Source organism: Mustela nivalis (genome assembly GCF_964662115.1).
Source record: "Mustela nivalis genome assembly, chromosome: 19".
NCBI classification, from domain to species: domain Eukaryota; kingdom Metazoa; phylum Chordata; class Mammalia; order Carnivora; family Mustelidae; genus Mustela; species Mustela nivalis.
This window is the reverse complement of record NC_139038.1, coordinates 20,804,730-20,865,021: the sequence shown is the minus strand read 5'-3', so window position 1 is coordinate 20,865,021 and position 60,292 is coordinate 20,804,730. Positions and strand designations below refer to the sequence as shown.

Below are 60,292 nucleotides of genomic sequence, written 5' to 3'. Positions count from 1 at the left end.
ACATTGTTTAATGTCAAAAGTTTATAAATATGTGTGTGTGCATACGTGTGTAGATGAAGTCTGAAAGTGCGTATACTAAAATGTTCCTACTGGTTCTGTCAGGGTTGAAGCTAGGTGGAGTTTATTTACACTTTCTTCTTTTCACCTGTCTGTGGTTTCTACTTTGTCTATAACAAACATGTTACTTACAATGCAAAAGCCACCAGGCTTTATGATCAATCACAGCCACTTTACAAATAAAAACAACGTGGCAGGGGTGCGTGGCTGGCTTCGTTGGTAAAGCAAAGTTGGTAAAGTGACTCTTGACATTGGAGTTTTGAGTTAAGACCCAGGCTGGGTATAAAATTTACATTTAAAAAAATAATAAAAATTTATTTTTTCAAATTAAGAAAAGTGGCAAAATCAAGTGTAGGAAAACCTGTTTTGTTCTGTTGAGTATAAAAAGGACTGACAATGTATTCTCAACCAACTCAACTCTACCATTTGAAAAATGTTGAGGGTTCAAGGGCATTTAAAGCCCATATTCTGAAAACAATACAAAATACAATATTCTGTGTTGACTCCTAAACAGGATATAAGAAAACAACATTTAGGCATTGTACCTGCTCTTAATTATTTTCCAGAACTTAAGAAGTGCAGGTGTATAAGGTATTCCAGTTTTCCATGGTCATTTATTTGAGGGGGGGATCTTTTCATTTTTTACAAGTATTCAAAATGATTTTTAAACAGTTTTGTAACAAAAAGTGTATTTTAGTTCTTGGGACAACAGCATACTGACTCTAAAATCCAGAGGGAAATCTTAAGTTCTAGTTATGTAACAGGACTCTTCTATTTCTCCAATAGTATAAAATGTCATAGCTAAAAAGAAATCCTTTGGTATCCGTGAGCACGGATTCCAATTCAGTAATAGCAATATAAATAGCAAGCCACAAAGCACAAATTACTAGTAAGTGAAACCCAGTTCCATGCAAGTTGTGCTATAACAACAAATCGTTAGGGAATCCAAATTAAACCCACAATGAGATAGCACCGCACATCCATTAGGATGGCTGCTATGAGGAAACACAGGAATGAACAAGCGTTTGCAAGAATGTGGAGAAGTTGTAACCCCTGTGCCGTGCCCTGTGCCGGGTTAGGAGTGTAAATGGTACAGTGGAAAACAGTATGGCAATTCCTAAAAGATGAAAGACGGAATTCCCGTATGACCCAGCAACCCCGCTTCTGAGCATATACTCCAAAGAAGTGAAAAGGCGGGGCTCTGGGGCACCTGGGTGGCTTAGTGGGTTAAAGCCTCTGCGTTCTGCTCAGGTCATGATCTCAGGGTCCTGGCTTCGAGCCCCGAATCAGGCTCTCTGCTCAGCAGGGGGCCTGCTTCCTGCCCCCACTTCCCCTCTGCCTACCTTTCTGCCTACTTCTGATCTCTGTGTGTCTAAAAAATAAAGAAGTGAAAACGCTTCTCTTGACAAGCACTGAGTCGAGATGGAACCGCTGAATCCCTATATCGTACACCTGAAACTAATACAACACTGTACGCTAACTATACTGCAATTTCAAAACATTTTAAAAAGAAGTGAAAGCAGTGCCTTATGTTTTTGTACAGCCATGTTCACAGCAGCCTTATTCACAATGACAAAAAGGCAGATGTAACACAGGTATCCATTAATAGGGGAACAGATTAGCAACCTGTGGTGTAGACGTATATACACAGGGGAGTCTTTTTTGCCTTAAAAATGGAAGAAATTTGGGTGCCTGGGTGGCTCAGTGGGTTGAGCCGCTGCCTTCGGCTCAGGTCATGATCTCGGGGTCCTGGAATCGAGTCCCGCATCGGGCTCTCTGCTCAGCGGGGAGCCTGCTTCCCTCTCTCTCTCTCTCTGCCTGCCTCTCTGCCTACTTGTGATTTCTCTCTGTCAAATAAATAAATAAAATCTTTAAAAAAAAATGGAAGAAATTTTGACACAGGCTACCACGTGGATGAACCTTAGAATATTACGCTGAGTGAAATCATTCCGTCACTAAAGGACAGATACTGTACGATTCCACATATATGAAGAACGTGAAGTAGGCAAATTCATAGAAAGCAGAATGGTGGCTTTCAGGGGCTAGAGGAAGGGGGAATGGGAAGGACTTAATGGGCGCAGAGTTTCGGTTTTACAAGATGAAGAGTGCTAAAGCTAGGTGGTGATGGTTGCACAGTATGAATGTACTAAATACCACTAACAGTACAAAAAGATGGTTAAGGTGGTAAATTTTGTTATGCGTGTTTTACTACAACTTAAAAAATTTGGAAGACATATAATGGTGTCAGGTCAATGAACACTAATAATTTTTATTTGTTTATTTGAGAGCAAGAGAGAGTGAGCGAGCGAGAGCACAAGGCGGGTGAAGGGCAGAGGGAGAAACAGACTCCCCGCTGAGCAGAGAGCCTGATAAGGGACTTGATCCCCAAACTGTGGGATCATGACCTGAGCCGAAGGCAGATGCCCAACCAATTGAGTCATCCAGTTGCCCCTAATAATTTTTAAAGTAAGCAACTAAGTGAGATATGGTATCCTGATTGGCTCCTAAAACAGAAAAAGCTCATGAATGGGAAAACGGACAAAATCCCAGTACTGTCGTTTACTTAATAGATCAATGCTAATTTCTTAATATTGATGAACACACCGAGGCTACATAAAGTGTCAACATTTGGAAAGGAGGTAAAAGGTGTACAGGAACTCTGTACTAACGCTGCAAGATTTCTCTAAACCTAACATTATACGAAAATAATAAGTAAAAATTCATTTAAAAATAAATTTTAAAAAGCAAGTGACAACTTAAAAGTTTGAATTAATTCCTACCTAGACGACAAAGACAACACGAATCTATTAGAATTGATAAAGGAAGCAGCAAAACGCGAATACCTATACATAGCTACAGTCGATATGAAATTTTAATTTTTATTGTGTCATTCACTGTTGCCCCATTATTGCCTCATCATCCACTAACTGCAAAAAGGCAGGCTGCTGAATTTTATACCGCAGCAATATTTCCTTAATGATTCTGGGTGTGTATTTTCACTTAGATTACAAACAAATGTTTCTTAGTGTGGGTACAAATGTGAACTTCCTTCTGCCAACTCCTGCCGTTGGATCTTCTAAAGGGGCTGAAGTTCGTGAGCATCCCGTTTCAGGTCAATTCTAAGCCAAGTATGTGCTCCGTGGGTGCCTGGGCCGTGCAAGGCAGACCACTCAGTCCCTACTCGGCACAGGGTCTTCCCTGCACCGGCTAGAAGCAAATTTGGGGTACACAGCCATCTGCACCAATATGAGGGATCTCTTCAGCCACGGGAAGTTCATATGTGAAGTTGAGAATGTGCTGTAGTTGTTAGAAAAAAAGGATCATGAAACACTTCAGTCGGTAACCAAGTAGTGGGAAGCAATTGATGAAAACATCTTCAGTAACGAGCCTACTGAAACACTGTACTCAGATCTAAGTGAAAAACAAAGCTTTAATCAGAAAGAGGACTTGAAACAAGTACGTCTCAGTTTATTGCCCAGCCCCCAGCTTCTTTCTGTTAAGGGTCAACTGCATAAAAACTGGTTTAAGACATACAGAAAGGCAAAATACACTATTGCTTTTAACCGCTCTGCACAAGTGAGAAGTGACTGAGGGTATTGTACCTTCTTTCCTTCCCTCCTCTGTAACCCGTGGCCCCAAGACTCAAGGGACTCCCGCTACAGGTGCAAAGAACGGTGCATCGCAGGTGCAGTTGGCCTTCCCTTTCCCCATGACCTTCGGGGTCAATGGGTTAATAACTTGCTTTGACCACAAAGAGAGCTCTTCTTAATTTCTCTAGCATAACCTTAAATTTGATATGAAGCACTTACACGAGGAATGGTGCAGACAAGAAGGCAGCTTTATTGTACTTTGGGGAAAAAACAGGATTCCATGGGTGGGGGTGGATAAAAGCCATTGACACTCAGTAAGCAACACTGCCACCTAATGGAGAGGTGACACACCACCAAGACTTCCAAGACCAGGTATCCAATGTGCTAGGATTTGCTGGTTTAAATTTTCATCCTACAACAGAACTGTTAATATATTGGTTTTCTGAGAACCTGATTTTGAGACAGTATTTGTATCTCTGAAATGCATAAATGGATGTGCTTTCTCTGCTTTTGAGGGGCATAAAAAAGAGATATTTTGGTTTTTTTTTAATAGACCATAAAATTAATTGATTTCAAAATTATGAAACCCTTTGCGGCAACCTGCCTCTTTGAACATCCATCACTCTTGCCCTCTTGTTCGACAGTCAAAACAGCAAGATTATGACAGTTTATAAAGAAACAAAACTCAACTGTGTAAGAACTACATTATGTTTATTCATTTCCTCTATTTTCATCATCTAGGGTGCTACTGGAATTCCTGGGGGAAAAAAGCACTAGAATGCACCAATAACAATTTTGCATAAATCACATAACCCAACTCTTCTTATGACAACACAGTAACAGTGGGGGATATCGGTGTGAGGATGTGGGAATGCTGTTCTTAATGAATAATAAAGTGATTCTTCTTGAGGCTTTCATTCTCCTTTATACCCAGGTGTTGCAGTAAATGTGTTGACTTGATGACTTCTATGAGCATATAAATGAGAATATTTAATGAAACACCTGGCTGAAAAAAAATAAAGTCATGAGAATAACATATTGTTAATAACCACAATCTCGAATCCGTCGTCTCTTATTACTGAGATTTTAGATTCTGGGTTAAGGGCTCTGCGCTCTTTGGAATATGCACAATGGTTATTGATCTTGCTAATGAGTTCCTCTATTGCAACATTTGTGGGTATATGGTTGGAGGCACTCACGGATTCTAGAATAGAGGAGTCTGACCTGGTCTTCATCCGTCCCTATTCTTGGCGAATAAACTCAGTCAAGAGTTTCAGGAAGAACCGGGTTCTGGGAAAGAGGTATGCACGTGTAGAGTAAGAAGTGGAATTAAAACATTTTTAGGCTGCATTTTGTCAGAAGCCACAGATGTATATTTCAATTCTGAGAACTTGAGATTGTCCAGAAAAGCAGAATTCTGAGCATAGGGTGGAAGCGATCACAAAGTCGGAAGCCCGTGTTTTGAATTTCCCAAAGCCAACTTGAAATGGGGACTGGGGAGTGGTCCCTGAAGGACTAGATCTGAATGAAGTTGTTCTTCCTAAGGGTTCGTCTAGACTGCCTAGTTCAGTGCTCACCACAGTTTGCAATATTCCCCCGGCTCCCACCCGGTGGGAAGCCTTTATCCCATAGTCCTAACTGCACTTTTCACATAATGCTACTATTTGGGCACCCCTGAAGCCAAAGCAATAAAAGATCCTAGGGGAGCCTTATATTAACTCAAACATGATGCCAGAGTCATCTCCAAAAAAGTTTATTAGCATGATTAAAAACATTTTTTGAATAACAGAAAGAATTTCTAAACATGAAAGAATATCAGTGGCTATACCTTTTATAACCAAATATTTGCAACTGAACGGACAGCTTTATTGCCAGTCTTCACTTTATTAAAAACAATCCATATTTATTGGTTCCATGTGACGTCGTGACTATTGCTTTGACTGGGAATGAGTCCCTACTGTAATGAAGTATAAAAAATATCTTCCGTACTTGGGAGTGTGACCTGTATACTGAGTAAAGAGTTGATAAAAATCCTCAAAGAGTTGGGTTTTGTTTTTTAAGAAACATTCCTTTTACACACTACAAAGAAATAATTAGTATTTTGGCTTTTTAAATTCCTACATGATATTTAGAATGGCGGTCCCCAAAGGTCCCCCCTTTCACGTAATCACAAACGCAGACCCTCTTCTGGAGTGTACATTCTCGGGGTGGGCTCTGAAGACTCGGGCCTCCACGTGTCTATACGGGTTTGAGAACAAAGACAGCGTCGTCCAGAACGTAGTAGTCATTGTACATGTCGCCTTCACACAGGTATGGTAATCTGGTGAAAGCTTCGATAACAAAACCAGCTTTTCTGAAAACTTCCGGCAGACTATTCACTTGTTCTTCCCAGTTCTGTCCCTTGATTTCTAAAATTTCTGATGGTTTCTCCCACTTGCCACCTACTAAAACAAATAGAAACATTAAGTTAAATTCTTGAACAGATTAAGGTATTCAAAGAGAGAAGGGAGGAAGAACATTTGCCAGGGACCTGGTATGTGCCAAGCACGGGGTGCTTCGATGACTCATCTCCCTGATACCTCCTGAGGAGGAGGGCAGAGACGAAGTATGAACCCAGAGGGCTGAGGGACTTGTCCAAGCTTGCAAGTGAAGAGCAGAAATGTAACCCTGGGTTTATGTGGATCCAAAGCCCACACTTCTGGAGTCTCTGACTCCAGGAGACCAATTGGGTTGTAAGTGTTTATGATTCTGGAGAACTCTGCATACAACACACAAATACGGAAGCAGAGAGTTACCCACAAAATGTGAAAGAAGGTTTAGGGATAAATGCAAGAAATACACCCGTAATGTAGTAAATGTATTAACGAGACAGGCTGAAAACGGACTAATAGAAGTTTTATTTATAAAGACAGATCATCGGTGTATTTTTCAAGGGAAGGTGATGGGATCTACTCCCTAACTTTTCATAACAGTTTTATACAAGTTAAGCTCCAAGACCAGAGAGAGGTAGAGATGGAGAATGACTGGATCAGCCCAGCATTTCTTGGACTAGTGGCTGAAGTCTGTATCCATCATTTCCAAGCCCATGAGTGTCAGATGCCTGTGGAGCAGGGGTCGGGGTGCCTGGATAAGGTCTCCAGGCCTTCAAGTTCACACCAAGCATTGGCTACAGACATATGGACACAAAGATAATGGTATATGTCAATTCTGGCGTGGTTTTAGGTCCTATGCTGTTAAAAAAAATGCACACATATTAAAAGTATTACTAACTTCAGACAGAGGGTAGCTTTCTGTGAGAAAATACATGATCAATAGGTCCCAAGAACACATTCACTACAAGGGAAAGACTTTTCACTCTTCTTGTGGCCCAGCACCTGAACCCTCTTCCTGGAGTCTTGTGGGAGACAAAGCCCGGGGTTCCTGCAGCAAAGGCAGGCACTGGCGCATGACCCAAGCTCAGACACACTCGCCTGAGACATGGAATGAAGAGCAAGTGACCCAGAGAAGTGGGACATGGGCTCCTTCCCCGGGGGGCAGAGAAGTGTCCATGCAACTGCAGCTGGGGCAGCATCAGGTCGTGTGAACAGCTGAGTGTGACCTGCGCCACGGTCCCTAGTGCTGGGCAGCAGCGGTACACCCTTCAGATCAGTTTTGCAGCATAATCTGAGGCGTCTGTCTTTGCTGTAGACCCCACAGGATTCTCCAGTCCTCCTGTGACTGTGTGAGCTACCCCTGAATCCTTTCAATCAATCCCCTCTCACTGAAGTCGGCTTGAGTCCATTTCTGCTGCTTCCAGGGAAAAACCCAACTGATGAGGCCTCTGTGGGGCAGGAGAGGGGGTAGGAAGGAACCTCAACGGTGGGTCTACACTTGGTTTCAACAACACATTAACAGGGGTTACACAAAGCTGACATACAACTAGTTAATATCACCACCATGTTTCCTCACTGAGCCACAGTGTACTATTCACTAATTTTTCTCTTCTCCCTATACATAGACACTCCTTCTACTTCTTCCAACTTTCCAGTGTTACCGGCCCAGCACTGAGCACACAGTAGATCCCCAGGATCATCAACCAAACTACCCCGGAAATTTAAAGTACCAATTGCCTGTCAAACAATACTCTTTCCTGGGAATGGAAAGTGGAAGTCAAAATCTCCCTCAAAACATCTACAAGTTGGGGCACCTGGGTGGCTCAGCGGGTTAAAGCCTCTGCCTTTGGCTGAGGTCATGATCTCAGGGTCCTGGGATCGAGCCCCGCATTGGGCTCTCTGATCAGCAGGGAGCCTGCTTCCTCCTCTCTCTGCCTGCCTCTCTGCCTACTTGTGATCTCTCTCTGTCAAATAAATAAATAAAATCTGGAAAAAAAAATCTACAAGTCCAAGAAAAAATTTATCATATGAACATTCAGGAATGTGCTCTAGACTAAAATCTCAACTCTAAGTGGTGAAACTGAGTTACAAACAATCTTTTACACAATTTCAAAAAGTTTCAGGTTATGGTTCCTTAATAAGAGTTCCTCTATTCAGTTCTTCTTTTCTAAAGACGCAGGAAAAAAAAGAGCCAACTCTCTTCAAATGCCCAGTGCCCACCATCGCATGCACACACCCGAGATGGAGACCGTGACGGGAGGCAGGATCATTCTCAGCCTGGAAATTGGCCTGATTCTCTTTTATGTCGGTAAGTTTCTTTCTTTCCTCCTCCATTTTATCTAACCAATCCCTACTCCTCACCTAATGCATTTCTATTTAAAGCCCCTGCAGATTAATTTTTAAATGTCTAATGCTATGGAAGTGCTCTTTAACCCCAAGACAAATAGGTAGTAACAGAACAGCTGAGAAGAAGTTTCAGATTAACCTTGACAATTTCCCTTGCTGATTTAGAGAAGAGCACCTCACCAAACAAAGGGGTGGAAAGGTTCTTAAAATTACATGTGCTAGTCATCAACAATGTCGTGTCCACAGAGGCAAATGTGCATTGCACATGACGGGCATACACAATAAATACTGAACATTTTCAAAGAATAAGGTGTCCTGGGGCGCCTGGGTGGCTCAGTGGGTTAAAGCCTCTGCCTTCGGCTCAGGTCATGATCTCAAGGTCCTGGGATGGGGCCCTGCCATCAGGCTCTCTGCTCAGCAGGGAGCCTGCCTTCCTCCTCTCTCTGCCTGCCTCTCTGCCTACATGTGATCTCTGTGTGTCAAACAAATAAATAAAACCTTAAAAAAAAAAAAAAAGGAATAAGGTATCTGAAAAGCCAGATTTCTGTAAATTAAAAAGAACCTGTCATTAAAAAAAAAAAAAACAAAAACAAGCTGCCATGATCCTTCCACAGAGCATAACCATCCCATACTAGATATATATGTATTTTTATTTATTTATTTATTTTTCAAAGATTTTATTTATTTATTTGACAGAAATCACAAGTAGGCAGAGAAGCAGGCAGAGAGAGAGAAGGGGAAACAGGCTCCTGCTGAGCAGAGAACCCTATGTGGGGCTCGATCCCAGGATCCTGAGACCATGACCTGAGCCGAAGGCAGAGACTTAATCCACTGAGCCACCCAGGCGCCCCTATATATGTATTTTTAAAGATTTTATTTATTCGAGAGAGAGAAAGAGAGAGAATGAGAGGGGAGAGGTCAGAGGGTGAAGCAGACTCTGCCGAGAAGGGCTCCTGATGGGGGACTCGATCCCGGGACTCTAGGATCATGACGTGGCTCCCCTAGATAAATTTTTAAAATTGTGCCTCTATTGACTTTTTTCTCTATTAAGGAGAGAGCGGTTTTAATCCATCTCATCACAGTTGTAATAAAGCTAATAATCTCAGAGTTGCTCACAAAGTCCACACCACAGAACAGGAAAGGTAGCAAAAGCTCTTCAAATTATTTTTATCTCAGGGCGCCTGGGTGGCTCAGTGGGTTAAGCCTCTGCCTTTGGCTCAGGTCATGATCTCAGGGTCCTGGGATTGAGCCCCGCGTCAGCTCTCTGCTCAGCGGAGAGCTTGCTTCCCTTCCTCTCTCTCTGCCTGCTGCTCTTACTTGTGTGCTCTCTCTCTCTCTGTCAAATAAACAAGAAATCTTTAAAAAAAATTTTTTTTTTTCTCATCTGTAAAGAAATATATAAAAAATGTTAACAATGATTATTTTGGGCATAAAGACTATGGGTGATTTCAGTAATACTCTAATTTTTTTTCCTAATCCATATAAATGACTTTTATAAACTATTTTCATTAGTATTATTTTAAAGTAGAATCCTTACCTTTTCAAGATATACTCTGACAGATGTGAAGAGAGAATTATCTGAGATTTACCCTAAAACCACGTGGGAGTGAAGGAGCAGGTTGGGGGGGTGGGGGGGCATTGTTTGGGGGGTTGAAGCAAGACAAGACTGGGACAAGCCGGAGACAGTTCACTGTGTGAGCCTGCTGCTTCTGTGCATGCTTGAAATTCTCCATGTGAAGTGTCAAAAATCAGTTTTCTACTTATTTTCCAGCTTGGATCACAATAAAGTGATTTTTTTCAAAGGGGGCAGTAGAGAGACGCAGGGGAGGGGAGAGAGAATCAAGAGTCAGTCGGTTAACGACTGAGCCACCGGGTGGCCAAAGCGATCTTCTTTATTCCCAAGAAGATACACTTTCAAACTTTTCAGAGGGTCCTGCATTGGGGGGGGGGGGGGGGGGGGGGAATAAAAAGAATCCTCTAGGATATAAGAATCCTGAAACAGAAATTCTGGCAGGACTAGGCTTGGTGTGGCCCATTATCCAAACTTCTCTCTTTGGCGAAGACGCTGTGTCACCGGTGTGGGGGAGGGGCGGCCATTTCCTCACTGGTCAGGGCTCTCAAAGGAAACTGGTGCGGGCTCTTCTCCCACACTCAGTGCGAGCAGTGCAGAAGTCGGAAATGAGTGGAGACATGAAACTCCAAAGTTGCAAATATTTCTTCTTCCCTGGGACATTAGTTCTCCAAAATTTTTTAAAAGTCAGCTTCCCTTTAAGACTGTATGTGAAGGACCCCGACTGAGATGCCGCCGGCAGCTGTTGGATCTTGGCAGGCTCACCTCCATTTGTAACCCCCATTATATACTGATCATTATAACGTGCAAAGTGTTCGTGCTGCTAAGGGGGCGGCCCCTGAGTAGGAGACGTAAGGCTGTAATTACCGGACTTAGGAGTGAGTCCAATCCCTCAGCGGCAGGTGAGTAAGGAGCCTGCTGGTCCTTCTCCAGGTGACCTTACCCTGTCTTCTGGTCTATATTTATCAGGTCACTAAAACACTTCCAGCTCATCTCAGACTATACATATACTAAAATTAAAACGTGGCCAGAATATATTTGCATCACAAATGCCATCATTCTATTTTTAATTTCTCTTCTGTTCTGAATGAAGACTGAAAAAAATCATTAAGTCAAAGAACAAAACAAAACAAAAATCCTTTCTGAAATTCAAGCATCAGACCACTTGGATTACTTTTCAGTTTTATTTACAGGAGCCAAGGACAAACCCAGACAAATAAGACCATTTGGAACACATAACCAGGCAGAAGTCAAACTAAAAACTTGCATAAATTCCAATTTGTCTCAACCAATATGATTTTACATAAACCTTCCCTTACCCCAAAAAGGGTTCAGGGCAGTTTCCCACTCGGAAACACTACAGTGCTTTCCACTTCAGGGGCCTGAGGTTAGAAGGTCAAGGTCCAGCCAGCATAACTTGGATAAATCACGCAACAGAGAGAGCACCGGACGGGGTGTCTAGTCCCGGGCCTGCTAACACCTGCTGAGACGCCCACAATTATCCCTAAAATGGGCCCATGACACCATGGGACAGGAGGAGTGGAGGCAGGGCAGCAGCAGAAATAGCTACCTTTTATTAAGTTCTTACTAAGGTTCAGCCGAGTAAGTATTCCTCAGGCATCAGCTGCCTCGCTGAAACCTCCCACTAACTCCACGCTGCATATATGATCACCACTTCGCTACCGACCATGGGGCTGGGACCCGAACTCGAGTCTGTGTTCTTTATCACAACACTGTTCATCAAACAAGACAGAAGCTACAAGGGACTACAAAGCAGGATGCTGGTGCCGGGAAGAAATCAGATCTGCTTACGGTGGCATGGCTAACTCATTAGGCCTCTGCTTGGTAACCAAATATGCTGGAGGCTAAGCCAGGGCTGTATTTCCCCAGGTGTGGACCTAGTCTTTTATGTCTCCCATAGGGACAACCAGGCTTACAAAGGGATAATTGTGACCTGCCGTGAATTCCTAGCAATCCCAACCCCCACAAGGCAAAAAAAGAAAAAAAAAAAATCCCTCACCTCATGAGCTCAGTCAGCAGGGACACTTGCATGAGGTGCTTCGATATCCATTACCACACTGACCACAGCGCTCCTGGGAGGCCAGGGGTATAGATGAGGAAGCACGCTCAGAGATCAAAGGAAAGCTTGTAAGGACACCAAGAGTAATCGCGGGGACCCCAAATTCCTGACTCCAGATCTGCTGCCCCCTCAAGGAATCAGCACAGCCAACAGCAGGGTAAGGTCAGCGAGTGTGAAGAGTTAGGAAAAGTGAGGAGCACTGCTGTCGTACTAGTGTAGTCTTGTCTGTGCTGAGGAAGGTGGAAGAAAAAGAAAGGAATCTGGAATTCCCTAGCCCCACAATGTCCTTAACATAGAAGCACAGGCAAAGGGAAGCGAGAAGCCCACTAAACGTGGCTCGTGTGCTTCCTCCCACAGGCGCTGCGCGTGACTGTACGGTCCTTGTCCAGCAACCGCCTTACCTCGAAGTGGCCCACACTCAAGGGGCCGTGACCATTCAGTGTTCCTTCTCCTACAACGGGTGCATTTCAGGGCAACCCAGAAGCCTGTGGTTTCGCTATGGTGCGGACCAGCCTGAGAACCTATGCTCGGACGGATGCACTGGCGATGCAGGCAAATTCACAGTGAAGGAAGCCCTGACAGAGGGAGAAGTCTCCCTCACTATAAACAGGGTGGCTCTGAACGACAGCGCCGTCTACATCTGTGGAATCGCCTTCCCCACGTCAAAGCAACCAGGAGCTAAGCGGACCGGAGAAGGGACCACACTGGTGGTAAGAGGTCTGTCAGCTGAGGCTTTGCCCAGCCCTTTAAATGATTACATCACTTAAATGCAGGGATGAAGAAACAGATGCACTAACTCAATACCCTGGCCAGCGAAGGGCGTGGTCTGACACCAGCGGACAGGACGTCGGGGTTGGAGCACTATTCCAATCCCATCTCCCAGCCGCCACAGACACAAAGTCAGGGCTCTCTCTCACTCTGTGTCCAGACTCTACTAGTGCAGGCTGGCCAACAGGTCCTCCTTTTGTGAAGGACAGTGACTGGTAATGTGTCAAGTCCAAAGGGAAACTGGGATGATTAGTGAGCAGCTTGTTCAGGAACTGGGCTGGCATTGCACCATCTAGAATAAAGCGTAAGTGACCAATAAATTGGATCCAGGAAGAAAAAAAAGGCAGTATGGAGAATAAATATAAATTTGACGAGAAGCCACTGGGGGACCTCTGAACCCACCCATTCTGCATGGCCAGAACAGAAAGGGATGTATGACACAACTTCTTGAGATCTGCAATAACCTATGACAATTTCCTCATTCAAGTGAGGATATTGAACCCAGCTACATCCTACAAATCAAGAAATTAAGGAATTTCGGGGGGGGGGGGGCGCCTGGGTGGCTCAGTGGGTTAAGCCTCTGCCTTCAGCTCAGGTCATGATCTCGGGGTCCTGGGATCTGGGATCGAGTCCCTCATTGGGCTCTCTGCTTGGCCTGCCTCTCTGCCTACTTGTGATCTCTGTCTGTCAAATAAATTTTAAAAATCTTTAAAAAAAAGAAAAGAAAGAAATTTCAAGAAAAAAGCTTCACATGATTCTGGGGAAAGGAAGAGAAAGGAAATAATACTTGACTTTTTTCGGATCTCTTCTGTTAAAAAGGACTCTGGTATGATGAACACTGAAATCATTAAAACACTAACTCAAAATCAAACAGCGCTACCATTTTAAAACAGGACTTTAGGGACCCGAGATCATCCTGTATTTTAATTCCTGCTTGGGTTTTTGGTACCGCTTTGTTATTTAGCCTTAGTTTACCCTCACCTGTAAGATAAATTATAAGTGAGTTAATACACATAAAACACTTTTGAGGATGCCTGGCTTATAGCAAGTATGCTTAAATAAATGTCAGCTACAGATATTAGAACAAATATAAAACAACTTTGGAGACTTGTATTAGTCTACAAAAAAAAGTCAGCCAAAACTAAAAATAGTTTGTAAAGAGATGAAAGGTCTCAAAACTGCAAGTTCATGTGAAGACAGATTCTTCTCTAAGAACAGAAATGGAAGTATAACTAAGAGCGATTTCCTGCCTCTTCGACAGGGCTCCAAATTTAGCACTTGAACCTTTTTTAAAGATTTGATTTATTTATTTGACAGACAGAGATTACAAGTAGGCAGAGAGGCAGGCAGAGAGAGAGGGGAAGCAGGCTCCTCACTGAGCAGAAAGCCCGATGAGGGGCTTGATCCCAGGACCCTGAGATCATGACCTGAGCAGAAGGCAGAGGCTTAACTCACTGAGCCACCAAGGCGCCCCTAGCACTTGAAACTTTTTAAAAAAATTTTACAGAGGTGGTTAATCCGTTATAAAAATGTACGCTGTACAAACTGAGTTCACAGGATGAATATCTATGGGCTATTTCGCTGGATAGTACAGATTGTTCAGATAATAATTACATTTCTAATTGTATTTTGTGCTTCAAATAATCAGGTAATTGAAGACAACACATGTTGCTCTATCCCCACCCAGAGCACGGGACACTTGCTGGGAGGGAGAAATTCAGAATGTGAATATAGATTCAATAATTCTACTTCCAAAACTTTATTAGAAAAGAAGGCGCACGTTTAACAGTGCCTGTCGTTTAAGGGTATAGTAGGCCCTGAGATTCTCAACATAGGGGCTTCTCAGCTCCTTGTACAGAATGCACTATTCAGCTATGTATACGAAACAGTTCAAGGTTATAAATGCCAGCATTCACAAACACATGGCAAAAATATCCTAACTCCATGAACAGACTGTTGGTGATCCTTGTACACTATTTCTACCAAAGGAATTTTAAATGCCCTTGCACAAACTGTCCTAAAATGTTTATCTAGCTTCAAATAATGTTTTATAAAAAATGATTCTTAGTATTATGGCAAGTAATTAATTGAATTGAAATTTTTTTTTTTTTTTTTAGTTTTCAAAAGAAGTAACAATTTTAGTATATTTAGTATATTTCGAGAAATGATGAACTGGTTTCAGTTCTATCACATCCTTGAGGGTCTTCTGAATCAGGAGGCCCTGAATAAATTTTTAAATGACTAGCCAAGGGGCGCCTGGGTGGCTCAGTGGATTAAAGCCTCTGCCTTCGGCTCAGGTCATGATCTCAGGGTCCTGGGATCGAGTCCCGCATCAGGCTCTCGGCTCAGCAGGGAGCCTGCTTCCTCCTCTCTCTCTGCTTGCCTCTCTGCCTACTTGTGACCTCTGTCTGTCAAATAAATAAATAAAATCTTTTAATAAATAAACAAATAAATAAATGCCTAGCCAAGCAGAGCAGCTCACATATCGCCTCTAATACTTGAGTTCCGGTTGCATTTCACGCATGTATTTGCAATAATATGTTTCAATAATGACTGTGGCTCTTTCTGTTTTTGTAATTAACAAAGAAATGAAGGAACTACACAGACTACACAGCCTCCTGGTAGCCATCCTATCACTGCTCTCTATCTACATTATTGGTGCACTCGTGATCTTCATAATCCTCTCCAAAGTAAGTCCAATTTCCTTGCACTAGATGTCCCTATAGCCTGGAATATTATCCTAAGGAAATAACTTCCATCTCTCCACATGTGAGCCTCAGAAACAGCTCACCTAATTAACAACTTCCTCTACATCTGAGGAAACCCCACCTGCAGGAACGGTCTACAGAAGTGTAACTTCTCATCACTGAAAGTTTTACTAACCAGAGTACAAAACTTGCAATGCTTTCTCTTTAAAACCAGTCATATGAGAGTAAGAAATCCTTTTCTATAACTATCTTATATGCGATCTTTCCACTGGGAAGCATTACTGTTAACTATAAAAGGCCTATGAACAGCCTTTAAGAGCAAAAAGGGGTTAACAAAGAGATGAGAGGCTGCCTTAAAATATCTGTAAAAGGCCTAAAGTTCTTGGGAAGGAGTATCTTCTGGCTGTTCATAGGCTATAAGAGGGGGTACATATATGCTGTATTAGGATCATGACACAGCCTAGAATCAACATCAATATGAATTGTTATTTTATTAATATAATAAAAGCATCTCAGAAATTACATAGACATTAACTCTTACTGTATATCATTTAAATGTTGAATTAGTTTAACCTTAATATGGTAGAAGATATCTGCCACAACGGTTTTGAGTACATAAAATGTCTTATAAGACTCTCCTTTTTTCTTGACAGTCAAAATCTAACTCTTTAAGAAACAAAGAAACCGAAGATTCACAAAAGGTACAGCCCAACGCTTGTATCTTTTAAACGGTGGCTAGTTGTAATGATTTCAAACCTGAAATAATGAAAAAATTACAGAGAACATCATGGTAACTTTCAACCATAGATACCATTTCTTATTACTGAGAAACTCAAGGATAATCTCAAGTGGTAAACTATGATTTAAATGTGATCATTCTGAGCCACTAACCCTACCGAACATACTCAGACTACAAGTTAATGGTGAGTGTAGATGTGCTGGGGGGTGGGGGCAGGCCATCACTCTGACTGGTGGCAGTAAAGAAAGACAAAGCTCAGATGTGTATGCAATAATCACTCTTCTAGTCCTAAGAGAGACAGGCGTTTTGTTCTCATTTCTGTTTACAGAAGAAGAGCGCCCGGCGTATTTTTCAGGAAATTGCTCAAGAACTATACAGTAAGAGACACGTGGAAAGAAGACAGCAACCTGTAAGTGTAAAATATCAAGGAGACGTAATGCAGACACAAAGCATGTTGACTGGAAAAGCTAAGCCGCCAGCGAGCCATCAGTCATCATGTTTTCCTCTAGAGGAGTCTGAAAGAGACTTTCACACAGAATGCATTTTTATATAGAACCTGTTTCAATACATAACAAAGGACATCTGAAACAATATTAAATAGAGACCACGCTGGCATCTTAGCAACATGGAATCTTTCAGAAACACATTGCATAGAGGCAACATTTTCAATTCAGACAAGGATGCTTTTGTGGATTAAAAGATCCTTGCACAGTACCTTGCATGCAGTAGTGGGCAGTAAGGAAATGCTGCAAACAACTGCGGGTCACGTTATACAGAACACATCACTTACTGCTACTACGGCAGAATTAAATTCACAGCAGGAAAGAGTAACTAATTAAAATAAAAATCAAGTCTTTCTCAGTCTTTGGGGTTACAGTGGCAGGAAGAATGCATTCACATTATCTGTAACATACCTGACAGTGTCTCTTTAAAGTCCTATATAACAGGTTTTCCAAACAAGATGCTGTTTTAGTGCTAGTGGAACAGATACTAAAGTTCCGGTCATGCTCAATCGGGCTGCTCAGATTTAAATTAAAATGTATACAATATAATGAACGCATACACAACTAAGGATTTTTCTTAAATAGCTACCAAGAGGGCAAGCGTTACAAGTGTCTGATATGAGGTCTTCTTCTTTTTTAATCCAACTTTTAAAAAGGATCTTCATCCGGAAAAGAGTGTGGTTTCTGGAGTCATTTCATAGTTCGGCGTGTATATACATACACAAAGAAAAGGTCTCCTCACCTAAGATAGCACTCTGCATAATTAAAGATGCCTGTTCACTCTTTCCTTACTGAGGCCAGAGCATCTTTTTCTGCAAACATACAAAGATAAGTGTCTTGAAGACAAGTCTAGAAGTAAGTACTATTATGTAACCCAGGACTCTCCCAGCAGCATCTCAACAAGAAAACTAATTTTCAACAGAGCACAGAGGCCCATGTTATTGTGCACTGTGAGACTAGAGAGAGCAAATCCCAGACTGAAAACACTGCAGGCCAAATAATCCTTTGTTTCAACAACAATATAGACAACAAAAATGCAATGAATGGAATCTTAATATACTTATTAAAATATAGTAATAGAAAAATGCTCTAAGAAAAGAAGAGAAAAGTAATTTGCAGTGCCCACATCTTACTCTAAATGCAAAAAGAACAGTAACTGCACCATTAAGATTACTGGAGGCTGCTTAGGACACATAATGCAAGAGGGCATGTTAATTAATGTGTTGCTTGCCATGGGGCATCACTGGTTATAGAGCCTTAAATATGGCTTGTCATTTACTATTGCAGGAGAAAGGCAATGCTTACGAAAACAGAAGAGTGCTTTCCAACTATGAAAGACCATAGAAATGCTTTAATTTTCAAGTAAGTCACTGAAAATCCAAATCCAGAAGTTATGGCACTTTTAATGGACATACGCCCATCAGGGCTTTAAAAAAACGATCAAAGGTCAATGGAAAAAACAATTCTCTACAAGGAAGGATGTACAAGGAAATTATCACTAACAGTAATTACCAAGATACTAAAACCCTACCAAATACAACTGAAAAATACTTTCCTAACTTGCCAGAATTCTGAGTAGTCTAACATTTGAAAAATTGCCATTTTCCTAACATATTCCTATATATGTGTCATTTGACATGTGAGGTACATGAGGACTGCTACCCTGAAAATCAGACGTCACATCCCGTGCTTCTGCCTTGGGTGCAAGAATTGCCTTTATGGTTGAGAAGTGATGGGCCAAGGAGACTAAGACGGGAGGCGGGGAAGAAGAAAGGGAAGTGCCAAAATTTGAGTTTAAAAAAAAAAAAAAAGGGAAGACGAAAAACCATCTTGCAAAGTACCTTGGCGTGAATCCTGTTCTTCTGGCATTGCCACCGAGCAACAGTCGAGTGCACATTTTCCTGCCTGCGTATGCAAAAGGACTTACATCATGCTACCAGCAAAACGTGAAAAAACAGAGTAAGAATAGGATAGCTAAAATAGAGAGGATCTGACACAGGAGGTTAAACAGACAACCTCAGAACCTCAGAACACAGACGCCCCAGCCAACTCTAGATGTCAGTGTTGTGCTAAACAACAGCACCAGGGAAGCAGTGGGCAAGGCACCGTGCTTGCCTGTGCCTTTACAATATTGATTTTTAATGGATTTAGGAGGGGAATGTCAGATAAGAGGTGGGGCCAGCAAGGATGTTTATGGAATCATCACCATCTCAGTGAGAAAACATACTATGGATTGTTCTTTGAAAGCTACCTCATTGTAAAAATGTATTTAAAGTACCCACAAGTGTGCATTCATTATTAAAAATTAACTACAACCTATTTTTATTTCATTAAAATTTTTTTATTAAATTAAGACACCTCCTATTAAATGAGGTGAATTCGGTGGCGGGGGGTGCTGTGCCTGGGTGGCTCTGTCATTAACCTCTGCCTTCAGCTCAGGGTCATGATCCCAGGGTCCTGGGATCGAGCCCCATTATTGGGCTCCCTGCTTGGCGGGGAAGCCTGCTTCTGTTGCCTTTCTCATTGTGTCTCTCTCTGTCAAATAAGTAAATAAAATCTTTCAATAAATAAATGAGGTAAATTCTATGTTTAAAACCCAAGCAGAGGGGCGCCTGGGTGGCTCAGTGGGTTGAGCCGCTGCCTTTGGCTCAGGTCATGATCTTGGGGTCCTGGGATGGAGTCCCGCATCGGGCTCTCTGCTCAGCGGGGAGCCTGCCCCCCCCTTCTCTGCCTGCCTCTCCATCTACTTGTGATTTCTCTGTCAAGTAAATAAATAAAATCTTAAAAAAAAAAAAAAAAAAAAACCCAAGCAGAATTTTAAAATATTTTAAGATCCCTGTGAAAATGTCTGGCAGTGATAGCAGTAGTAGTGCTATTACATGTGCTCAGAAAAAATGGGAAGAAGGGCAGCATGTCAACTCCTTTTATTTGTGTGCTTGTATATATTTGTACGAGTGCCTATGTGGTGCATTTGTGTGTGCTGGGTATAGTGTATGTGTATATATGTATGTGTATACATGTGCATATATGCATATATGTGTAACTGACACACAAAAGTAGAAATTAAACAATTGGCTTAAAAAGTCATAGAAAGAGAAATGTTCATGTTTCTTCCTATAATTCAAAGTCAACGGTCTTGTGTTCTCTGGGTATACAGCTCTATTCTGAGACTGCTGGCTTGGATGAAATAAATGAATTTCTATACTAGATGGCCAAAAAAAAGTAAGCACTAACTACCCAGGTGAATGGAAAGTGTAAGATTAGATCATTTACTTTTCATTTCTGGGAGTCATTACACTTTGGTACTCCCAGGGCTGAAAATACACTGTTCTTTGTGTAACTTAACTAGCCGATAAAATCCCTGAGATAAATTAGTATTTGATTTAGAATAAGCCTTACCCAACGCAACAAGGACGGTGTTCCCAAGATCACTGATTAAACTGAAACTGGGATATACTTTCCTTTGGGAAAGCAGTGACATTCCCTGGGATCATACAGATCAGTACTGATGTGTGTATTAATATGCCTTCTTTTATTTATCCATCTGGAAAACAACATCTATTGGGTGCCGGACTATTACCCAGTCAGAGGTCCTTCTTTCATGCGGCTCTTGGGGTCACAATGACCTTGTCCTTCCCTAATCCCACCGTGTTTACACTCTCATGGTCTTGCCTATGTTGTGCCCTCTGCCGGGGAAAAGCTTCTCAGACACAAACACAGCTCAAATGCCACCTCTTAATGAAACCCTCTATGACCTCCCCTAGAAGTGAATGGGTCCTCCCTTCTCTATACCCACAGTACTTGTCATATTTCTTATCAGACTATCCTGCCATTGTCTGCTTATATCTGTCTTCTGTATGATTCTGCAAGTATCTTAAGACTAAAAGCAAGTTTTTCTTTATCTTTGTATCCACCGGCCTAGCACTGCCGGTAAAAACTAGGCTCTCCAATACCTTTATATGAATACACATGAACACTGTATACCTTTATATGAATACACATGAACACTGTTTCTACAGAAAAACATTTTTTCAGCATGTCAACTGAGAGATGAAGCACACTCCACTCCCTAGCCATCAGCCCTCGTCCTCACTGTAAGCAATGTTGGTTGAATCCTTGGCAGTAACTGTCCTTCTAGCTGAGCATCTAGAATTTTCATTGGAAAAAATTAAACTACAGCTTTCTGTTTAGATTTGAGTTTCCCATGACAATGAGAAGAGAATAATACTGAAACAATTCCCAACAGGAGGGAAACCAGAAAGATGTGGTTCTGGCGTCTACTACACACCCCACCCTCTAGACAAGGGCACTTAAACCACATACTGAAAGAGGTGAGCAGAACTTTTTTTTTTTAAGATTTTATTTTTTTTGACAGAAAGAGATCACAAGTAGGCAGAGACGCAGGCAGAGAGAGAGGAGGAAGCAGGCTCCCTGCTGAGCAGAGAGCCCCATGCAGGGCTCGATGCAGGGCTCGATCCCAGGACCCTGGGATATGACCTGAGCCGAAGGCCGAGGCTTTAACCCACTGAGCCACCCAGGCGTCCCAAGGTTAGCAGGATTTTCAGAGTAAGTAATTTCCTCTTCTCTGCTACATCAGACCTGAGTGAATCAGGGACCCCTAGATCACAGGCAAAGAGTGAAGGTTCTGTGGAATCAAGTCACACTAACCAATGGGCAGTGCACACTTTGAGACAAAGTTGCGATGTCTAATGAAGTCATCAAATTATGATAGTTACTGTGAGAAGAGTGAGGTCTCAGACCTGAAGGACACATATTTCAAATAATTCAATACTGAAGTACTGTGAACATAGGATTAATAAAGCCACAAACAAAATCAAAGTAAAAGGACAGAATGGCATGACCTAAATCTAACACGTATTAAATTATCAACACTGAAACAGACACGGTAGGGCACTCTCCTATACATTAGACTCTTTAATACTCAGGACGAGGGGCGCCTGGGTGGCTCAGTGGGTTAAGCCACTGCCTTCGGCTCGGGTCATGATCTTGGGGTCCCAGGATCAAGTCCCGCATCGGGCTCTCTGCTCAGCAGGGAGCCTGCTTCCTCCTCTCTCTCTCTCTGCCTCTCTGCCTACTTGTGATCTCTGTCTGTCAAATAAATAAATAAAACCTTAAAAAAAAAAAAATACTCAGGACGAACCTTGAGGTAAGGATTAGCACCACTCTTAGAGATGAAACACAAACCTTAACTAGAGGCCCATGTTTCAAACAGGGCCTCAGAGCCCAAGCTCTTTCCATGCAACACTCTTACCAGTCTTGCTTATTTCTCTTTAGACTCATAATGGGAGTTTTAAAACTAAATATGCCTAATTTAACTGGAACAATGGCCCTATAAGAAAGTAAGAAAGTTGCCAAAGGCTACTTCTCAACAGGCACCAGCCTCGCAGGAGAATTTCACAGGAGAATTCTACCAAATTCACAGTTTCACAGGAGAATTCTACCAAACTTTCCAAGAACAGAGAACCACATGCAATTTAAAGTGTTCCAGAGCATGGAGGAAAAACTTCCAAATTATTTTTTTACAAAGCCAGCAGAATACTGATACCAAAACATGACAAAGATAACACCCTCCAAAAAATAAAAGATGAGATATAAATCAATCATTAGTCATCAATATTTTGCTAACCTATTCATTTAGAATTTTTATAAATACAATCTGGCAATGCATTACAAGAAGACTATCCCATCTAAGCCCGGAAATGCAAGGGTGGATATACAGTATACACATACTAATAATTTAACAAGTCAAAGAAGAAGAAACAATGACTACCTCCATTGATGAATATACAGGTAACAAAATTCAACAGCGATTCCTGACTTTTTTTTTTTTTTGATTCCTGACTTTTTAAGCTCTTAATGAAACAAGATTTAGAAGAAGATGGTTTCAAGCCAAACAACAGCAATCTCAAGCCAAAAGACAGCATCATATTAATAAAGTAGAAATATTCTCATTAAAGTAAAACATAAGATAAAAATGTCTACCATTTTAAAAAACATTTTCTGGAGTTAACTACCATTTCACTTGGACAAAAAGGTCTAAACATGGAAAGCAAGTAGCAAAACCATGTGTAGATGTATCAGGGAAACGCAAGAGAATCAATACAGAAACTACTGGAGACACTAAAATAATTGAAAAATGTAAAAGATTACAAAATTAGTACAGACACAAAAAAATCAATTGCTTGTGTATATACACCTACCATTCATTCTAAACTATGATGAAAGAGCCATTTGCTACAACACAGATGAAACTGGAGGACATTATGGTAAGTCAAACAAGCCAGACACAGAAAGATAAATACTGCTGACCCACTGACATGTGGAATCTAAACACGTCAAACTCGCAGAACCAGACAGTAGAACAGTGGTTGCCGGAGGCTCGAGGGTGGGGCAAATAAGGAGACGCTGGTCAAAGGGCACAAACTTCAGTGACAGCAAGTTCTGGGGATCTAACGTACAGCATGAAGACTATAGTAAGGAACCCTATACTGCACGTCTGAAGTTTGCTTAAAAAAAAAAAAAAAAAAAAAAAAAGAAGATCTTAAGTGCTATCACACACCAAAAAAGGGTAACTGTGCGAGGTGATGAATGCATTAGACCGCAGCAGTAATTCACAACATGTATGCATATTAATCATCATGCTGCATACCTTAAATACATTTAATTTTTATTTGTCAATTTCCCAAAAGCTGGGGATAAAATTTAAAAGTTAAAAACCAGGGGGTGCCTGGGTGGCTCTGCCTGTGGCTCACTCAGGTCATGACCCCAGAGTCTTGGAGGGAGCCCCACATTGTCAGGCTCCCTGCTCAGCGGGGAGTTTGAGGCTCACTCTCTCTTGACCGCTCCCCCCAGCTTGTGTTCTCTCGCTCGCTCTGTCTCAAATAAACAAATAAAATCTTTTAAAAATAAATAAATAATAAAAAATAAAAATAAAGCACCCAAACCCATCCCCAATTCCAGATGTCCCTTTCCTGCTTTTACAGTTCACTTTCTCTGTAACATTCATCATCAACAGCATGCCGTTCGTTCCGTTCTAGAGCGAAGCTCCATGAGGGGAAGGGTGTCTGTGTTCCACTTGCTGTATCCCCAGCATCTAGGCACTCAGTAAATACTTTTAAATGAATGAAGATATTCTGTGGCATAAGAGCACCAACTCCCTTCCACCTTCACTGTAAGCTCCGTCCAACAGTGTAAATGTGCGCAGGGCAGAGGACTCTCTTCCAGACCCAGTGTGTCACGACCCCTCACCAGTTGCTGCTGGGCAGGAACACATGCCCCTGCCCTTGACAATGGGCCCTAAAGTGATGGGGAGATTTCTGGGGAAGGTTTCTCTCACTTATTTAAAAAATATATATATATATGGATGGATGCAAATGGTCCTCTCTCTTCAAGATTTTTGTTCCGGGGTGGGGGGTACAATGGGAAAGGACAGAGGGAGAATCTTAAGCAGGCTCCACACGCAGTGTAGAGCCCGACATGGCTCCAACCTTGAGATCATGACCTGAGTGGAAATCAAGAGTCAGGAGGTGCCCACCCAGGTGCCCCTCTCTCCAAGATTTTGTCGTGCCTACACATGACACTTGGCACTACATTAGCCATTTTGTAATTCTAAAAGGAATGCCAATACACTGAATATGAAGAAAGGAAAGCAGCTTTTGAACTTGAACAGAAGAGCTGTATAGCAGAATTAATCCAACCACAGAATTGCTTTCCTAAAATAAACTCTTCATTTTTAAAGAGAGAGAGACAGAGTGAGGAGGGTTGGGAGGGGGGCAAAGACAGAAGGAGGGAGAGTCTTAAGAGACTCTATGCTAGGCGTGGAGCCCAACACGGGGCTTAATATCAAGACTCTGAGATCAGGACCTGAGCCGAAACAAAGTATTGGCTGACCACCCAGGCACCCTGCTCCTTCGGTTCCTTAAAGCAGAAAGCAACCTGACCCATACTTACACATGTACAAAGACCTGCTAAGAGTGTGTTCCTTCCACTATTATTTATAAAGCAAACTGCTGGTACCTAAAAGTACATAAACAGTGGCTTCCTCAAGTAAAGTTATATATCCAGTGGTGTGCTGGTAAATGTTTACCAACCACCCTGGAGAGGAGAAAGGCTATGGTGTTTGCCAATTTTCAAGATTTAAGTGCTCCCACCATTGACCATACAATGGTTAGTTTCAATAACAGTCCTGTTCAATGACTATTTCACTAACTTCACAACAATATAATAATCAGCTCTCAAAGACAACTATCATATGATCTCCCTGATATGAAGAAGTGGAGATGCAATGTGGGGGGGTTGGGGGGTAGGAAAAGAAAAAGTGAAAGAAGGTGGGATTGGGAGGGAGACAAACCATAAAAGACTCAATCTCAAAAAACAGACTGAGGGTTGCTGGGGGGAGGGGGGTTGGGAGAAGGTGGGTGGGGATATGGACATTGGGGAGGGTATGTGCTATGGTGAGTGCTGTGAAGTGTGTAAACCTGACAATTCACAGACATGTACCCCTGGGGATAAAAATACATTATATGTTTATTTAAAAAAATAATAATAATCAGCTCTCAAGAGCCAGTAAAACCAGCTCCAGCATACCACTGCTTATATCCAGATGATGATGTAGGTACATATGTGCTGGTAAGGAGTAGTTTTCTAGATACACTGAAGTGGAAAAAGGCAATCAAAGGATTTACAATGGGATTTAATTAATCAATTTTTTCACGTGCACAAAGAGTTATATTTACAGAGACTATCTTAAGAATATTCAAGAGACCCGAACAAGACTATGGAACTGGGATGAATGAGAAAATTTTCATGTATACCCTCTTGCTAACTGCTTGAACTCTTTTAACCATGAATTGCATTTTTTATAAAAATTACAGTTTTTAAAAAATTAAACACTTAATAACCCCTAACCAAAACTGGGTCAGTAAACCAAATAAACTGAAATTGGAATTAGAAAGGCACATTTTACATTTCTTTTCCAAATTAACCTAAGTAACAAAATTGCTGTGGTTTGACTTAAAGAAAAGTCAAAAAAAATCACAAAAAATCATTGCATCTACAATTGGGTTTTTGTTAAAAAATAGATTGAGCCAAGTATGCCAAGCACACTCTGATATTCTTAAAACAGCCCAGTATTCATGAACTCACACGGCAAGGTCACTTTGCAGTTCATAGTCCTCACACCGTGTCACATGGAAATCATCAGGATCTAATTAGTGACTTAGAAAAAGGAAGCAATAATAGAGTGCTGTAGAGCAATCTGCAAAATTTATAGTTCACTAAAGGTCACCCACAGCAACAAAGCTTCTTGTCTCAGGTTTGCTATGTGTCACATGTCAGACTCCTTGGACTCAACAGGCAACTCTGTGCTATGTGCCCACAATCGAGGAGCTTGTTTTCAGGCCTTGTCCAGCGGAATTTCCTCTCAATTTTTAGTGTGAGCAACACAAGGAAATAAAACTCATGGTTAGATTGATGTTTCTTCCCCGGCTCTTCCACCTCCTGCTATGCCAGGAAATAGCACTAACATTCTATCATGTGGTTGCCCAACAGGACACAGGAAACTGGGACCGTACAACCTGATGACTAGTGATTGCAATGCAGAGATGGAGTGGGGACTTAATTACACACGGAACAGCACTGAAAAAAGGTCAGGTTGCTGAATTATCAAGGACATTTACTAGGGTTTTCACTGGAGTACACACACACACACACACACACACACACACACACACACAACTTAAAGCAATGTCTTCTTTACCATGACAAGGGATTCTACACCAGGAATGTAAAAATGAAGAAGTCAGATGGGGGAGGGACTATCAGGTCTACCTGAGCTCTTCCCACCCTCTTATGTCTAAAGAATTTTCCATTTCCCCCATCATCAACATAAATCTAAAATCACTTGGTAAATGTTAAAGCAAGCATTTAATCTGAAGGGACTATGACCCGAGGGGAGAAAAATTAAGGACAAAAAGATATGAAGGAGCAAGTGAGTGGCAAGGATTTACACTGGGTTTCCATGGTGATAAGCAAACATGAGCATTATTCCCTAAGACAGATTTTCACACATATTTGTTAACTACAACGCTTGCAAAATAGTAATGGGTTCCTTAAAAATGTCTGCACGCTCTTGGAGTTTTTGAATGTAAGGCTGAACTGGACAGTAAAATGGGAAAACTAAAGATTTTTAAATATTAACATGTATTACTTATACAATAAATAACTTTTTATGTGCACATGAATTTGTGAAAATGCAAAGGAGAGGCTTAAGTCGTAACTTTCAACATGAGCTGAAATGCAAACCTTGCCAGCTAAAACCATGAGTTAATGTGACTACAACCAGGTCACCGTAAAGAGGAAGTTCTATGAAATCAAAGCATTTCTTTTAATATATTCTTCATTCGGTATTGTTGAAGAGCAAGACTATGCAATCAACAAACGAAATGTCACACAAAGAAATGATACATGCTGGAACACAAATGGTCTTTAGAAGGGTGAAAAGATAACAGCATTTATCATTTTGAGAATCTGGAATAAGAGATGTAAAGTGCAAATCAACCAGGACATTCGGCAATACACACAGGTAAACTAAAAGGCTTCATTTATTTCTTGACTAGGCTTATAAGCTAATAAACAAATGGTTTAGGCTCCATTTAGGAGCAGAAAATATTGACACATTTCAGGTTTTCAATTTCAAGAAGGAAGACCAGCTGAGTATTCACTATTCCCACTGCAAACGGAGTACCAGAGTTCTGTAAAATCTGCAGTAAGATGAGCATTAGCCAAGGTGATATTTTACATGAGTTAACCATAGTCCTTTAAATTCCAGGCTATTCTAAGAAAACAGAATCCCAAACACCAATAAACATCAATGCTGGGTAAGAGGCGACCTGACCACACTTACCGTTTTCCACATAGGGATGAAAGGGTAAAACCAGGGCGAGGATGACCCTGCCTCTAGTTGGCTCCAAGACACTTCTGATATCTTTTAACAAAGTCAGGGGCTGATCACAGCGGTCCAGCAAATTCAAGCAGCTGATGACATCATACTGGAACCCTGTATTCTGCCACTCGTTTATACCAAGCACTCTGAAAACATCAGAAAGAACTTGATTGATATAAACCCCCTGAAAGACAACTTTAAGAATAAATGAAATGCCAGTACACGCGCTAACATTATCTTCTAAATCAAAGTAAATGCAAGATCTTTCATTTATAATTCATACTTGCAGTAATAAAATGGCCAGGCCAAGAAAAACAGCAACCATATTTCTTTAAATTTAGCATTTCACCTATTTCCAAATCTAAAAACGTATACTTCCTTTGTAAGAACTAATCATGTTTAATATGTATGAAGACATAAAGTGATAAAAAATGGTTATAACTAGGCCATTAAATTCTTTTTTCTTAACCTAAAAACATTTTATTCATTTAGAACTACCTCTTTTGAATATCATTTTTTTAAGGTTTTATTTATTTATTTGACAAAGAGACAGAGAGAGCACAAGCAGGCAGAGGGAGAAGAAGAAGCAGGCTCCTCACTGAGCAGGGAGCCTGACTCGGGGCTCTATCCCGGGACCCTAGGATCATGACCTGAGCCGAAGGCAGCTGCTTAACTGACTGGGTGTCAAGAAGAGGCGCCCCTCTTTCGAACTTTAAGCAAAACACAGGAAGTCACCTTTTCTTTTAGTAGCTCAACTAGTTGCTGAGATCCGGAGAACTGTAAGTTAGTACTTCTAAGCTTAGGAATCAAGGCTAGTAGGGTGCCTGGGTGGCTCAGTCAGCTGAGCTTCAAACTCTTGGTTTTGGCTCAGGTCATGATCTCACGGGTCCCAGGCTCGAGCCCCACATCGGGCTCTGCGCTCAGCACCAGGGTAGGGGGATCAGCTTGAAGGATTCTCCCCCTCGGCCTCCCCTCCCTCACCCTCACTCTCGTTCCAAAATGGATAAATAAATCTTTTGAAATAGGCCATTAAATTCTTGAACATCAAATGAACAAAAAATCCTACTTTCTGCATCCATTGGAATTTAATAATAAAATACAACGTATATTCATGTTTTCTATTCCTGGGGTCCCTCCTATTTTTAAGAATGGCTGGGGGTGATATAAGATAAATTCCATTTACAACCTATGGCCTTTGAACACATCTCTATTCCCAGGAGACAGATGCCATTTCATACCCTAGAATCTTCATATCTGAATAACTATATAGAAAACAACAAAGCACAGGACATCCTATTAAAACTTCAAGGGTGGGGGCGCGCCTGGGTGGCTCAGTGGGTTAAAGCCTCCGCCTTCGGCTCAGGTCATATCCCAGGGTGCTGGGATGGAGCCCCGCATCGGGCTCTCTGCTCGGCGGGGAGCCTGCTTCCCCCTCTCTCTCTGCCTGCCTCTCTGCCTACTTGTGATCTCCGTCTGTCAAATAAATAAATAAAATCTTTAAAAAACTAAAATTAAAAAAACAATAAAACGCAAGGGAAGAGCGCAGTTAACTTACCACTCTCAGCCCTCAGTCTCTCACTCTCTCCCTCCCTCTCCCTCGCTCTCAGAACATTTCTGAGTCCTTTACAATGTTTCATCCACTGAGAGAAGGAATTCTCTTATCAAGAGTCTTTGTTAACCACACCATTAAGGCAATTCTGTAAATTAATGCTGCTTGGTTATGACGATCAGAATGTGGCAGGTGAGGCATGTTATGACAGAGGCAGGGGAAAAAAGGAAACAGGAGAAAGGATCTTTGGTAAACAAGTCTCTGATAAAGCTGAGGAGGTACAGTCGAGTTATCTTAGAAAATTCTAAAAGTATAATGAGGGCTGTTTTAGGAAACTCATTAAAATAGTGGTATTTGAGAGCATTTTCAAATAGCAGAATAAAAGAAGCACAAACCACTCAGCTGCATCTTCTTTTCAGTTTAGATTTTTTTTTTTTTTTAAATAACTAAAGCCTCCTCCAAAACAACACTCTAACCAACTTCAAGGGACTAGTCAAGACTCCTTTGTTGCTTGAATTAAGCAGGGCATTAGGGTTCCAAACTCACGTTGTTGTACTGAACTAGTAACTGCAATGATAATTTTATTTATTTATTTTTAAGATTTCATTTATTTATTTGACAGATCACAAGTAGGCAGAGGCAGGCAGAGAGAGAGGAGGAAGCAGGCTCCCCGCAGAGCAGAGAGCCTGATGTAGGGCTCAATCCCAGGACCCTGGGATCGTGACCTGAGCCGAAGTTAGAGACTTTAACCCACTGAGACACCCAGGTGCCCCTTAATTTAATTTTTTAAAAAAATTTGACAGAATGACACAGCAAAAGAGGGAACACAAGCAGGGGGAGTGGGAGTGGGAGAGGGAGAAGCAGGCTTCCTGCTGATCAGGGAGCCCCATATGCGGGGCTCAATCCCAGGACCCTGAGATCGTGACCTGAGCCGAAGGCAAACACTCAATGGCTGAGCCACCAGGTGTCCTTTACCTGCAGACTTTGAAAGAAAGACAAGCTCCTAACAGAAAATTATGGCTTTAACACAGGGACAGTTATGGCTACACATTTAGAAGCCCAACTTCTTTACTTCTGATGGCGATTTTTCATCTATAAACTCAGTTCCACCAAGGAAGACAAATGTACTGGCTCTGCTCAAACTGCATGTTAGCCCAGCAATGAGACACGTGGTTAAAATGTCCTTATGAGAGCAGGGGAAGAAGTGACTTGTCCCAATCACACTGCACATCCCTGGCAGAGTAAAAATGGCACCTTGGAAACGCTCCTAGTGCGCTATTCAGGTCAGTGAACCTGCTCTCCCCAGCTAAGGCAAGACAGAGCCTGACACTCGGTCTGTGAATGAATGCTGCCGGGGTGGTGGGCTGACAGTGAAGGGCGGTCTCCACCACAGTCTCCAACATCTCTTCATTAAAAAGAGAAAATAAAGAGGATGTTAACATGAGAAATAGAATTTTTTTTAAGGTTTTATTTATTTGACAGAGAGTGAATGAAAGAGAGGATACAAGCAGGGGGAGAGGCAGAGGGGGAGGGAGGAGCAGGCTCCCCACTGAGCAGAGAGCCTGTGAGGGGCTTGATCCTGGGACCCCCTGGGATCACGACCTGAGCTGAAGGCAGTCGCCCAACCAACTGAGCCACCCAGGTGCCCAAGAAACAAAATTCTTAACTACAATATTTTCTTTGCAAGAAAGATCCCAAACCTCCAGATGATGGATTAAAGTCAGGCATCTTTCAAATTTACATTAAAGATCTGTTCTCGGGTATTAAAAATGTACAGACAATTCCTTTTTGATCACCCATGTTTGAAGAGTCTATGTGAATTTAACCCTAAACCCATACCCTCACAGCTCTGCATCTTGCCACACCTGTATTTCCTCCATCATCTTACAAACTACCCTTCAGGTCACCTAAACTGATTTTGGCACTAACTTTTGGTGAAGTAGACCACGAAAGGAAAACATATGCTGCCAAAATTTTTCCCTGCCACAGATTCCTTTTTTTTTTTTTTAAGATTTTATTTATTTATTTGACAGAGACAGACCACAAGTAGACAGAGAGGCAGGCAGAGAGAGAGAGGGCAGCACGCTTGCCGCCGAGCAGAGAGCCTGATGCGGGACTTGATCCCAGGACCCTGAGATCATGACCCAAGCCGAAGGCAGCGGCTTAACCCACTGAGCCACCCAGGCACCCCAGATTCTTTTTTTTTTTTTTTTAAAGATTTTATTTATTAATTTGACAGAGAGAAATCACAAGTAGATGGAGAGGCAGCCAGAGAGAGAGAGAGAGAGGGAAGCAGGCTCTTTGCCGAGCAGAGAGCCCGATGCGGGACTCGATCCCAGGACTCTGATATCATGACCCGAGCCGAAGGCAGCGGCTTAACCCACTGAGCCACCCAGGCGCCCAGATTCTTTTTTTTTAATGTACTGTCACTTCAATTGTGGAACTGTTCAAGAGTGTACACAATAAAAAATTAACTGTATAATCCTTTCCTAAGTCTGTGGCTTTTCCAAAACAGGTTATTTCTAACCCTGGAATTACTATTTTCAAGAAAACAAGTTAAAGTAATAGTTTATCTTCCAGGAGGATTTAAAATATATTTTACAGAAGAAAGCAATCAGTATTTTGATAAATCCTAAATAAAAAGCAAAACACAAACACTATAAAGAAAAATTATTGTTTTGTTTTAAGAATCAAAGCCGCATCCTTAAGTTCTACAATCAGGTTCTCTGGCCTGAATAGTGATATCTTGGCAACAAAGAGGAAAAACACGGCTATTTTCTGTGTATCATTTCAAAAATGACAGAACCTTTTTTAAAAAGCCAGTTTTTCATGAACTCAGATATTGAAGAGAAACAGAAAATAGCTAGCTCTCAAGTCAAAAAAACAAGGGATTAAGCTACAAGTCTGCTCTGCCATCATGGCTGGATGAGCCCTAACCTTAGGAAGATACTACTTCCTCATTAAAATCTCAGACTGTGCCAAAAAACACCACTTCTGTGAATATGTTTATATTTAAATTTTTTTTTTTTTAAGATTTTATTTATTTATTTTACAGAGAGAAATCACAAGTAGATGGAGAGGCAGGCAGAGAGAGAGGGAAGCAGGCTCTCCGCTGAGCAGAGAGCCCGATGCGGGACTCGATCCCAGGACTCTGAGATCATGACCCGAGCCGAAGGCAGCGGCTTAACCCACTGAGCCACCCAGGCGCCCCTATATTTAATACTAATAATACATGGAGGGAATAGCAACCAACATGAATTTCCTATTTAAGTCAAAATGCAAATCGATTTTGGCATATGTGCTATACATCAGGGGAAAAAATTTAAGCATTTTTTCATATGGGAAAAAGTTTACTACTAGGCTACATACCACGTAAACTCCAGGTACAATGAATTATTAATTCAAACATCTAAGTTTCACTGATAATTCCATTCAGGCGTTTAGTCTCAAGAAGGGCTTCAATGCAACCAAGGAACGGAGGGGCCCGAGTGGGTAGGAGGGAATGAAGATGTTTCAAACACCTTCCTCCCCACACGCACTTCCAAAACTTTTTTTTTAAGTGGAAGGAAAGTACCAGATTAGGAATTTGGCATCATTTAAGTCATTGTTAAAACAAAGGCCAAAACATTCTAAGTTTGGAAATGCTGCATTAATTTCTAAGCGAAGAAATACTTCAGTTATTACCACACAGGCCCTCCAGGATCTAACCTGAGACGGACTGCTAGAGCTAACGGGGATCTTACAAATCAAGGAGTTCAACCACACGCAGACAAAAGTCTCTCCTAACAGCTATTTGAACATGGAGAGTGGCAAGGACTTGGATGCTTGAGCCATTAGGAAGGTCGATATCTAAATTCTACCTCAGCTGAGAGATAGCTGTGTACGATTATACCAAAGAGAACACTTACTCCTCTCTTTCCAGATAAAACCCCATTACATTTGTTGATCAGAACCTTCCCTTCTACCCCCTTCCTACTTGGTCTTCTCTTCTCCAAGCTAAACATTTCCATATTTTGCCAATGTTCAATCCAGTCCAGCTCCAAGAGCTACACCAATGCTCTGTCTTTAGGGCTAGTGTCTATGAGCAGAAACAGGTGGAGAGCAAAGGGAGTGCATAATTCTTTGCTCCATTTTTCGAAAGGCTCAGCCTGGCTTCCAAAATATCAGAGGAGGCAGGCTCTAATCTCAACTCCTGCAATCTGTACCCAGTACCTTATTCTCCCATTCAGTAGAATCCGTACTAAATAAAGAACACCTTCTTCCTAAGTCTTTCAAGAAGGAGATGGCCTTAAAACCAAGATTTGATACTTCTTGCGCATTAGGATGGCTATTATCAAAAATAAATAAATAAATAAATAGCAAGTATTGGTGAGGATACAGAGAAACGGGAAACCTTGTACATTGCTGGTGGGATGTAAAATGGTGTAGCTGCTCTGGAAAATGGTACGAAAATTCCTAAAAAAATTAAACATAGTCTTACCATATAACCCAGCAATTACACTTCAGAGTATACAACCAAATGTGAAAGCAAAAACTCGAAGTTATTTTTACACTCGTGTTCATAAAAGCATTTATTCATGATGGCTAAAAGGTGGAGGCTACCCATGTGTCTACTGACAGATGAATGGATAAGCAAAGTGTGGTATATCCATTCAATGAAGTATCATCCATACTTAAAAAGGAAGGAGATTCTGATACATGCCACAACACGGATGAACCCTGAAGACATTATGGTTAGTGAAATAAGCCAGTCACAAGAGGACAAATAATGTATAATTCCTATTTCTGGTTCCCAGAATAGTCAAATTTGTAGAGACACGATATAGAATGGTGGTTGCCAGGGGCCAGGGAAGGGCAGGCTGGTGATCTGGGGAATAAGTGTTTGATGGGTACAGAGTTTCAGTGGGAAAAACAAAAAGGTTCTAGAGATGGATGGTGGTGACAGTTACACAACATAAATGTATCTAATACCACTAACTGTACTCTTAAGAATGGTTAAAATGGTAAATTCTATGTTATGTAATTTACCATCGTAAAAAAAATTTTTTTCACTGTAAAATAAAAACAAAAACAAAATCCAAGCTTTCAGAATGTCAGAGTCCAATCAAGGAAAAGTCTCTACATCTGATCTCCCTTTACCAAGAAGCTGTCCCTCCCCTGCCCTTCTCCGTCTATAGTGCCATCTCCTCTAGCCCAAAATGATAGTGACAAAAGAAAATGATTGTTCTCTCGGTTTCTACTTTACTGTAATATGGCAAGTTTTTAAAAATTTCTCATCATGGAAAACTGTTTCTAGTCCGTATCCTTTACATAATACTCTCCTCGTCTGCTCAATCTGGCAGCACATAGACTAAATAAGAAGAAATACATCTTAAAACCAAGAAATACACCCCAAACCAAGTCTAAAAATTATACCTGTATTTCTTCTTCTGAAGCTGCCATATCATAGTTTCAGACAGTTCAGTGGCATAAATTTCTTCAAAATGAGGGCTCATGATTTTTGTGACTTCTCCATCTCCAGCACCTAAATCAAGAAGTCTGTGGGTTTTCCAGTCTGGATTAATTTTTAGCAGTCTCTGAAACTGATCTGGTGAAAACACAAACATTGAGCCTCTTCCTAGCAACCTGAAAAAAAAGGGACAAAAATGGAAGCGTCCATGCAAATCAAGCACCCCCACATACATTCAGAGCAACCACAGTACTTCAGTCCCAAGGGCCTCCTGAAACTACAAAATGTTTATTTTAGGTGATTGTATGGTTAAATTATACATTACCTTTTATATAACTTATAGAGTCTAAACCAAAGTTAGGAAAATAAGAAAATATCTTTAGGTATCATTTGGCTCTGAGATCAATACTACCCCGTGAAGAATGGGGAAGGCAGAGGAGTAAAAGGTGGAAAGGAAACAGCACGAATGAGAAAGGAAGGGAAGGGAAGAAAAAGGAGTAAGAAAGTAAAAGGTGAATGTCAAGAATTCATGTTAAACTAGGAAGGAGAGATGGACTGAGTAATGTTTTCTGTCATAGGCCAAGAGAATCAGACCGCAGCACTAGCCAGTAAGACCAAGAAAAATCAAATAGAAAAAAAAAAAAAAAAAAAGCTGTTATGTTATGAAACTAAACAATAGGTGAGAAAAAAACAGTTTCACTGTCATAGATTTTTAAGGGACACTCGAGAAAAGCAGAAAAGAGCGGTCCCTGTGGTATCAGTTAATTTGCATTTAAAGAGTAGATTCATACTTCCATTAATTTACAGATTACAACAATTGTCTGGGTCCTGCTATTTCTAAAAATCCTAAAAACATTCAAAACTACAGTGATGCCTTTAAAAAAAGAGCTGGAGAGGTGTTAAGTGGAGACCAGAGAGAACTCTCGGGAACAGCAGCTGAAGCTCAAACCAGGTCTCCAGGAAGCACCATGGTGGGAAGCAGAAGGCCCCCCCGACTTAGCTCTGGTATCTTAGCCCTCAAATCCTAGTCCTTCCAGGGCAGGGATTCTCCAGCTCCCTTTAAGCAGCAGAACCCTTTCTTGAAGTGGGGCTCAGAGACTACGAAGAACGGTAAAGGGAGCGCTGAGCGCTGCCGCAGCAAAGAGGTTAGGGGCCTTGGAGACGCTGTCACGTCTGGGCCCTTCCCTGCAAGCTGAAGGAGTTCTTGAGGCACTTCCTCTTCAGACCCTGGAACACAGTTTGAAAACCACTGGTCTGGGAAACGGCAGGGAAACCTGTCCTGTACTGCTACTTTCTGGAAATTTATCGTAAGGTACAATGTCACATGCCTGCAACCTGGTACTCCTGGTAAGACCAGTTTAGGGAAAGAAGTAAAATTGCAGAGTTCAAATAACAAATTCCCTCTCTTCCCTTTTCCCATTAAGGCTGTAGAAAAGTTTAACCAGATCTAATAATGTGTTGACGGTAAATCGTCTGCCCCACAGAAATGCTAAAAACTAGGGGGCATGGAGAGCATGGGGGCATGGTCATCAGAGGCTGCTAAAAACCATGCTATCCTTTACAAAGAAAAGCTATTTCCTCCAAGACAGTTGTTTCTTTATCTTCTAGGGGAACACTAGGCTGTAGAAAGCAAATCTGTGAAAAGGGACTGAATTTGCAGGAAGAACTTTACAAAATTTCGCACAGAAACTACCTGAGTCAGAGCAGGAAGAGGGTGCGGGCAGCACAGTCTGGGGCATGCATATTCCCAGAGTCGGTGCTGACTTGCCACAGGATCCAAAGTAAGTTGCAAAACCAGTCATTTGGCTTAAACTTTCCTACTTATAAGAAAAACAGGCTTCCCTAGCCAACTTCTTGGGAAGTAAGGAATCTTAAGGTAATAATCCTAGAATTCTTAGAGCTGCAGCTCATCTGAGGTCAGAGCTCAGGAGGTCATCTGACTTACCTACATTTAAAGACACCAGAGAGAGAAGCACCAGCCTATTTCCAAAGATCACAAGTAACAGTGGCTCCACAGAAAGGTTAAAACTGTCAAATCAAAATTCAAGCCCAGTGTTTCTCAATCAGGACCAACTCTGCCTTCTAGGGGGCAGTGGGATTAGGTGGGAGAGTCAGGGGTAGTCCCAAGGGCTTGGGAATGCTGCCACAGTTAGTGAGGAAAGCAAGAAAAGCTATACTTCCTGATACATGTGGGTCAGTCCCACACAATAAGAAAGTATCCCACCTAGAACACCAAAACACTGACCTAGCTCAATACAAAGTTTCCAGCAAACACATATCATGAAGAGGTATGGCTCCCTAATTTGTCTTTAATTTCCAAAGTTAGTGACGCCCACTGGCGGGAAGGGACTAGTGTTTAATAACCATCCTAGGTTCTCTGGCCACAATCTAAGTTCTCTCCAGATATTGAATCTATAGAGGAGGTGTGGCTCCTTACAAATATTTTCCTTATAATATAAACTCTGAAAACAGCTATCAAGTCTCTCCTGACTTGGCCTTTCCCTTGCTGATACAAAGTCTGATAAGTATCTTTTTAATTCAAGAAGGTACCACACAGTACAGCATGCCTCGGAAATATTGCAAGTCCAGTTCCAGACCACTTCAATAAAGCAAATATCACAATAAAGCGAGCCAAATGAATTGTTTGATTTCCCAGTACACCTTTAATGTAACTTTTATTTATGTTTACAGTGATACCGCGGTCTATAAAGTACACAACAGCATTATGTCTAAAAAAAAAAATGTACGTATCTTAGTTAAAAAATACATTAGTTAAAAAAAAAATGCTAGGGGCGCCTGGGTAGCTCAGTGGATTAAGCCACTGCCTTCGGCTCGGGTCATGGTCTCAGGGTCCTGGGATCGAGTCCCGCATCAGGCTTTCTGCTCAGCAGGGAGCTTGCTTCCCTCTCTCTCTCTCTCTGGCTGCCTCTCTGTCTACTTGTGATTTCTCTCTGTCAAATAAATAAATCTTAAAAAAAAAAAAAAAAAAATGCTAGCCATCAGCTGAGTTTTCACCAAGCCGCAATCACTGATCAGACATGATCATAATATAGTAATGAAAAAGTCTGAATATTGTGAAAATCACCAAATTATGACACACAGATGCAACGTGAGCAAATGTTACCGGAAAAATGGCATTGATAGACTTGCACGATGCACAGTTATCCCAAAGTACCAATTAAATTAAAAAAAAAATGCAGTATCTGTGAGTGGAATTAAGAGAAGTGCAATAAACTGAGGTGTGCCTGTAATTATTTCAGAAAGAGACCGCCATTTGTGGTAATAATCTATCATGGATGGAAAACACCAACAGGTTCAAAATTAAGCTTTCAGGTGAGATAGGACCCGCAACAAGACTTGTTTTGGGAGAGTGCGAGGTGAGAGCCATAGATAAGGGAACCCAAAGGGACTGATGAAATGCACAGGCTCTCTTTGCCCAAACTGTGAAATTCTGTATCTGGGAATTTGAAACAGGATCCAGCGTGGCAGAAGTTGGTGGTAGGAGTAGAAGTGAAGGTGAGAGGTAGTTCAGAGTTTGAAATCTCCCAAAATTATATGTGAAATGTTGAATGTAAACATTATTTGAAGAGAGGATTCCTATACTTTACCATTTTTAAAGAGGTAAAGAACCGCATGAAGGGTAAGAGCTACTGCTACAATGACTTGTCTGCTTCCCAAAGAAAATATTATAGTACAGAACAGAAATTCAGTGCAGCCAATTTTAGAAACAAAATGTCAGACCAAGTTGTATAAACTCAACTACCAATACAAAAATAACAACTGTTTGCTGAAGCAAACTTAAGGCAATTTCATATAAACAATGAAGAAAATCAAGAAAGAAATCTTGAGAAATGGCTCGTGGTGCCTAAAAACATATTTAAGGACCAGATGATAGACTGGGGACCCAGACGTTCAGGAGAAGGTGGCTCCAAACCTCAAGGGGAAAAAAGAGTGGGCACAACCAGTGGCTTTAAGCTGTCCAACAAGGCTTCGTAAACACTGAGCCCTACTCGCTTTCTCCTTGGCATTCTAGTTTCTTGGGCCTTGGGGATATTTGAAACTTCGACAGAGAAAAGATAAAAAATATTCCTAAAGTTTCTTCCACGGATTTATATGCGAGAACGACTCTGCAGACAGGTACTTCCATACTAAGTCTGAAAGATTCTGGTGAGCCTAGATCCTATGTAAGAACAGATTTTGCACCCTTCACTCGAAATAAGCCAGCACACGTTGCTGTGGTGACTAATTAAATCCCCCCAAAAAACTTGCTCCTGGGAGGCGTGCTTAAGGCAAAGATTTTACTCTTCGGTTCATGTTAAGGACTTAGTTCCTGCTACTCATTACTCATAAGGAACTAGAAGCATTATGGGCACCACTTGGGAGTTTGTTAAAAATGGAGAATCTCAGGCCCCAGACCTGTTGACTCACAATCTGTATTTTAACCAGATCTCCAAGTTGGTTCCCATACCCATCAAAGCTGAGAAGCACTGCTCCAAGGAGAACTCCCACTGTAGAAATACAGACTAATGAGGTTCTTTATCAAGTTGTGGTGAATTTAAAAAGCTAACTGCACAAGGCTGAACACACTGGCCCACTGCCAGGGATTCTGACTAGTAGAAATACTGCGGCGGAGGCAGTCAACACCTTCCACCAAATCACTTTTCTCTTCCACTTTCTTTTTATAAACCTAAAGATAAGGAAAAAGTACGTAAGATTCACTTACCCATTGATAGATGTTCTAGACATAAACAGGCTAAAAACGGATGACACGAAAGAGTGATATAATTGGATAAATAGCCAGCCCGATTTCTCAATGCTGTTGTTTAAGAAGATCTGTGTTCCTTGGTCAAGGTAGCTCTGAACAAAGACAGCCTGGAGTGATTCACATAATTTCTCTCTGTTGCACACATACCACTAAAAAAGAAAGAAGAAAGGTGAAAACACACAACTAAAGTGTCATCTAAGAACTCCAAAAACAAAAGCCGGAAGACTAAATCAAATCTAGTATATCCAATATTATAATCTCATGGCACTTGGCACTTCGAGAATAATCATCATCTCTTAAATATAGACAACCTATAAAGTATAAAATACTTCTACATAAGTAATTTCTCATTTAATTCTCATAAGAGTATGGGGGAAGGTTGAAGAGGGCTCTGAGTCATGCAGCTCTAGTGGCTTAGTAGGTGGCCGAGGTGTTCTGAGTCCCATCTGGTCCAATGTTTCGGTCACTATAGCCCCGTACCCTGAGATCTAGGAAAGCTCTGCTGGCCTCTCCTTCACTGGAAAGCAACATCAGAAGGCAAAAACTGGCAATAATAACTTTGGTTTTAGATAAGGAAACAGTCCCATAATGCAGTGATTTGATTCAAAATCACCAAAGAAATCAATGGCAGAAGAAGCAACAGAAGTTAATACTCCAGTGTCCAGATTAACCTGCCTTTCTCCTTGTAGGCTATAGAGAGGCCTTTAGAAATAGGGAGGTGTGCTTACCAGGTCTTGTAACACTCTCACAGATGGGCAATATGTGCTTGAGAAAGATTAAGAAGTTACTTAAGGTCACAATGTAATTAATAAGACAAAAGTGGTAACACGCAGGAGAATCAGGTATCTATGAACAGGCTCTCGCCACAACACAATTTTGAGGACAAAACAAGAACCTCCACCATGGATGAAATGTAATCCTCCACAATAAGTGTTTTCCATTTTCATTTAGAGTCAGTGTACCAGGGAAGGGGGGAGTAAGACCGCACAGCAGGCCAGCTGTAGGGTCAGCTCCACGGTCAAGTCCTGGCTCTGCCATTCCTGTGTAAACTCAGACAAGTCACTTAATCTCTGAGTCTGTGTTCATACATCTGTGGACTAGAGATGTCACTGCTATCTATCTATCCTAGTAGGGTACTGAGAGGATTAAACAAGATAATGCAAGCAAATCCTCAAATATAGTACCAGACACACAGAAGAATCCTATAATAATAGCAATGAGATTCCTCTAACATGGCCTGAAAAATAAGAGTAGGCCATTAATTACTATGATAAAACTGTAAGGTTGACCAGTTATTATTAATCCATTATCTGCTAACAAACAATTTTTCCCAATAAAACATCTATTGGCCAAAAATAATTTGCTTCCCCCTCAAAAATATGACCATTTATCAGGACACGTTCCCACTTTTACAATCCTCCAAAGCTTCCTAAATGTTCAGTGAAATCTTGGTTAACATTCCTGACACTAACATTGAAAGGACCCGGTTAGAAACTAACACAAATAAGCAAAAAGGCACACATTAAGTTTGCAAAGATTAACTCATCTTTTTTACAAACCCTATATCCAAACGAGATACCAAATCTCCCACCTATTGACTGATTTGTGTTAATTCGCCGTTTAAATACTCTTACCAAAACTTCTTGGACTTGAAAGCAATTTTCATTTTTTTCTACTCTGTGTGATAAGCTGTGAAGCTTCTTATACTCACTGCCTACACTTTTTTCCTTGGTCTGAAAATGGTCTTGCTTAATCATTAACTAACTCTTAATATTCATTGTGTCTGAAGTTATACCCCAGTGCAGGTCATAAACCATTTTTTATTATACTCACGACCTTCTGGTGCACATTCTGAACTCTGTAATGTTGAGGCCACTCTGCCTTTTATTTATTTTTTATTCTCTGAAATGACTAATCAAGATGAAAGCCATCACCTTGGTAGTAGGCAATCAGGCACATTCTATTAACATGGACAAGAAGTCATTCAAGTGAAACAGAGGAGCTTAGAATTCCTCAGCATCCACTTGTAAACGGACAACTGGAACAACGGACTCTGACTTCAGAACTAAGCAAGACTGGGCATCATTAACTGCAAATATTGCTTTCAAGTGCCAAGAGGAAAAACTCAAGTTCTTTTTTTTTTTTTTTTTAAACTCGAGTTCTTAACAGCATTTCTCTCAATTCACTGACATTGACACATGTGATTGAACCTTTATAGCCACACAAGTGTTTCAGAAAAGAGACTGCTGGGGCGCCTGGGGGGCTCAGTCAGTTAAGCCTCTGCTTTCAGCTCAGGTCATGATCCCAGGGTCCTGGGACTGAGCCCCACATCAGGCTCCCTGTTCCTTGGAGAGCCTGCTTCTCCCCCTCCCTGCTCCTGCTCTCTCTTGCTATCTCGCTCGTGCTCTCTCAAATAAACAAAATCTCAAAAAAAGAAAAGAAAAGAAACTGCTTAGTGAACAGAATGTGCTACAGAATAAAAAGGAGTAAACCTCTCCTCTTTAAAGATAAAGGTTGAAATCCATGCTCCTCCTGACTATCTGCAGGATATAAATGTCAACTCCAAAAGGAACATTATCTGTAATCCCCAAAAAGTGGAAACAACTCAAGTGCCCATCAACTGATGGATAAACAAGAGATGACTGATCCATACAAGAGAATACAGATTATTCAACCATTAAAAGCAGTGACGTACTGATTCATGGGGCAACATGGAAGAACTCTGAAAAAAAGGCCCAAAATGATACCATTTCACTTTCATGAAGTGTCCAATAGGTAGATCCAGAGACAGGAAACAGACTGTAGTTGGAAAGAGGGAGTGTCTACTTACGCATATGGGGTTTCTCTCTGGAGTGATGAAAATGCCCTGAAATTAGCACGGTGATGGCTGCACAACTCTGTGAAGACACTGTACTATAAACACAACCGAACTGCGCACTTCAGAAGGATGAGTTTTATGGTATGTGAATTATATCTCAATAAAGGCTTCTTTTTAACATATACATACATATTTAAATGTAGATGGCATTTTTATCTTCCAGAAATTAAAAGTGGTTTGAAAATTTAAGTGATCTGGCAAAACTCTTTAAAAATGCAAATTTGGGGGCACCTGGGTGGCTCAGTGGGTTAAAGCCTCTGCCTTCGGCTCAGGTCATGATCCCCAAGTTCTGGGATGGAACCAGTATCGGGCTCTCTGCTCAGCAGGGAGCCTGCTTCTTCCTCTCTCTCTGCCTACTTGGGATCTCTGTCATATAAATAAATAAAATCTTAAAAAATAAAAATGCAAATTTTAAGATGTGTATCTGGGGCGCCTGGGTGGCTCAGTGGGTTAAGCCTCTGCCTTCAGCTCAGGTCGTGAGCTCGGGAGCCTGGGATCGAGCCCCACATGAGCCCCGCATCAGGCTCTCTGCACAGCGGGGAGCCTGCTTCCTCCCCTCTCTCTGCCTGCCTCTCTGCCTACTTGTGATCATTCTCTCTCTGTCGAGTTAAAAAAAAAAAAAAAAGATGCAAATCTGACCACATCACAACCCTACTTCATGCAAGTCTGAAGCTAATACCCAAAATGCTCAATATGGGCTTCCCAGGCCCTATGCAATTTGTCCGTTCTGTGTCCACAGCCTTATCTCTTAACACTGTCTGCCACCCATAACCCCTGGCCATTCACTATGTCACAACACTGTACCCCTCTTTTTCTGAAAGGCTCCTTTCTCAGGACTGTCTCACATGGTGTTTGCTCTCTCCTCTACATTTCCCATCACCCCAACCCACTATCTCTTCACCTGGTTAATCTGACCTAAGCCTAAATATTTCTTCAAGTATGTTTGCCTTGAACTTGTAGACCAGATAGGGTCCTCCCCCCAATTCAAATACCTTCTCCTATATCCTATATATCTCTTCAGTGCATTGATGACCACTGAATTGAATAACTGTACATAACTGTATGTTCACTGTCTCCCTTCCCAGGAAGACAAAGTTTCATAAAGGTAGGAACAATGACTGACTTCAGTGCCTGGCACAGATGCAATGAACAATAAATGTTCGTTGAATCAATCATAGGCCGCCCAGGGGCACCCGAGTGGCTCAGTTGGTTAAGTATCTGACTCTTGATTTTGGCTCAGGTCATGACCTCAGGGTCCTGAGATGGAGCGCTGGTTGGGCTCTGTGCTCAGGAGGGAGTCCGCTTCTCTTTCTCTCCCTCTCCCCCCACCCCTCCACTTGCTCTCTCGAAATAAATAAGTCTTAAAAAAAAAAAAAAATCACAGGCAGCCTACCAGATAGAATGTAGAGTTTCCAACAAAATCTTAGAGGAGATATACGACAGCCACAGAGATAGCGGTCACTAGGTTTCTGTCAATTTCTAAAATTCCAAGTTTTTTTTAAAGGTCCTGCTTTTCTTTAAGGTTATTTTATTATCTTACTTAATTTATTTAAGTAATCTCTGCACCCAGTGTGGGGCTTGAACTCATGATCCCGAGATCAAGAGTCATATGCTCCACTGACTGAGCCAGCCAGGTACCTATGAAAGGCCTTGCTTAAACCCACTTCTGCAAACAGTGGTTAAACCCACCCACTCACCACAAAATTGCATCACCACAAGCAAGCAACGAAGGACAACACTGACTGAACACCTATCTTGTTCCAGGCACCCAGCCAAGGGCTTCACATTTCACTTACCATCTCACAACTTCCGGATAATCGGAAGCCTGGGGTTTCTCAGCACTTACAGTTGATTCGGGTTCCTATTCTAGGCGTGTATTGCTTCATAAGAGCTTCTTTCAAAGAAGCTTCTCTTTAGTCTACCCAGCATGTCTGAGATACATTTGCAGAAAAGAAAGCAGGACCACTCTGTCCAACTAAACTGGACTGGGTACGTTAAGAGAAAAGATAATCTGATCTGGATAGCAACTAAATGACAGGGTTTCTCAGCCTCCGCATTACTGACATTTGGGCCCAGATAATCCTTTGTCAAAGGATCTGTCGCATGCATTATAGGATGTACATGCAGCAGTACCCCTAGCCTCTACCCATCAGATGCCAGGAGCACGCCACCGAGCTGAGGCAACCCCAAAACGTCCCAGACATTGCCAAACGCCCATCCCCTGGGAGGCAAAATCAGTACTGCTTGAGAGTAACTACACGGGCCAACCCCAAAAATTTCATTACTGTTTCCTAATGATCCCAGCTTAACAGTGGTCTAGGGAAAATTAAAGATGACCAAAGGCCTCCAGGAACTTGTATTCCAGAGGAGAGAAAAAAATCAGAAGCCAAGGGAACCAAGGGAATCATGATGGGATTACGATCTTAGGCAGGACCTTCAGGCCTTAAATATGCAGTCCCCTTGCTCTAAGATGAGATGCTGATAGAGAGAAAATCAGTGCAGGAAGCCCCTGCAACCATATGGCGGTCCCCCGGAGCTCCTCTCTCCAGACAATCCAGCTTAAATGAAAAGCTGTAATGAGCTCACAGCATGGGTGGCCTGTCTGTAGGCTCCCATGCACTTTCATGCAGGTGAGTTCTTTGAATGTGTGCTCCTCAAAGACTACAGAGACCAAAGTGCACAGGCAAGAACAAAGCATCATGCTCGTTAAATGTTCACACTGGAAGGACTGTGTGCTCACCCTACTTACAGCAGGCTGGCCTCCTCAGCTGGAGACTGGTGTCTGGAGAAACGTCATCTTAGCATCTTCCTTTAAAGCTTACATGAATTTTCATCCATCCAAGTAAGGAAGGAAATCTTTTAAATAACAAATTCTAATCACACTAAGTTACGCTGTACAGTCCTCTGCTGATGTCAAGGACAAAGTAGGATGTGACAACTAACAAAGACATCTTCCAGAAATCACAGGAAATTGCAATGTTCTCCCTACTTGTAGCAAAACTATACTAAAAGACTATACCACTTGTAGCAAGACACACTAAAAATTAGACCCATACACAGCCAAATCATGTAGACATGAGTTCTTAACATGTATGTGACAGTATGTGCCAATCAAAATAATGAGGTATTAGGTCGGGTCTTACAGATTAAGCCCATGAACATCTCTTAATCTTTATATAACCTTGGTGGATGAATCATTCCTTCAAAGTATAAATATAATTTTCCTGTAAGATTGATTATATTTACTTACAAGACCAAGGGATACAATTAGAAGTTTTTCTGAATTTATTTTTTAGTTTCTCAACAACCATACATGTGCTATGTAATTGTCTTTCCTGGGACACCTGGGTGGTTCAGTCATAAAGCATCTGCCTTTGGCTCAGATCATGATCCCAGGACCTTGGGTTCAAGCCCAAATTGGGCTCCCTGTAGGAAGCCTACTTCTCCCTCTCCTGATACCCCTGCTTGTATTCCCTCTCTCACTGCCTCTTTTCGTCGAGTAAATAAATGAAAATCTTAAAAAAAAAAAAAAAAAAAAAGTCTTTCTTTCCAAAATACAAAGGACTTGAGCACAGTAGATATGGAATTAGAAAAATTATTTTTAAAAGCCAAGGTCCTGGGGCACCTGGGTGGCTCAGTGGGTTAAAGCCTCTGCCTTCGGCTCGGGTCATGATCTCAGGGTCCTGGGATCGAGCCCCGAATTGGGCTCTCTGCTCAACGAGGAACCTGCTTCCTCTTCTCTCTCTGCCTGCCTCTCTGTCTACTTGTGATCTCTGTCAAATAAATAAATCTTTACACCCCCCAAAAAAGCAGCCAAGGTCCTGATTTTAGGTAATATGGTATAATAAAAAATATATATATTTGGTCTTTAACCCCTAGATCCAGGCAAAGAGCTCCTAAAACCCTTTGGGAATCTCCTGAGCAGTAAGAGTATCTTTTGTATTCTAATATGATGGGGGGGGGGGGGCGGGTTTCCACTGGAATTTCCAGCTCTACCTCCAACCCGTAGGGAAGGGAAGGAGCTAGATGCGGAGTTCAATCACCAACGGCCAATGAGTTAATCAATCACGCTTCCGTAATGAAACCTTCATAAAACTCCTAAATAACAGTGTTCTGGGAGCTTCCAGGCTGCTGAACACATTGATGTGCTGGGAAGGTGGCTCACCTGGAGAGGGCTCGGAAGCTCTCTGCCAACCCAGCCCTGCCACGCCGCAATATTTTTGCCCTATGCATCTCATCTATTTGGCTCTTCCTGAATTGCAGCCTGTAATTTATAACAAACCAGTAAAAAAGTATTTTCCTAAGTTCTGAGTCATTCTAGCAAATTATCTAACCTGAGGGAGAGTTGTGGGAACCCCAGAATTTGTAACCAAGTTGGGCAGAAGCATGGGGAGTTGTAGCTGGCAAATTGGACCCTGAAGGGAGGGCAGTCTTGTAGGAAGGGTGGTCTTGCCCTTAAACCTCAGGATGGATGTTAATTCTGTGTGTGTCAGAACAGAAATGCAATTGTAGGATGCTCAGCCAGTGTCAGCGAATTAGCTGGTGTCAGAAAAAAAGACACCATAGGTAAGACTTTTTTTTTCAACATTAAACTTGACCAAAGCATGCACGAACTGGCTGAAGGCCAAAACTTGGGAAGCTGTCCCATCCCTGTCTGACTCAAGCTATGAAACTCCAACTGGTGTTTTTGTATGGCTGCATAGCTTCAGCGTCTACACAGAAGTCCACTACAGTGGAGGAAATTTCCCATTAAGGAGAAAGCCTACTTTCCCAGACCCTCAGACAATGCAACGTTTCCTAGCAGAGACATCATGACAAGGTGGGGAAAGCCTGGGCCTTGAAAACAGAGACAGCTGGGGTCAAAATCCGAATCTGCCACATTCCAACGTCTCCTAAGCAAGTCTCATCTCTCTTAGGCTCAATCTTCTCTCAAAAAAGGGGGTGTATCAAAAAAAGGGGGGGGAGGGTAGCACCTACCTCTGGGAGTTGGTGTAAGGATGAGAGAGGATGATACACTAAAGTGTCTGGTGCACAATAGAAGCAAAATAACTTGATTTCCTTCTCCTTCCTGTCCAAGGCCCACAAAAGCCAGTCAGAGAGCAGAAGTTCAAGGGAATGCCTAAAAACCACACTGTAGGTCTGGGCACCCAGCCATTCTCAAAAGGAATGAGTAACCCAAGACCTGAGGCATTTAGTACCACTAAAAACAATTGGAAAGGCTCCACTGATGGGATCCACGAACATAGAATCTTTTCTATTACAGGGGGTGGTCAGACCAAGCCTGACGACCTTGACCTGACAGCTGAGGATTCAAAAATCACATTCCAAGTTCTGCAAGGGGTCCTATCTGTCCAGACACTCAATCATTGACACTTTCTTGCATCTAAGCACAGCATAAGAGTAAATCTTCAAACCATTCATTAATTTTCCACAAATGACACAAACCTAAACCAACAACCTCTCTATATGAGATTTCAATGTGCAGAATGACAGGGCACCCTCAGGTCCACGAAGGGAAACAATTCATATGGATTAGATTAAGTTGTTTCAGCTCTGATTTAATAAATAAATTATTGGCAATTTTCATTTCAAGTACTCACTCACTGTTAAAATTTTATAATCCTAAGATTTTAACAAAGCTTCAGAAGGTCTAAACAGCAGTCTGTTACAGGCAATTACCAGGGTGCCCTCAAGCACCTTCAAAGGGGAACATAAAGGCCTCTGGTATATCCAGCAGAAGAGAGGGATCCCAGTGGTCTATGAAATTGAGGCAAACACTTATATAGGGTTTCAACACAGATTATAAGGAAAGAAACTCTACAAAATCTCTTTGGTATTCGGCTACGAAGGCCTCCAGGTTCTGGAAGGCAGTTCAGAAGAGGACACAAATCCATCCGTGTCCATCTGGCCAGCTGGCGACCGCCCCGAGCACTGTGAAGTCACGCCTGACTTGGGTCGGCCTCCACGAGTAAATGAGGAGTGAAGGGGACAGGAGGCCGCACCTGTCCGCTAGCACAACCTCTGACCTATGGCTGGGATCACCAAGTATTTTTTCATTTGGAAAAAAAAAACCACAAAAAACTATTGTTTTGACTATCTTAAATCTATCACTGCTTGTAACATAACACAGTTCTGAATTTATATAAAAAGGTGAAAAATAAGGCAGATATAAACAAACTTGTAATTTTAAGGTACACCTTACTAATTCCAGATAACCAATGTTACCTGTGCTCTTAAAAGCCCATACAGTGCATCACCTGAAGAAGCTGTCCTGGCCTGGTTCCAAGGAGTCCCGTAACAATTCTTTTTTCACTCCATCAACTCAGAAACTACTGAATGACTGTTATTATCAAGAGCCTAGTTAGTGGGGCCTTAGAGTCCTTTCAAGTTTCAATAGCTCCATAAGAGTTGCCTTAACTTTAAGTACTAGGTACAATGCATCAAAAACACTAGATCAAAAGTTTTTGTTGCTGCTACCTTCTTTTTAAGTTCCAAGCCTGCCAATACCGAAAAGTGACATATCTAGTTTCTCCCTGGCTGGCTCTATTTCTTCCCAATGAGTCAAACTATCCACTGTGCAACCTGTGATTAAGAAGTGTGCTGTTGATGAAGGAAGCTGGAAAGTTCTCTGGGGAAAACTCCTTTTCTGTAAGGGGCCACAGGGTAAATATTCTAGACTTGTAGGTCATAAAGAACCAACTATGCGACTTGACCACTGTAGTGCAGAAGCACTTAAAGACAAGTAAACCAATGTAGTGGCTCTGTGCCAACAAAACTTTATTTGTGGACACTGGAATTTGAATCTCATGTAAGGAATTTTCACATACGACAAAATATTATATATTTTTTACGACTACTTAAAAATGTAGAAGTATTCTGACTTCATGGGCTATAACAAAAATGTCAGTGAGCCCAAGCTGGCCTGCAAGCCACATGTCTGCTCTGGGAGAAGCCTTCCTTGCTTCTCCCTTGCCCGAAGTGAAAAACAATCCCAGTTTGGAAGCCGGCACATCAAACCAAGTTATTATGATGATGCTGCCCCTACAGTTTTAGAGCGACTCTAGCTCAAAGGAGCCTTGCATCTCATCTCCGGGAGATAGTAACTCAATAGCAATTTTTAATACATTTCCCAAGACCTCTCCTTTAACCAGAGAATCCTCCACCATAATTTCTTAATAAAATAACCATAAAGAAAACTTGTGCTAAGTACGGTTCAATTAAATCCATAACCTCACTTTCATGCAAATCCAAAAGAACCAGATGTGGCTGGTTATGGAACCCACACACCCAAATGAACACCAGAAAACCTTGGATGAAACTATAAATTTGAAGGGGGAAGGAATGTTAGAGTTAAGTTTCTTCACAAGTCAGAAGGTTTATAAAGCAAACCTAGGATCCTGGAATATAAAGCAGATAACAACCACTGCAGGCACTCTGCAGAGGGGAAATTCCCTTTTTCACTTTATTTCACTGTGGTTTTACACACGCATTTCTTTTGTTCACTTTAATCTTTATTCATGGACAGTATTTTCAAAATGTCAATGCATCATCTCAAAATAACCTCTGGATTGATCACTCTAAGGAAAAGAGCCAATCTCCCCCAAAATAACTCAGGAAGTACCAGATCAGTCTTCACCCTGGAGAATGCAGCTGCCAAACGGTTAGTCCAACTGGTTAAAACACACAGTGTACACACATACTTCAGTATCTCAGAAGTGTAACAAAGTAAATGATGTGTCTGAAACCAGTATGTTTTCATCAGAACCTAAATGATTCAGTTTTAAAAAGGTCCACAATTAGAAAGTATCTCCTGGGGGCGCCTGGGTGGCTCAGTTGGTTGGACGACTGCCTTCGGCTCAGGTCATGATCCTGGAGTCCCAGGATCGAGTCCCACATCAGGCTCCCAGCTCCATGGGAAGTCTGCTTCTCCCTCTGACCTTCTCCTCACTCATGTTCTCTCTCACTGTCTCTCTTTCAAATAAATAAATAAAATCTTAAAAAAAAAAAAAATAAATAAAAAAAAAAAAAGAAAGTATCTCCTGTTAGGAGATATTGTGAGGTGATGTCTACATCTGTATACTACCTAGATTCCAGAAAAATCAAATTACTTAAACAGCTTTTCAATTTTTAAAATATAGCCAATTCTTCCACAAGCATGGACAACTTATCAAGTGTGTAATCATGACAAGAGTCGTAAGCACCTCAGCTAAGAGACTCAACCATAATTCCACAGCAATGGAGATCTGCCTCCTTTTCATCCTACCCAGAACCTTATTTCATATTCCATGTGGCTATGTGACATTCTGGTAACTGTACATGATCACTGCAGTACTTCAGAGCTGTTTCTCTGAGAATGATCAGTGCTAATTAACCCACAGCAAAGAATGTAGTTTTACAACTTAAGATCACCTCCTGACTTTAAGGGCACTCCTAAAAATATCATAGGCAGGATTACCTAACAAACTCTAACAGCCGTGGGATCACACAAAAAAATTTCATGGAAATGCATGATTTCCTTTAAAAATGGAAAGGGGGGGGGCCAAGATCAGTAATTACTAGATAAAAACTAAACACTACTTGTCTTACTTAATGAATTGCTTTATGTCCTTAAGATCATTATTTACTTCCATTAAAATACACAGACTCCACCGCAGTGTCAACTCTCTGAACACCTGGCCTAACAAGAAACCCAACATAGGAAAATGAGAAATCTATGAAAACCCGATGAGACACAAAATGGGGAACCACCGCTTCTTCCTGCTCTCTGGAAGGGCAAAATGCACCATCAAGGCTCAGCAATTCTGAGCCGGACTCCCGAAAGCCTCTTTTCCATAAATGCAAGGTTCACCGCCAAGTACCTTATGGTCAAAAATGAAATGATCACTCTTAATGCTACCGCTGAACTGCACTTACTTCTGTTAAGGGGGCCCCCCCAACCTCAAACCTCATGAAAAAGGCGACCTCACCGGTCACATGGCACAGGTCACGATCCACAAGTCTGAAAGCAATTCACTCCTGCCTCATTCTGGTTTTTTGTTTTTTTTTTAAATTTTGTTTTGTTTTTTAGTTGTTTAAAAAAAAAAAAATCCCTTCCAGGAAAAACTTGCATCATCTTCCTTCTTACCTCATCTTTCCAGCCAGATAACCCACAGCGAAGTTTAAAGGAGATCAGTCTTCGGTCGGAGGGGGTGGGGGGCAGGGTTCGGGAGGGTGGGAGTGTGAGCACCTGTCAAATCCTTTTTTTTTTTTTTTTTTTTAAAACTGCCGAGGGAAAAGGTCACCCGGGGAGTTAAAAGGCTCTCACGATGCACGGTTAAAATTTCTTTATGGGGGCACCTGGGTGGCTCAGTGGGTTAAGCCGCTGCCTTCGGCTCAGGTCATGATCTCAGGGTCCTGGGATCGAGTCCCACATCGGGCTCTCTGTTCAGCAGGGAGCCTGCTTCCCCCTCTCTCTCCCCGCCTGCCTCTCTGCCTACTTGTGATCTCTGTCTGTCAAATAAATGAATAAAATCTTTAAAAAAATAAAAATAAAATTTCTTTATGGCCCTTTGTATGCGCAGAGATTCGAGCAGACCAAAAAAAAAAAAAAAAAAAAAAATGAGGGATCGGTTTGTGGCTTGGATTCGCCGGGGTCAGGAAGGCGGCCCCGGGTCCCCGAAGGCGGCCCCGGGTCCCCGGGGGCTCGGTCGGCTCGTCGACCCCGCAGGCCCCCGGGGGGACCGGCCGGACGCCCGCGGCCTCGCGCCCACCCCCCCCCCCCGAAGTTCCCGCGCCGCGGCGGCCGGGCGCCTGCGACCACCGCCCGGGACGCGCGGGAACAATGCGGGGCTCCGGGGCGCCCGCCGTCGGGCCCGGGGCGGCTCCGGGAGGCCGTTTCTCCGCCCGCGCCCGGGAACAAAAGGCGCCGCGGGGCCGCGGGCCGAGCGCCGGGCCGCGGAGGCGTCGGGAAAACTTTCTGAAGGGCCGAGGCGGCGGCGGCGGCGGCGACCGCCCCGGGGGTGGGGGTGGGGGTGGGGTGACCCCGCGGTGGCCGCGACGCCCCCGCACAATAGCCCGGGCCGCGCGCGGGAAGGCCGGGCCGCCACGCCCCCCGCCGCAGCCCCCGGAGCCGCGGCGCGACCCCCGCCGGCCGCGTTACCTGGTGGTTGTCCTTCCTGCCGCCCGCGGCCGCCGCCGGCCCGCCGGGGCCGCTCGTCATGTTCACGTACAGCGAGCGGGTGAGCGGGCTCCGCAGCGTCCACATCCTCCGCGCCAGCCACACGGACGCCAGGCTCAGGCACAGCCAGCCCACGAGCAGTCTCATCGGGGGCCGCGGCCGCTCGCTCGGATCACCGCCGGCGCCGCGGCGAGGAGCGGGAGCCGCAGCAGCAGGAGGAGGAGGAGGAGGCGCCGCCGCCTCCGGCCGCCGCCGCCGCCGCCCGGGCTCGAGCCATCGCGCCCAACTCGCCCATCCAGCCCCCTTCAGGGCCGAGGCGGAGGTGGTGGCGGGGGAGGGGGCGGGGTGGGGAGGAGCGGGCGGCGCACAGCCTTCCCGCCTCCCCCTTCCTTTCCGCCTGCGGAACGCCGCCGCCGCCGGCGCCAGTTTCCACCCGGAGCCCTTAGGGAAGGAAGGGCCCGGGCGCCTTCCCCGGCTGCGTGCGCCGCCGCCGGCCGGGAGGCGGGACCAAAAGAGCGCGCCTGCGCCCGGCGCGCGCCGCCCCGCCTGGTGTCGGCGGCGGCTCCACGGAATGGCCGAGATGACTTTTTTTTAATTTTTCTCAGCATCGAGGGAGATCCTTCCGCAGGTAGCTCGTGCGACCTCCCGTCCCTGCGAGGTGCTGCCTCTAGGGCTTCTGGGCCTTCCTCGCTGTCGTCTTGGCCTCTGGGCGTCGCATCCCCCCACCCCGGACCCCCGGCCGCGGCGGCCGCGCGTCGGTCGGGGACGGGCCAGACCCACCCCTCGCTTGCGACGGCCGGTGCCCGTTCTTCCCGGTCCCTGGCTCGGCTGCGTGGTTTCCTCTTCCCACGGAGAGCCCGCGAGCCAGACCCCCTAGGGCCTCCCCCCTGCGCCGCGGGAGCCACAGAGCAGCCCGGAATCTCCCCGACCTCTCCCCTCCCTCGTCCCGGTCCTGTCCCCCGAGCCTGGCAGGTTGCGGGCTGCCTAGTGTCTCAGAGGCGTCCGCGAAAGCTCTCTGCCTTTGTCAGAAGCTGCTGCAAATATTAAAATATTTTCATATGAAACTATAGTTTTATATTACTATTAAATCGCTGCAAAATCGTACGGCAGCGGGGGCACCTGCAAGTCCTATTTGGATGTACTGGCGACCCTGCGCAGGAATGAAGACCCCCCCCCCATGCACACACACACCCGCAGACACACACACACACACACACACACACACACACACACTAGAGGTCCCTTGCTGCTGATGTCCTTGAACTAACCGGCAGAAGTTGGACCCAACACGCTTCACGCGAAAACTCAGCTCTGCGAGCCGTAGTGGACGCGGAGGTTTCTCGGATCCTTTCCAGCCCGAGCCGACCTTAGCAACGTTTCAGAACCCAAGGGCTGCGCTGGGTTCCAGGGTCTGAAGTTCTTCCCGCGGCTACAACCAAAGCTCCAGCTGGGGAGCCACGTATTTCACGGGTTCCAGGTTTGTTTAGAAACGGCTTTTTAATTTTCACTGCCTTAGATACAATGTAAATAACTTTTTTTTTTTTTTTTTGGTTTCCCAAGAAACAAGCCTCTCCGGTTACTCCAGGATTGCACTTGAGAGATGGTCCTTTGGGAAGCAGCGGTGTGGGGATCCCCTGATGAGGACCCAAATCGTCCCTTTAGCCCCCACACAGACATTTTTAGTAGCTTCTAAGAATCTCAGGTCAGCAGTTTTTGGTTGACAGGAATGTCTTGTTTCCCACCAGATAAACGAAATAACAAACTAACAAAAACAGGGGGCGGGGAAACGGGGTGGATACTTTGTGTTCTCTCTTTTCACTGTATTCCCTGACTGTTTCCTGCCAAAACTGCAAAAAGGGAGAACCCCTAAAGCTAGTACAAACCTCGAGTGGTCCTGGCCTAAGTCATGGAAAGGGAACTCTTATTAGGCAATCCAAAGAATTCTGTTTGTTTACCAGGTCAGCTCTCCCTCCTGTGTCTTGAAATCATTGTCGGATAAAGCAGCTCTGTGCAGAAAGCAAGCCTTCCTATTTTTAGAGGGGGTGGGTTGGGGGTGAGGGTGAAAGCAGCAAGGGTATGTAAAGTGACGTCTTCCGTTTCTGAAAACAAAGGAGACAGAAAGGTATGCGCCCCCCACTGTAGAGTAAACCTGAGGAGCCACAGCCCAGAGACTGCAAACTGTGTCAGACCAACCGAGAAGCAACCGGACAGCTGCTGACCTCAAGGATTTGGAGGTCAGTTGACGGCCCATGGAGCCTAGCATCTCAAAGGAGCAGATTGTCATTTTATACCTGAGCAGCTGGCCTGGAAAAATAAATCACCCACACATTTAAAAAAGTCTCTATGATAATCACAAAATAGTCCAATACATGTTATTTACACTTAGCAAGCAGAGGAAGAAACCAAAGCGCACAACACGATCAAATGATTGGCCTAAAGGTAGAGCAAATTCAAGAGCAGACCTTTTCATAGAACTTGGTATCCCCGCTCGTGATCCTTCGATCCATCTAAGAAGCCTCAAGCCTCGCTGCCTCTGTCTTCTCAGAGAGCCTCCTGAATTACGAATGAGGAGGAAGGAAAACAGCAAGAGTAAATATACTAAGCAGAAGTTCAGATTGCCCTCGGGGACTACCCCTTCCTTCATCTACTAGAATGTCACTGCTGTATATTAAAACCTCAATTAAAAACCTCAGTTGTTCATAATGGAGAGGGGAAGAGGCCCAGATCACACGAGAAGCCCCAAACCAGCCAATATCCTTTCTAATGTGGCTTTCATATCCAGTCAGTGATATTCCAAAGATACACAAATGACACCCTCTACTGTACTGATCTCTGCTCACTGCCCTCCTGGGTCATAGCTCTGTGCATGAGCCCCAAATCTTGCCTGGGTACACTTCCCTCTGTAGAACTCCAAGCAAGGGTCCCTTTTGTTGTCATTTGTTCTTAGAAGCTACAGATGACAACATTATGTCCTCTTTCCAGTGACAAAATAGAATGTAAAGGGAGCCCATAGAAAGAGGGACTTGGATCTGTAGAGGGCACAAAATGTGTCAGTCGCTGTGGGTTACTGTCCTCAAAGAGGTAACAGTTTACAGAGAACTCATAAATCACATGTTTTCATAGACTTCTTTTTTTTTTAATAATGTTTTGTAGAGTGTCAGAGAAGTGTGCAAGTATTCCCATATATATTCAGTAGATGTGCCCTGTGGTAATTAAGCAACGAGCACCTCTAAAATATAAAATTAGTAAATGTATTCAGCAGGGTTTTTTTTTTAATTAGTAGATATAGGGGATATTATCTGAACCTGGTTGACCTAATTTCAGTTATAGGCAATGATCACTGTGGTATCTAAGTGATAAATTCAAAGCTCAGGTGAAAGTGCAAACAGTTTTTAAAAATTGGCAACATAAGGGTGCCTGGTTGGCTCAGTGGGTTAAGCCTCTGCCCTCGGCTCAGGTCATGATCTCAGGGTCCTGGGATTGAGCCCCACATCGGGCTCTCTGCTCAGCGGGGAGCCTGCTTCCCCCTCTCTCTCTCTGCCTGCCTCTCTGCCTACTTGTGACCTCTCTCTCTCTGTCAAATGAATAAATAAAATCTTAAAAAAAAAATTGGCAACATAAAGCAGCAGAATTAAGCCAGGAGTCACACCTATAGAAGCAAGTTCAAATAACACCATGTACTCTTGGAGAACTCTCAGTGCTACTCATTAACATAGTGGTGTGACAGAGACTACCTGAGTTTGAAGCGTGGTTCTCTGCTTCTTAATAATAAAATTTGAGGCAAATAATTTGATCTCTCCAAGTCTCAGTCTCCTCATCTGTAAAATGGGAATAATAGTAATGGTTACCTATCTCTTGGGGATGTGGTAATGATTAAAGTATATATTCTTAAAAAGAAAAGTATATATTCTTTAAAAAAATTAAAGTATATATTCTAAGTGTGTGTGTGTGTGGTGCCTCAACAACATAGTAATAAACTCTCCAAAAAAATGTTAATTTGCTCTGGTTTTCACTATAATTTGTATAATCCAGCCTCTTCTGAGCCTCTACTTTCCTCATTTATAAACTAAGGGCCATGATTCTGAGCTGCCTCCTTCATAATACCTCTGAGAATCAGATGATCTGAAAGTCTCAGCCAACATTATGTTCAGTCCTAAAGTGACTGTGGTCTCTGCAAAGCCTCTCGCCATCAAACATTCCCTTAGAGGCCTTGATGAGAGCTCCTCCTCCTAATGTGTCTACTCCTAGGTTCCTTCCTGAGACTTCAAACTAAGGGAGGAAGGGTAAGAAGTGGGGTGGGGATAAAACACAGAACTAGAAAACATTCAAACCTAAAATCACAGAATCAGACAGCAAGCCTAATGCAGATGACTTGTCAGGGATGCCTGTCTTGGTAGGAAAGCCGTTCCCACTCTGATACACAGAACTCCATGCCAGCCGTGGCATTTCACCTGTACAGAACCTTCTGACCCCCACGGCTTCCTTCCCCTGCCCCTCCAGCTATACACCATGGCAACCTTATACCTGTCTCGTCAGGAATAACATCAGAAAGACAAATATCACTTCCATATAGTCAATAAATAACTTACTGAATACATGTCATACACCAGTTACTGGATTAAGTGGAATTAAAAAACAAACAGTGCCTCATACAGCTTGCTGTCTGTGCAGTAGGGAGTTAGACTGTCCAAGGAATCAAAAAATGAATATATAATTACAAACTGCTGTGTGCAAGAAACGAATTGGAAATTGCTAGAACTTACAACAGAGGAATCTAACTTGACTAGGGTACAGGGAATAGAGTATTCAGAGAGAGCTGCCCAGAGGAAGTGTGACATTGCAGCCCTCGTTTTGACATCTTAAGTTTGAGAGTTTCCAAATTGCCCAAGTTCCTCTGGATTATCGGTGCTGTCAGTAATTGTGAGGAAAGAGATAGGGGGACCCTTGGAACCTCCTAGGATGTGAAAACTCACGGTGGGCTATCTATGTCATTATGTTGTACATATACATGACTGCTTTAAGGATCCTTCGAAAAATTGCACATAGTAGTTTAACTCACTTAAAGGAATATATGTTGCATTTTAAAATAACACATTTCAGGGGCGCCTGAGTGGCACAGTGGGTTAAAGCCTCTGCCTTCGCCTCAGGTCATGATCTCAGGGTCCTGGGATCGAGCCCCGCATTGGGGTCTCTGCTCCTCGAAGAGCCTGCTTCCTCTTCTCTCTCTGCCTGCCTCTCTGCCTACTTGTGATCTCTGTCTGTCAAATAAATAAATAAAATCTTAAAAAAAGAACACACACATTTCTACTTCGCAATGTCCTTCTAGTAGGAGGTCTGAGTCAGAGCTCTGAAAAAAAGAGAGAAGGCTGTTGTTTTTCACTCACTTTCTGGGACATTTTCAAAGGTCCAAAGATCTTCTTTGATCTTATTTTAAGTATATTTTCAAAACATCCCTATCCTTGGCCTCTTAATTGCTGTCTCCTGCATGTATGCGGGTTTAGTCTTATGAATGGCCACTTCCTCTCCACCCCATGCTCCGTGTCACTTCATGCCGCTGTGTTTTTATATGCTCATTTTGAAACTATAAAGCCTTTTTGTTTTATAACTATAAAACATTCAAACGTATGGTTCATATGAAATACATGAAAAAAATTGCACGGTACAATGAGAAAGCTTTAAAACTTAAAATCTAAATATGTCACAGTAGACAAAATATGTATGTACATATGTAAACATAAGTGATCTTAAAGAGTTCATATAACATAGCCCAGAACCACATCTCTGCTGGCACGAAAGACGACGACCATTTTATTTTTGCACAACCACATACTGGTCTGAGGATAAGGAAGAATACATTTATGAAAGAGGATACTTGAGCAATCAAGCAACCTGAAAATCAGACAACTATCTCCTTTCTCTGGTGAAAACAGTGATTGATATATATATATTTTTAATAGCCACCACTAATGTTAGTTTGCTTTACATCTCAGCCTAGGATCTTTCTTAAACGTATTGTGTGCACAAACCATTAAACCCAGAGGAAAGGCATTTGGCCTATTAAATAATCAAAACCTCAGCATGGTGAGACCCCCACAGCTGTTTTACTCTGGTTCCTGGTTTCCCCTTAGCAAGCATCCTTTGTTCCATACAGTTTCCTAACACTGACAGTCAATCCTGAAAACAGCTATTAGGCTATTTTACAATAGAAAGTTTACCTCAAGTTCAATAGCTTTGTATGCTCAAGTCTTTCAAAAAAAAGTTTTAGATACGACAGGAGCAGGCATTCGAAGCCAGCAGTTTTTCCTTCCACCAACAGCGCTCAGATTCCATCTGCTTCCTCCAGCCTCCCACACCAGCTCTGGGAGGTAAGAGCAGGAGAAGCCAGCTTTGCCCAGGGACCTCACAAAAGTATAGTTTGTTATCTGTGAATATAAAACAGGTTGCTCTGCCTCCAGAAGCCCAAACTATAACCAAAGCTATAAATGATACTAGAGCCAAATTTGCTGTCTTTTTTTTTTTTTTTTAAGATTTTATTTATTTATTTGAGAGAGAGACAGTGAAAGAGAACATGAGAGGCGAGAAAGTTAGAGGGAGAAGCAGACTCCCCATGGAGCCGGGGGCCCGATGTGTGTCTCGATTCTGGGACTCCGGGACTCTGACCTGAGCTGAAGACAGTTGCTTAGCCAACTGAGCCACCCAGGTGCCCAAATTTGATGTTTTTTAAATATCTTATAAGTTTAAACAAATTCCCTGAGGAAATTTTTCCTTTAAGAAAATTTTAAAGGAAAAAATTTAAAGGAAAATTTTCTTGGGGTGCCTGGATGGCTCAGTGGGTTGGGGCCTCTGCCTTCGGTTCAGGTCATGATCCCAGGGTCCTGAGATCGAGCCCCGAATCGGGCTCTCTGCTCAGCGGGGAGCCTGCTTCCTCCTCTCTCTCTCTCTGCCTGCCTCTCTGCCTGCTTGTGATCTCTGTCTGTCAAATAAATAAATAAAATCTAAGAAAAAGGAAAATTTTCTTAAAATTTTAATAAAGAGACAGATTTACAGATAATTTTTACCACATCTACAATGCTCATCACGATTATTCAATGAAATAAGTTTTTTTTAAGGTTCTATTTATTGATTTGAGAGAGAGAGAGCATGAGAAAGAGAGTGATAACAAGCAGCAGGGAGGGGTAGAGGGAGAAGCAGGCTCCCTGCTGAGCAAGGAGCCCAATGCAGGACTCAATCCCACGACCCAGGGATCATGACCCAAGCTGAAGGCAGATGCTTAACTGACTGAGCCACCCAGGCGCCCCGGAAAAAGTCTTCAAGGAAAAAAAGTTAAGTTATTCCTGTAGTTATTTGATAGCACAATTGATTAATTTTTAGATTCTCCAACACCCTGTTTGATACATGGACTAGAATTTCTCCATTGTTCTAGACATGGGCATATTTTCATTTGATACATGGTAGATCATATCATATCTAAGAACATTTAATATTTGTTAATTCTTTTACCCCATTTAGAATTTATATCTGGACACAAGTGTCAGGAATATGTTATATTTTTGACATATGTTTTAAAGATGTTTTAAGAAAAAAAAATCAGAGCCACCTGGGTGGCTCAGTGATTTAAGCCTCCTCCTTCGGCTCGGGTCCTGATCCCAGGGTCCTGGGATCGAGCCCCGCATCAGGCTCTCTGCTGAGCAGAGAGCCTGCTTCTCCTCCTTTCTGCCTGGCCCTCTACCCACTTGTGATATTTCTCTCTGTCAAATAAATAAATAAAATCTTTTTAAAAAATTAAATCGGGTATTTTT

General features: G+C 42.7%; 2 protein-coding genes and 2 long non-coding RNA genes across 9 annotated transcripts; 3 read left to right on the top strand and 1 right to left on the bottom strand.

Annotated features, from left to right (window-relative positions):
* Positions 1-5,384: 5,384 nt before the first annotated feature.
* On the bottom strand, positions 5,385-56,477 carry METTL9 (methyltransferase 9, His-X-His N1(pi)-histidine). Of its 4 annotated transcripts, none has more exons than XM_082714730.1 (5): positions 54,956-56,477; positions 39,418-39,608; positions 34,661-34,870; positions 27,658-27,842; positions 5,385-6,091 (listed from the first exon to the last, which is right to left on the bottom strand). In XM_082714730.1, exons 1-5 carry the CDS (start codon positions 54,998-55,000, stop codon positions 5,886-5,888), a joined length of 837 nt encoding a protein of 278 aa, XP_082570856.1. In that variant the 5' UTR covers positions 55,001-56,477; the 3' UTR covers positions 5,385-5,885. The 4 variants fall into 4 exon arrangements, with proteins under 4 accessions (XP_082570856.1, XP_082570857.1, XP_082570854.1 ...); XM_082714731.1 differs by having other exon boundaries at positions 5,385-6,088; XM_082714728.1 differs by lacking the exon at positions 54,956-56,477 and adding an exon at positions 52,476-52,971.
* IGSF6 (immunoglobulin superfamily member 6) lies at positions 6,352-19,052 on the top strand. 2 transcript variants are annotated; one of them, XM_082714742.1, is made up of 6 exons: positions 6,352-8,327; positions 12,373-12,732; positions 15,370-15,473; positions 16,145-16,192; positions 16,559-16,639; positions 18,021-19,052. In XM_082714742.1, exons 1-6 carry the CDS (start codon positions 8,225-8,227, stop codon positions 18,075-18,077), a joined length of 753 nt encoding a protein of 250 aa, XP_082570868.1. In that variant the 5' UTR covers positions 6,352-8,224; the 3' UTR covers positions 18,078-19,052. The 2 variants fall into 2 exon arrangements, with proteins under 2 accessions (XP_082570868.1, XP_082570869.1); XM_082714743.1 differs by lacking the exon at positions 16,145-16,192 and having other exon boundaries at positions 8,051-8,327.
* Positions 45,926-51,598, top strand: LOC309854983. Its single transcript, XR_014306525.1, has 3 exons — positions 45,926-45,966; positions 47,235-50,140; positions 50,371-51,598. It is a non-coding gene; the product is annotated as an uncharacterized lncRNA (long non-coding RNA).
* Positions 53,014-54,830, top strand: LOC309854966. Of its 2 annotated transcripts, none has more exons than XR_014306501.1 (2): positions 53,014-53,121; positions 54,054-54,830. It is a non-coding gene; the product is annotated as an uncharacterized lncRNA (long non-coding RNA). The 2 variants fall into 2 exon arrangements; XR_014306502.1 differs by lacking the exon at positions 53,014-53,121 and adding an exon at positions 53,128-53,970.
* Positions 56,478-60,292: the final 3,815 nt, after the last annotated feature.

Bases quoted from the DNA above. Each gene is read 5' to 3' on its own strand.
- IGSF6 (XM_082714742.1), top strand. From the start codon at position 8,225: ATGCCCAGTGCCCACCATCGCATGCACACACCCGAGATGGAGACCGTG. The intron at 15,474-16,144 runs GTAAGTCCAATT...TTTTCTTGACAG, and splicing joins TCTTCATAATCCTCTCCAAA to TCAAAATCTAACTCTTTAAG. The intron at 16,193-16,558 runs GTACAGCCCAAC...TTCTGTTTACAG, and splicing joins AAACCGAAGATTCACAAAAG to AAGAAGAGCGCCCGGCGTAT.
- METTL9 (XM_082714728.1), bottom strand. From the start codon at position 52,640: ATGAGACTGCTCGTGGGCTGGCTGTGCCTGAGCCTGGCGTCCGTGTGG. The intron at 27,843-34,660 runs GTATAATTTTTA...TGATGTTTTCAG, and splicing joins CTTCAGAAGAAGAAATACAG to AGTGCTTGGTATAAACGAGT. The intron at 6,092-27,657 runs GTAAGTGTGGTC...TATTTGTTTTAG, and splicing joins TCATCCCTATGTGGAAAACG to TAGGTGGCAAGTGGGAGAAA.